The sequence below is a fragment of the Erigeron canadensis genome, chromosome 9 (assembly GCF_010389155.1).
Source record: "Erigeron canadensis isolate Cc75 chromosome 9, C_canadensis_v1, whole genome shotgun sequence".
Lineage (NCBI taxonomy): Eukaryota > Viridiplantae > Streptophyta > Magnoliopsida > Asterales > Asteraceae > Erigeron > Erigeron canadensis.
In genome coordinates, this window is record NC_057769.1 from 12,514,003 (window position 1) to 12,586,091 (window position 72,089).

The 72,089-nt window shown below is 33.7% G+C and overlaps 8 protein-coding genes across 9 annotated transcripts; 1 reads left to right on the forward strand and 7 right to left on the reverse strand.

The window, feature by feature from the left end:
* Window positions 1–796: 796 nt before the first annotated feature.
* LOC122583233 lies at window positions 797–2,164 on the reverse strand. The gene has a single exon (XM_043755658.1). The coding sequence runs from the start codon at window positions 2,162–2,164 to the stop codon at window positions 797–799; it is 1,368 nt and encodes a 455-aa protein (XP_043611593.1).
* Window positions 2,165–11,087: 8,923 nt separating this feature from the next.
* LOC122580877 (histone H4) lies at window positions 11,088–11,594 on the forward strand. Its single transcript, XM_043753026.1, has one exon. It carries the CDS (start codon window positions 11,126–11,128, stop codon window positions 11,435–11,437), a length of 312 nt encoding a protein of 103 aa, XP_043608961.1. The 5' UTR covers window positions 11,088–11,125; the 3' UTR covers window positions 11,438–11,594.
* Window positions 11,595–15,101: 3,507 nt separating this feature from the next.
* On the reverse strand, window positions 15,102–16,687 carry LOC122580876 (polyubiquitin-like). The gene is made up of 2 exons (XM_043753025.1): window positions 16,590–16,687; window positions 15,102–16,197 (listed from the first exon to the last, which is right to left on the reverse strand). The coding sequence occupies exon 2, from the start codon at window positions 16,191–16,193 to the stop codon at window positions 15,276–15,278; it is 918 nt and encodes a 305-aa protein (XP_043608960.1). The 5' UTR covers window positions 16,194–16,197; window positions 16,590–16,687; the 3' UTR covers window positions 15,102–15,275.
* Window positions 16,688–20,758: 4,071 nt separating this feature from the next.
* On the reverse strand, window positions 20,759–28,565 carry LOC122581608 (transport inhibitor response 1-like protein Os04g0395600). Its single transcript, XM_043753851.1, has 4 exons — window positions 28,462–28,565; window positions 27,825–28,331; window positions 26,005–26,497; window positions 20,759–21,990 (listed from the first exon to the last, which is right to left on the reverse strand). The coding sequence occupies exons 2-4, from the start codon at window positions 28,319–28,321 to the stop codon at window positions 21,238–21,240; spliced, it is 1,743 nt and encodes a 580-aa protein (XP_043609786.1). The 5' UTR covers window positions 28,322–28,331; window positions 28,462–28,565; the 3' UTR covers window positions 20,759–21,237.
* A 6,023-nt stretch (window positions 28,566–34,588) lies between these two features.
* Window positions 34,589–39,794, reverse strand: LOC122581473 (external alternative NAD(P)H-ubiquinone oxidoreductase B2, mitochondrial-like). Its single transcript, XM_043753704.1, has 11 exons — window positions 39,727–39,794; window positions 39,116–39,274; window positions 37,722–37,983; window positions 37,195–37,389; window positions 36,672–36,922; window positions 36,369–36,588; window positions 36,177–36,281; window positions 35,814–36,086; window positions 35,613–35,734; window positions 35,340–35,459; window positions 34,589–34,948 (listed from the first exon to the last, which is right to left on the reverse strand). Exons 2-11 carry the CDS (start codon window positions 39,202–39,204, stop codon window positions 34,861–34,863), a joined length of 1,725 nt encoding a protein of 574 aa, XP_043609639.1. The 5' UTR covers window positions 39,205–39,274; window positions 39,727–39,794; the 3' UTR covers window positions 34,589–34,860.
* A 2,786-nt stretch (window positions 39,795–42,580) lies between these two features.
* LOC122582369 (heterogeneous nuclear ribonucleoprotein U-like protein 1) lies at window positions 42,581–48,995 on the reverse strand. 2 transcript variants are annotated; one of them, XM_043754753.1, is made up of 8 exons: window positions 48,817–48,995; window positions 47,463–48,085; window positions 46,830–47,018; window positions 46,623–46,731; window positions 46,019–46,077; window positions 45,331–45,628; window positions 44,441–44,839; window positions 42,581–42,979 (listed from the first exon to the last, which is right to left on the reverse strand). In XM_043754753.1, the coding sequence occupies exons 1-8, from the start codon at window positions 48,941–48,943 to the stop codon at window positions 42,879–42,881; spliced, it is 1,905 nt and encodes a 634-aa protein (XP_043610688.1). In that variant the 5' UTR covers window positions 48,944–48,995; the 3' UTR covers window positions 42,581–42,878. The 2 variants fall into 2 exon arrangements, with proteins under 2 accessions (XP_043610688.1, XP_043610687.1); XM_043754752.1 differs by having other exon boundaries at window positions 47,463–48,175.
* Window positions 48,996–64,676: 15,681 nt separating this feature from the next.
* On the reverse strand, window positions 64,677–66,097 carry LOC122582972. Its single transcript, XM_043755405.1, has one exon. The coding sequence runs from the start codon at window positions 66,046–66,048 to the stop codon at window positions 64,843–64,845; it is 1,206 nt and encodes a 401-aa protein (XP_043611340.1). The 5' UTR covers window positions 66,049–66,097; the 3' UTR covers window positions 64,677–64,842.
* A 61-nt stretch (window positions 66,098–66,158) lies between these two features.
* LOC122583234 lies at window positions 66,159–67,116 on the reverse strand. Its single transcript, XM_043755659.1, has 2 exons — window positions 66,250–67,116; window positions 66,159–66,185 (listed from the first exon to the last, which is right to left on the reverse strand). The coding sequence occupies exons 1-2, from the start codon at window positions 67,114–67,116 to the stop codon at window positions 66,159–66,161; spliced, it is 894 nt and encodes a 297-aa protein (XP_043611594.1).
* Between the last annotated feature and the right edge of the window lie 4,973 nt (window positions 67,117–72,089).

Consider the following 72,089-nt stretch of genomic DNA (forward strand, 5'->3'; position numbering starts at 1 on the left):
AAATTGGTTATTAGAATCTTACACCGATTCACCTGCATCCTGACACCATAAATTTATCATGTTCATTCTGCAACATTTGTTGGTTCAAGTACCAAAATATCCAAAATCAGAAACAATTTAAAACCCAAGATGTTTACATGCACACTATACAGAAAAGAGCTGTACCCTTCCCTTTAGTACATGTACATTATCAAGTTAGATACACAAAAACTGCAATACATTCTCTGCACCATGTGCACCCCCACCTCACCCTTCAGAAAACATGATCTTGGGCAACTTACAGATTTAGAAAGAAACTAATAGATGCTTTAGTTTCCCACAATTCTCTATAACAAAATTTTGATTTGCTTTTTTTTCTCTTCCTCTTTTTTTTTTCAAGTATAAAAACGTAAGTCAGATGAACTGCTCATTATATGTTCTGGTTCGTATAACTTGTCAAGACTACTGTTTACAGTAAATGTTGGAGTCTAAAAGGTTGAGGCTTTGATTTACTAGACACTATAACACTGGACCTGTATCTTATATAACTGTTCCAAGAATGACTAGAATTGTGGGTCGAGATCATTTCCTACCACACATATATCACACAGATAAACATATAAGCAAAGCTAACAAAAAATATAATGTACTGGTCAGATTTTGTTATTAAACGAGTGTTTTTAGACAAGATATAACTAAAGGATTCTAACATTTAAGTTCTTTTTACAACCTTATTTCATCATCTGTACCTAAAATAAACGCCTACTTTACATGAGACCAAAGCCTAAGATATACATAAAAGAAAACAAGAAATGGGTTAGTGCCAAATCCCTTTTATCATACGAGCAATTCTATTCGAAGATAGGTTCCTAACAATCTTTCTAGCATCTGAAACTTGCTCATCTGCTAGTTTCTCAATGTTTTTCAAGTACCCAGAATTCAAAATTTTCTTTCGGCCACTAGTACATCCCGACAATGACATGATTACTGGGAGTAAAAGTTTTTTGTGACTTGAAGTTCCTTCTTCTTGGTCAATGGATTGCATAAGCAAGCTCACATTTTGATCATTTTCCACAAATCTTTTTCGGTTTTTGGGTATTGAAATCAACTTTGACAATGTCTGAATTGCCATTTCACGTACCTCAAAGGACTTTGCAGCCACAAATTTGGCGAGTTCTTGCATGAACCCTGCTTCTCCCATAGCTTTCTTGAGATCATCCGAAATCCCACTTAACCAAAAAGCAGCTTTTAGCGATGCCTCTTGTACAGAAACCTCACCATTGCGTAGATAGTAGAGTATGTAATCGATAAAACCACAACTCACCAAACTATTCAATCTCGTTAAATCCAAACATAAACTCGTTATCGCCCTTATAGACGTCTCTCTAGTCTTGGACGAAAACGACGAGTTAGGATCCAAAACATGAACCAAAACACGAATCCCACCTTCATCAACAACTAGATTCGTCACTACTTGATCCTCAAACGCCGTAGCTTGAAGAAACTCCATAGCACTAATCTGACAAACCTCATTTCTAGACTTAACAAGGTTAACAAAAATCGTAAGTGCGCCTTCTTCAACAATGAACCTCTTAATTTCTTTAACACCAACCACATTCTTCAACACTCCACAAGCTAAACCGACCAACTCACCTCCATTCCCACCTTCACTAGCACAGATTCTCAACAATGAAGTCACACCACCATGAGCCGAAACCGCCCAAGCATTTTCACCTCCCGCCGTACACTTCATCAAACACATACAACACAAACTTTTCCCCAAACAACTCCCACTCTCCAAAACCCGAACCAAAGGCGCAACAAGCCCATTTCCAACCAACCCTTTTCTATACTCAACAAACCCACAAATAATATCTAAACTTTTCAAAACCTCGTCTTGAATACCGACATCTTTTAAGCCTAAAAACTCAATCAATGCATAACCAAATCCTTCAACTTCTTCCATTGCAACTCTCAAAAACTTGTCATTTTCTTGAATCAATTCATAAAAACAAACCAACCCTTTTTTCTTCATCTCATTATTTCCGATTTTAAACCTCGAAAACAAATCATTTGCATAAAATAATACATCTTCTTTTGAAGCATTTAATCCAGGCTTTGAAACCACAATTGCATATTCCCCACATATAGATACATTTTCATTACAACTATTATTATATATCATTAATTCATTTAATGATTTAATAATTGTATTTAACTTCACACATATAATATCAAGATCACTTTGCATCAAGAGCTTACCATTGTATGAGCAATCTATGCATTTTTCAGCCAAATTTGTAGTGAAATTTGCTATTTCATCAATTTCTTGAACCACGCCGGAATACGATGAAGTTTCGCCGGAATCTTGATTTTCCGGCGGAAGTCCGGCTATAATGGGGAGAATCTCATTTAACTTGTTTCTTATTAATACCCATCTTGAATTAAACACATTTACTGAGTAGGAAAGTGTGATTAAAGATTCTATTTGGTCGGTTGTTTGCCGGAATCTTGATTTGCCGGCGAGTTGGGGTTTTTCCTTATTCATTTTTTTTTATACTAGCCCATTTTCCGGTGGGATTTTCCGGCGACTATTATTGTTGGGATTTGAAGGTGAAGTGATGTTTGCATTTAAGGTTGTGTTATAGTTTTGTTGAGCTGGGTTTTGAATTATGAAAATACCCTTTTGGATGAGTGATATACTTATGTTATTTTGAGAAAAAGAGAACGTGAAGATTATTAGTTATGGGTTTGTTACAAAGTTGGAAAAAGTACCAAAATAGAATCTATAATCTTAAAAAGATAATGGTATTTTATAAACCGGAAATATTAGGTAAAACATGTTATATCTATCTTAAGTTAAGAGGAGATTATGTAAAATTTAGGAAGAGGTTATATAAAATTTAAGGGGGCTATGTATGTTTCTTAAATTCAAAGGTTTAATTTGTCATTTTTTTAAGTGACAATATCTGAACTTAGGTAAAGTCTGCAGTACGGATCATTTTCCCTTGTATAAAGTACCATAAGTGAGTTAACAGTATTAGCACTTTATCCGTGTATTGCGGCGGTGGTCGTGCCGTCATGGCAGTAACAATGTGGTGGTGAGGGCAAATGTTGGTGGTTGATGAGACGTCAAGTGACGTAGATAATTTATGTAAAAGTAATTGATGTAAGAGGTTAATGGAGAATTTTAAAAGATAAATGATTGTTAGTGTAACTTAATCATTAATGTTAAGGGGTCGTGTAAGCAAAAATATTTTAAGGGGTGCTAAATGAAAATATTACATATTTTTCAACACTTCCTAAATAAATTTCTATTCTTTTTCTATACTTCATTATAAAACAAACTACCTCTCATCTGTTTTCAACTATCTATCTTTGAAATACCCAAAATACCTTTAATTTTCAACACATTTTTTACTCACACACTAAATCTACCCAAAATATCTCTAAAATATTTTCCAACCATATGTATCCAAACTTCTCTACCTTATTCATTAATTTAAATATTTATACTTAATATCTTTAAAAAACTCTTAATAAAATTATTTACAAAAGATAAATATGTTAACCATATAATAATTACACTAACATTTACATCAATTATTTTTAGATTAATAACCACATCATTAGTACCACCACTCGTTATCACCTTCACCGCTACGTTGCACGAGTACAAATCTCGTTTAATATAGTATAGATTGTGGTACTAGTTAGACGATTGGTTTAAGTTTTTAAAAAGTTAGGGCCTCAATATTTTATAAGCTAAATTTAATGTATAGATTTTGAGCTAAATACCATTATATAATTTGTATTATAGTAATACCGTTATTGATTTTTGCTGCATCTATTTATTGTGGACTACTAACAGTTCAATAACATCGGTCAAACTATTTTGTTTTTCTGATTATTTTAATTTATATTTTTATTGATTTCGTTTAATACCTTTAAAATTTTAAGTAGTAAAATATTATGTCACGTGTCAATAAAAATAATTCAAATCTTTGTATTTCTATTAGAGTTGTCATTGAGAGAAGTTAGGGTGAGATACTGAGATTAAAGGTGTGAACATGACAACCTTATTTTTTACGTTCGAATAGTTGTCTCATTTTGTGACTTGTATTTAAATAAAAAAAAAATCAAGACATTAGCTTTAATGTTTTAAGCTTTAAGGGTGTCAAATGAGCATTGTGCAAGCAATTACTTCATACTGTCTTCATGTGATATATGATAATATGAATGCAGGTTCTTTTACCTTATCGAATAGTAACTAAACGAGAGAAAGTACATTGTAACTAAACGAGAGAAAGTATCCACGCGTTGTGGCGGTGGGATGGTGAGGGTGATAGCTAGGTCATAGAGTGTGATAGCTAGGTCATAGAGTGTGATATGTCATAAGATCATAAAGTGTGATAGGTCATTGGAGTTAATATGTCATAGCAGGGGCGGATGTATAGCTTGATTAGTGGGGGCAAATGCCCCCTATAGCCCAATAATTATTAGCAAAATTTACATTAACAAATGAAGATATGCATGCTTAATTTACATGAATGCCCCAGTCTGTAATTGATTGTGCCCTCAGACAACTAAAAAACTTGTATCATTGGTTGAATTATTGATTATCTATATCTATACTATATTATAAAGTAAATAGGGTTTCAACTTTCAATTTCAACAATATACACATAATAATGCATGAAGTACCATACACCAATGCCTACAACTTTTTCTCTTCTCCATAAATCATTTTATTCCTCTAATTCTTTTAAAATCATTTATCTCAAAAACCGTACATCGATAAATTATAAAAATTATATGGATGTTCTTAAAACTTCATGCTCTTTCATTAAAGATGTCATTCGATATACTTTCGAATAATTTTTATATCCGAGGGCGGAGCCCGTACGGTTAAGGCATTTGGCTATGACACTCTATAACATATCACCTCCTATGACCTATATCCTTCACTATATCACCGCCACAACACGTTGTACTTGCTCACATGAATACATAAAGAAAACAAAATTTGTTTTGTGTAATGGACGATGTGGGAACATATTTTACATCTGTTTCAAATCAATTCTTTATTTTTTTTCTTTAGGCTCTACATATCAACAAACTAAAACTTGCTTTATATGTTATTATTGATTATACTATATTAGTAAAAATGCATTGTATACATGTACAATTTTATAATTCAAAGCATCTATTTTCTAGTTTCTATCAGACATATTATTATTTAGTATAATTACATATTAATTATGGTTTGATTTAGGCTAACTTTCATTAAGAATGTAGTCTCAAAATGATGTCAACCTGAAATTATTTTGTGGCTTGGTTTGCTCAACAAGCTTTTTTCGAGCTAGCAAAGGATGAGGTTTTTTTCGTTCAAATTATCCCGAAAAGACGAACTTTTCATATATATATGCAGCTAATCGAGAAATTCACGTTCTCATTTTGTAAAAACTTCCCCGAGGCTAGATTCAAGTTTTAATCAGAAAACTAAATCAAAAAGCTTACAAAACTGACAAATTGCTTAATATACAACTTGATCCGACCCGTTTTAACATACTGAAAAGGTTACGAGGTCCAACCGGGTATCGAATTACATATGAACGTGCCCCCTATGCCAGATATTTCTAGATCCGCCTTTGTGTCATAGAGTATGATAGTCAAATGCCTTAGCCGTACGGGCTCCGTCTTTGGATTTTAAAATATCGTCGGAAGTATATCGAATGACATCTCTAATAAAAGAGCATGAAATTTTAAGAACACCCATATAATTTTTATAAATTATCGATGTACAGTTTTTGAGATAAAAGATTTTGAATGAATTGGAGAAATAAATGATTTATGGAGGAAAGAAAAAAAAATGATTGGTTGAGATTTGAGGAGAGAGAAAGGTACTATAGTTATTTTAGATAAATATATAATAGATAGGAGAGACATTTTAGGAAAGTGATTAAAATCAATATTAAAAATTTAAGTTTAATATTGAAAATATAAAGAAAATCTGCTTTATAATATAGTATCGTAACTGAATAAACACCTAATGGTATATCAATCTCATTGGATATTTATGAAATCTACTAAACTTACAGGAATATATAATTGACAATGAATGTTTAAGTGATATAGACATTATATATACAATTTTTAAACAGGGGAATTCTACGTAATGAAGCATAAGCTTGCTTTTTAGATACAATAGTTTTATCAAATGATAGGGCACAAATTTTTGGTGGTTTTTTGAAGCAAATTGCATCTTTAAGTGGAGGTGGTTAGCTAAGTTGAGTTCAGTTTGTTAACTATCTCGTTGGCATGTCGCAGCATTTTTTAAGAGAAAATCTTACCTCGAAGGAAACGTATATGATAGAAAATGTGACGTGTTTAGTTTTGAGCTACGTACTCTTTGCTATAGTAATAAGATCACATGTGATAGTTCTCCAATCAATCACGACCCCAATGAAACCAGCCATATTATTTACACCAACCAAACATTCATACAATAACTACGTATACACTCAAAGAATAGGTGAGAGTGACAAAGTTAAGCTTTAGTTTCAATAATAAGGCTGTCAATCAAGTGGAATCGGGTCTAGTCGACAAGTTGAAAATCTATAAGCCTAATCTAACACGTTAAAAAGTTTAAGGATAGAAATTTCAACCAAGGCCTAACCCGACTAATACATGGGTTGACAGGTCAAATATGTAGGTTTTGCCTCAATCGGGTTTAATGTCAATGTTTGGAAGTGGGTTGGTTTGATTAAAGTGCCAACTAGGTCCATTTGAGGTCAAGTGGGCTTGTGTGTGTGCGAGTCAAATGGGTTGCTTTCGGGTTAATTGGGTTAGTATTGATAGAAAAATTGTCTGCTCCTTGCGACGAGGACGATATTTCCTACTTCAATTCTTACTTTTACCCATGTCCTTGACTTCGAAGTTTGATATATGTGATCGGCGAGTGTTACAATTCTGGTGAACTCTTGAAATCCGACAAGATAGAGAGAAATATGAAAGGACCACAAATGGAAGAGACCATTTGTCATGTTCTTGACTATACAATTTTTTTGTTACATTCAAAAGTGTATCAAATGACCATATTTTCCTTAATAGAAGATGAGAATAGATGGTCTTAATCTATCATGCTAAAGATGATCGACTAATATTATGCCTTAATTTAAAAGTTGAAGTCTTAAAAATCCTAAAGAGCACTAAACAATATAATTTATATATGAATATAGATTAGGTTATTCGGGTTGACCAGTCGACTTAACAACCCAATAAGGCTGCCGAATTGTACTTGAAAAAAATATACATAGGTGAGTTGCCAGGTTAACAAATACCTACTTTGAAATTTGTTTTATTTGTCATGAAGGTTTTAGATCGTGATTCGGATGATGAATTTATTGACTCTAATATACGTTAACATATTTTGGTATATAATTAACTGGTTTACATAGCATGAGATTTTGTAGAAAATGATTTTGTTAGTTTCAGACTGACTGGGTATTAAACTAGCTAGTAGATGTTTTTAATTTTACAATTCAATGACAATTTTTTTAAGTAATAAATGCAATTTATATGGAAACATAACTGCATAGAATATCTTGCATTAAGTTTTTTTTTATATATAAGGGGCAAGAGTGTAATCGGGAAAAAAACAATCGGCTCTAATCGACAAGTCGGCTCCCTACCTCCTACTTTTTGGCAAATATCGGCAAGAGCATCGGCAAAACCAATCGGCCAAATATAACCGATCAAAAGGGACGTTGGATGCTTGAAGTGTGAGAATCGAGATACACAAATCAACTCATATATTTATTTTAATTAATAAAATTACATATCATATATACATACACAAAACCCACCATATTCACCATTTTTTCCGGCGAGTTTTCGGACAAGTGATGTCGAAACTTACTTGTGTGGGGGAAATGAAACCCGTTGAATCTTCTATCCTGGGATGGATGCCGCGATGTGATATACATACCACCACCGGCGACCCTATTTTCTGGCCACACTTTTTTCCGGCCGATTTTGACGGAGATGGTGATGATAGATAGATGTTGACTTTGTTGCTGCAGGTGAAGGAAATGCTAGCACCTTTATCAAATTGATTTATTGAACTGTTTGGGAGTGAAATTTGTTGAGATAGATAGATAGATATAGACTATTGATAGTGAAAGAGATATAGATATAGAAAATGTATATATATAGTACATAAGCCGATCGGGAAAAAAAAATCACACTTACACCCTTCGTTTTGGCAAATATTTTGAAGGCCAAATGTCACATTTTTATTGGTTTAGAATATGCCAATTTTTACCGAAATGTCAAGGATCGGCTCTACATCCTTGCCCCTAAGCACCATTTTCACTTGGAAATGAATCATAATTAAATCGATACATAGAACTCTCGTCTAAATTATTACAATGAATAGAATTCTCTCACAGTTATCGTTCCTCATTATTATTTTGATATTTGTTACAGGTAATTATTCATCCATTTAGCACAAATAACACACACATATACTCATGCATTTATTTGTTCACCTTTATATATAAGCACACAAAAGTTCATGATAAATTATATAAATGATTTCTTTGTTTTTGCCATGCAGGATGGACTCCAACTCTTTGAGTTCGGTATTCATAGCATGTACATGGGATGGGATGATGATTGTAAATCCATGATATGTCCTCCACACATGTTTCCTATATGTGTTAGACGTGTTTGTACTTGTGTTGGTGGAAAACATCAAGTCGAATCATCACCAACTATTTATACACATCAAGATTTTATAAATAATGTTGTTTAAACCTCCTGAGGTTTCAAGTGTGATAAATAAAATAACTTTTATATTAACTGGAAAAAAAATGGTATAATGGTATAATTTTAATATTAAGATGATACAATGGCTAGTAAAAATGAACTTCACTAATCTTTGTTTTTAATCAACCTTTTATGGCTAACAAAGGCTGGCAAATCGTGTCTTAATAGGTCTTAACAGGTTCGGTGTGTACAAAATTCTCAGCTTTCAAACATGAAAATGACTTATTTAACACTTACCTTTGATGATTTGAGTTTGACAGTTATTCGTTTTATGTATCAAAAAAGTTAAATGTTGAACTTTAAAATATTAAAAACAATTATTTTTAAAAATAAAAAAAGTTGCATAGTACATTTTTTGCTTAACAAGTACTTTAACAGGTCTTAACAGGTACCCAATTGTCAGCCTTAGGTAGTGGTAGTAACAATGCATCATCCACATTCTACATAAAGATGACTTTATATATGATACACGGACGCCAAAAATAAAATCAAAATTAAGAAAACATCTTATATTTAAAACTTAGATACTATTCAGACATTTATAGTTAATGATATGTCAATTTTAATTAGTATCATGACTCGTACTTATATATAAATAATTTTGAATAAATGAATATATTATGATTCCGATGAATGCTTGCGATGGTTGAATATATTAATTAGACTTTCTGATATATTGTCTAATGAATATATTGTTGTGATTGAAAAAATGCGTTATTTAATTATCCGTGGAACCAGGAATTTACGATACGAGTGGCCAGAGTGACGGTATATAGGAATATAAATTTACTTATACTCATTTGTTATCCCGGCTATTTGTTAACTAGAAGTCAATCCATTGTATGTGTGACCTTAAAAAATTGCCATTGCACTATCTTGAATTCTTGATACACTTTTGAGACGACTATGGTTCCTTTTATTTTGTATAGTCTTTATAGTTCTTTTTATTAAATTAATTAGTGGCTAAAGTTTTATAAGGAGTATTTAAATTTATTTGTTGACCATTGAGCATTCGAGTTAATTGTTGGTGTATTTTCGGCTGACAATATCATTATAAAAGTTTGTATTGAATCTATTAAATATGTACTTTTAATGAAAGTTAAGTTTTCGCATACAATAAAGTCAAACTCGAATTGGTCAAACTTGTGTTGACTTGGTCGAGCTCGAATGGTCAGATGTGTTGGGTTCGGCCCATGATACCCGAGGCTCGACTAGTCTATTAGTTTAGTATAAATAGAGATTAAACCTTATGTTGAAGGTGGAATCTTTCAGTCGTATTGTTTTGGTATTTCAGTTTTTGAACTCGGTATTTTACTTGTAATTGCATTTACTGAATTAATATACGGCTCTAGTTTATATTTATATTCGTATTGTTGATTACTTTTGTATAAGAATTTTTGTACTTATACATTAGTTACTTAAACTCGTTGATCCGGTGGCGTAAAGACTTTGACTAATCTAAATGGCACTTTGTAGGTGAACGTACGTTGTAGCAGAGGTCATATATTAAAAATCCTTAAGTCAAGGTAGTATAGGGAATACTGTACTACGAAAATTACAAGTCAATTGTGTTTATGAACTTTGTCAAAATGCGGGACGGTCGACGATCAATAGACTTTGTAGAATAGAATTATCTGAGGTCGCGTTTGGTTCGCAGATTCTGATAGAATTTTAATGGAATTGAAATTGAATTACATTATTAATGCGTTTGGTTGTTCAACAATGAAAGAATATCATTCTGTTGAAATGTAAAAATTTCTTCATTTGATGGAATCTCCTTTTCATGGGGACACTTATATCTTCAAAAAATGAAAAACATTCCGTCAAATTTCTATCCACCAGATTCCAATTCCTTTGACATATTTCATTATTTTCAAAAACATTCTGTAAACCAAATTTATAACACTAAAAAAGACCAACAAATAATTTTTATTTTTATTTTTAAGTTGAATACATTTTCACATTAGTCATAGAATAGAAAGTCATTTACAGTAGCAGATAGTCATTACAAATAATTACTCGTATAAGATTTTTAATTACAATAAAAATACTATACTGTATACTACAAATAATGTATGACTCTCTTTTGTCACAACTCACCCCCAACCAATCAAAACCCTCCATCACTCCTCACACGGATTATAATCGTACGTCAAATACATCAACCCCAAATTCCAATCCAACGGTTCACATCACTCTTAACAAACACAAATCCAAACCCCTTTTCACTATATATATACAGCCAAAAATCCCTCTTTCCCCAAATCAATAAAACTTTCAGATTCAAAATCTCAAATTCATTTTAAAAAAAAAAATGTCAGGAAGAGGAAAGGGAGGAAAAGGGTTGGGAAAGGGAGGAGCAAAACGACATCGTAAAGTCCTCCGTGACAACATCCAGGGCATCACCAAACCCGCCATCCGTCGTTTGGCTCGCAGAGGTGGCGTGAAGCGTATCAGCGGTCTCATTTACGAGGAGACACGTGGCGTGTTGAAGATCTTTTTGGAGAACGTCATCCGTGACGCCGTCACTTACACGGAGCACGCTCGCCGGAAAACCGTCACGGCGATGGATGTGGTTTACGCCTTGAAACGCCAGGGCCGTACCCTCTATGGTTTTGGTGGTTAATTCAATTGGTATATTTTAGGGTTTATTACTTTATTTTCATCGGAAAGTTAGGGTTTGTATTTTGGGTTTATTATTAATATAATAAAAATATTGTTGATAGATATCAATGTGAGATGTAATTTGGATTTCCTAATGAAATGCTAGTTTTCTTTTGAAATTTATGTCTTTGTTAATTTCGATTTGCTTTGTGCCTTTGTGTTTGGTTGTATTTTCTGCCATGGGTTTTTAGATTATTGGATTTATTGGTTAATTAATTGCAATAAACAGAAGTTTTCAATGAAATTGTTGCTGTAAAATTGTCAATTAGTTGTTTAAGCTTTATTACTCAATTTTGAGAAAAGTTGCGGAACAAGATCAAATTTTCAACTTCTAATAAACTGCAACTTCTAATTGATAACACAAAAAATTAAGACTACATTTAAAAAACATCCACTGATTCCTATTCCATTCAGTGATCGGCTTATAGCTCAAAACTGAAAAGCGAGCATCTGAAAATCGGAGCAATGGTACTCACTACGACTACTATCTCCCTTGGAAGGCTGTTACTCGATTACGGTATGTACCAGATGAAGTTTTCAGCACCACAACTAAGTTCAAGAGTGAAACAATTAAACAAATGACTCCAGAAGCCATGGATAACGGACTACTAGCCATTACAAACTCTGGGCTACCAGTTTCCGACATTACCACCTTCTAACACGTTGTCTAAGTTTTTCAATCAGACATTTGGCTATGTTATAGCCATATAACTGTGTCAAACATGATACCAAAGTTGTCGAAATAAGTTTTATTTCGACTAACCTATGATATTGGCAATAAGCGATGGTCATCATAGCGCACATAAAGACCAGACTTCTTAGCTTGGCTGCCTCATCCATGTAACTTGGCATCTCAATACTTCGATCTACAATGTGGGTATCCTAATTAAGATGTATTGGACTACATTGACTTAGACATTTATACTCGGTACCCAAGTTCCCCAATTCACATTCTGATTTTGATCACACATTCCATTAAATACATACATCCTGCTTGTGTTTAGTTTGAAATTACAGAAGAAACAATGTTACTTTATACAGTTTACTTATGCTAACGAGAGGTTGACTTATATCATTAAACAAATATCAATCAAATTATCACATGAGTAATCTCAAATACATTGAAAAAACTGTTTATTATAAGAAAGAAAAGCATAAAACGAAATCATGCATTAAGTCTTTTTTTAACCAGGAACATTCAAACATTCACATCATATAACTGAAGATATGATACCCAAAACCCACCACGAAGACGAGGCACAAGGTGAAGGGTGGACTCCTTCTAAACATTGTAATCGGCAAGTATCTGTCCATCCTTCAACCTCTGCTGGTCTGGTGGGATCCCCCTCGTTGTATCTTAGCTTTGACATTATCAATCGTATCTGTATTCGGCTAAGGTTCAACCATCCTCAAGCTGCTTGCCAGCAAAGATCAACCTCTTCCATTGTGTCAGAGTTCTCGAATTCAAGAGTGATGGTCTTAGTGGTGAGAGTCTTAAAAAAAAGCTGTGTACTAACAAAATCATTAATTTTAATTAACTCATGCCAAATTCAGATTCAAAATGTAACAATTCTACTACTAATACAAAATCGATATAATCAACGATCTAAATTTACAAACTAAAATATATGAAATTATTAATTAATCCAAAAAGGTGATATACACTAAGATAACCCTAATTCGATCAATTGAAACATAGATATATTAAAAAGAGAATTTTAGATTTGTAACAACTGTTGAACATAAGTTTCAAACAAAGAGTCATGTGTTGAATAGTTCGGCTAAAAAGATTGAACAACGTCAAAGTCTTTCGTCATCATTACCTGATGTTTCCTGTGATTCTCAAATGGAATGAGTTAACTAAAGATGTTTTTCATGAAGATTTTTGTTTTTGTTTTATAAAAAATGACCTTTGGAAAAGAAAACACTGCACGCTTTCCTCCAATTTCATTTTATGCAAAGAAAAGTCTAAGTTCCAGATTGAATTCTAAACATGTTGGTATTCATGTTGAGACTTCAAAGACTAGATCTAAAATCAGGAGTAACAAGACCAAACCAATTAAAGTGGATTGAAGGCTTGAAGTGGATTGCAGTTGCTAATGCGTTTGCAAGTATTTTCTTTAACTTGCCATTTGTGCTTAACTTGTAACAAATAATGCCCACTTAGTGGTAAAAAGGTCTAATGGGTCGTTTTGAGTCAATGTGTCAAACGGACTAATGCTGTAAATGGAAGTTATGGTTTTAGCAAGTTAGTCATAGAACTGAGATCGTGGGTTCTGCAAAAATCGATGTAAGTGCAGTTCCTATGATATTGTCCAACCTAGCTTGTCATTTGGCTCGTTTGATTGTCTGGTATAAAATTTGGAAAAGAAGTATTTAAAAATAAGTTAAGTTATTTGGGTCTGAAAGTTTTGGTCCAATTTTGCATTAGCTTGGTTGTCATACACTCATACGGTTAGAAAATGTTTTGGTAGTCCATTTTGGTTATTTACCCGTTTGACCGATTTTGTGAAAAATTCAAAAAAAAAGGGATCATATTAATTTGAAGTGTTTGATATGTTATTAGCAGAAATATACCGTTTTAGAGTTTTTTGTTGAGTTTTGGGTTACAAGAACCTTTTTGCTTGTTTTTGGCAAAAAGGGTAAAAACGGTTTCTGACCGGGTACAGCACATATGAATGCACAGTCGACGGTTTGTGCAGTCTTGCGAGACTGATTAGACAGGTCATATAGATTAAAATGGTTATAACTTTCGAACTGTAACTCAATTTTTGACGAATGAGTGGTCCTCTGAAAGGTGCAAGGGTCTGCTTTGTAATGGTTATGTTAGGAAGTCTATAAATTGGATTTCAAGTGTGACGCTTAGGATGTTAAAATACTGGTATTATATCAATGAAGAAGATAAAATACTGGTGTTATATCAATGAAGAAGATGATATATTAACTTGATAGCCCTATAAACATGTGATGCATGATCATTTATTAATCAGTGCTAACATTAACATACAAGGCCAATGCCTATAGACGGAAGCAAAAGTGGGATCAGGATCGAGGTAGCAATGAACAAAAAGAATAAAATATTTGACGATGAGGTGAAGAAGAAGGTAAAGTGTATTTATGAATGATATGACGCTAATGTGACAAGTTCGATAAAGAAAAAAAGAGAGTGGTCATTATAAGTGGAAGCCTAACATAATCAATGGTTAAAAGTTTGAGAGAAAAATAACTTCATAAAATTTCCCTGAAACCATGTCATGCGTTAACCTTTTTAACATAAGATTTTAAAGGTAATCAATAAAGGTGCACAAAAGCGAAAATGTCAACCAGAGGTAATAATGAAGCGACCAGAAGCTGGTAACCAAAACTTGATGACCCGAACCCATTTTAATTTGCTACCCAAGTTGTCCACTACGTTAAAATCAAACATTTATAATCGAACTTAATAACTATACTTTCTCAGGCTGTAGACATCCTTTCAGGTGCTCCAATAAAATTCGTTCTAATTCTGACTAAATATACCATGCTAAGTTGCTAACACATACCCTTATCAAGTGGCTATTGGTCCAGTTTGAGTTTATTAAAGAAAAAAAAATGTTTCATTGCATGATTCAACAATAACACATAAATATTTATAATGTGTAATCAAATTATACCAAACACAAATCGATTACATAATCACAAGAACAGTAAATCAAATACATAAAGATCTGTTTATAATCCGAGATTTGAGCAAGAAACTAAATCATTGTCTTAAAAACCAGCAACATTCAAACGTTGATAACACCAGCAAAGTACGATATTCAATAACCACCACGAAGACGGAGCACAAGGTGAAGGGTGGACTCCTTCTGAATATTGTAATCTGCAAGTGTACGTCCATCTTCCAATTGTTTCCCAGCGAAGATCAACCTCTGCTGATCTGGTGGGATCCCCTCCTTATCCTGAATCTTGGCCTTGACATTGTCAATCGTATCAGAAGACTCCACCTCCAAAGTGATGGTTTTCCCTGTCAAGGTCTTAACAAAAATCTGCATACCACCACGAAGACGAAGAACCAGATGGAGGGTAGACTCCTTCTGAATGTTATAATCAGCCAAAGTACGTCCGTCCTCAAGCTGTTTTCCAGCAAAAATCAACCTCTGTTGGTCTGGTGGGATCCCCTCTTTATCTTGGATCTTAGCCTTGACGTTGTCAATGGTGTCCGAGCTCTCAACCTCCAAAGTAATTGTTTTCCCTGTCAAGGTTTTGACAAAAATCTGCATACCACCACGGAGACGAAGAACCAGATGGAGGGTAGACTCTTTCTGGATGTTGTAATCAGCAAGGGTACGTCCGTCCTCAAGCTGCTTGCCAGCAAAAATCAACCTCTGCTGGTCTGGGGGGATGCCTTCCTTGTCCTGGATCTTGGCCTTAACATTATCGATTGTGTCAGAGCTCTCGACCTCCAAAGTGATGGTTTTCCCTGTCAAAGTCTTGACAAAGATCTGCATACCTCCTCTCAACCTCAGCACCAGATGGAGGGTCGATTCCTTTTGGATATTGTAATCGGCCAAGGTTCGACCGTCCTCGAGTTGCTTTCCAGCAAAGATAAGCCTCTGCTGGTCTGGGGGGATCCCTTCTTTGTCTTGGATCTTGGCCTTGACATTATCGATGGTGTCAGAACTCTCGACTTCGAGAGTGATGGTTTTTCCTGTGAGAGTCTTAACAAAGATCTGCATATTTCTGTTTCAACAAAATCACAAATTATATCCTCCTCGTGCAAAAGCCAGCTCAATGTGTACCAAATATAATCACTAATTACAATAATAATTACAAATTACAATTAACTCATGCAAAGGCCAGAGTCAAAGTGTAACAGTTATAATCACTAATTACATTTATAATCACTAATTACAATTATCGCATACAAAGGCCAGTGCATATTTCCATATCAATAGAATCACTAATTATATTTTACTAATGCAAAAGCCAGATTCAAAGTGTAATAATCACTAACTACAATTAAGTCATACAAAGGTCAGATTCAAAGAGTAACGATTCTAACTATAGAGATTAACATCAATTATGATGATCGAGAATGATTAATAATGACGATCGGGAATATTAAAACGTACCTTGAAAGTAAGAAGATGAAATTAGGGTTTCTTTTTTTTTTTGTTTGGAGAGAGATTGTATGTATGAATCGTAAGATATGAAATTGGGGGTGGAGTTGGGGATTTATTTATAGGGAAAAGAGTCAGTTTACATATCCAATTATAATTTGACACGTCTATGGACACCTACTTGTTTATCCACGTCACTTTTCTAGAATATCATGATATAATGTCCATGTGAAGTTTCATTATTGAAGTTTCCGTTTTCGGATCAAGAAGATTCGAGAATAACTATTTGGCATATTGACATATGTGGCATATTGAAAAACTATGACTGAAATTATTTTACAAAGTGGTTAAAATTTGATTTGCTAGATGAATTATGCTAAAAATGTTGAGATACAAAACAAGCAATATTGGAAATTAAAAAATTAATCAACAAGGCATAAAATTATAAATCATCATTTTCACTATTAGTGCTTTAAATTAAATTTAAAAAGATTATAAATCATTTTAATTTTAAGATGAGGATGTTTAAGATTGCATTATAAAGTGATTCCTTATTATTACGTTTGGAAAATGCAAATAATCTAAAAAAGTCTTTGTATGAAAAAGTGATTATCGACTATGAAAACGCATAATCCATTTTGAAAACGCAAATTTTGTTTTGTAATTGCAATACCAAACACCCCTAATTGCATAAATCTTTCTTATGGTTTGCATATATTCACGGTTTATATCATTCTAGAAATTTATTTTTTTTAGCAGTTTATGTCCAAAATTCAAATATTTTTAATATGTTACATCCCTTTCAATAATACTAATACGGTTTGTTTTCCTACGTTAAATGAGGGCCTTTTCGTTTTTCTCATTCTCATTCAAAAAACACATGGACATTTTATGAAAAAAACAAAATAAGAAAAAAAAAACAAAAGAAAACTCTGTCTCATCATTTATATCATCTGCAACCAAAAAAATTCAAACCAAAAACCATTTTCTTCTTTTCCCATTACCACCAGAATGAAAAAAAAGTTCAAGCAAATCATTCGATGATATAGTTTATCCAATCAAAGATACACAATGGCAACTACCACGTATATATAAAGAGAAAATGATCCGTACTGCAGACTTTACCTAAGTTTAGGTATTGTTACTTTAAAAAAAATTACAAATTAAACCTTTAAATTTGATAAAGATACATAGTCTCCCCTGAATTTTACATACCCTTCCCCAGAATTTTACATAATCCACCCCTGTTTTACTTAAGATAGGTAGTACATGATTTACCTAACATTTCCCATATACAAAAAGGGAAAATATATTATGTTGTTAACAACACACTTACTACACTCACAATTAAATTTGCCACATGATAAGTTAATAAACATCCCCCTAATTGTGAAAGTAACAGAAGCTAAGTAAATGTTGTTAACAACATATTAGCTAAGGGGAAGGGAGCTGGAGTGCTCAACCTTCTCAACCCTCAATTTTATCCAATCAAATTACTCCACCTCATTTCAACCCTCTAACCTTTTTTCAACCTTTTTTTATTGGCATCCGAAACTCTCAATCTTTTCTTCACATTTTAATAATTTATCCTTAACTTTATAAACTTTACATAACTAACCCTTTTAATATAAACTAATCATATATATAAGGAAAACACATACATTTCATTTAGATATTAAAAATTTAAAGATACAAAACATAAAATAAAATAAAACCACATACATTTTATTACGAAATATAAAAAACTTTGGGTTTTCAACAAAGTAGTCACGCATAAACGTTTCGTGAGCTCGTTCCCGAAACCGCTCGATGTAGGCGCGGGTTTCGGTTGAGCTTGCTGTGTCGTCTTCAACCGCGTCAAGAACACTTTGCAAAAAAGGTAGGCTACTACCCGTGGATAAATTTGGAAACGGCAAAGGAATTGAAAATTCTGAAGCCGAAGAAATTGCTTCGAACGACGATGATGATGAAGATGATGGATCCATATGATGAAAATATGTTAATATTTGTGTTTGAAATGAGAAATATAGAGTAAAAATGGCGTTTGGTTGTGATTTTGGTGTAATAGGTTCGACCCTTTATATAGAAATTTTAAAAAAAAAAAGTTTGCCAGACTTGTCACAAATGGTCCCTGGAGCGTCTTAATTTGCACCGACAATCCCTTTAACGGTCAAATGACCGTTTGAAAAGTTTCACATATGGTCCCTGTCTTCTCCAACTCTCCGCAAGATACATACTCGTCGGCTCCATCTCACGCCCAGCTCCCCTCACCGGCAACCGAAGCTCGCTCCATCTTGCGAGCTCGCCGCCAACTCCCTCCTCCATCTCGCTCCGGCTCCTTCCCCCTAACCTCATACAAAAAGGCAATTATGATGACTTCAAACTGATTAAAGCATATAGTAACTTAGGTTTTGTTTTCAACTTTTTTTTTTTCGTTTCTTTTATTATTATTATAATTGAGAATGAAAAATGTTGTTTTTTGTGTTTTTTTTTTTGTGTTTTTTTATTATTATTATAGTTTAGAATGAAAATTGTTGTTGTTTTTGTGTGTTTTTTTTTTGTTGCGGATGATATGATGAAGATGATGAGTGTTTTTTTTATCTTTATTTTTGAACAAAACGTTATGTGGTTTATAGATGAGAAAGGAAAAAACGAAAAGACCCTCACATGTATGTAAAGGCAGAACTTCATAGAGACAGGGATGGTCATAGCCCTCCCAAAATGTCCAATACTTAACGATATATATGACAGTTTTGAAGAATATGAAACAACATTCTAACCGGCCTAAGTACATTCTAACCGGCCTAAGTGGTTAAGGCTGGTTGTTCAAGGCTCTCGAGACTTTCTGTCTTCTTTTTATTATTCCTTTTATTTATTTCATTCATTAATATATTTCCTTATACTAAACCATTCGCTTTTTCATTAATAGTTTTTCCCATACTAAACCACTAAATACATGATGATAGATTATACTTAACATTACTTATAAGTTATAATTAACTATGTAAGAAATATACAATTAACTAGTTTAGTGTATGGTATATGTTTATTTATACACATCTAAAACGTGAAGAGATCAAGTAGGAACAACATATATGGTGAGAACCATTAAAAAATCATCTCTAAAGCCTTTGCCCTTAGAGTTAAATGTTACACTCATACCGTATACAACCGTCACCATCTCTTGGATTCATGCCCATCAAATCCATATCATTCCCATATGCGTCCGGTGACAACCCATTTAGAACAGACGAGGGCAACACCCGTACTGTATCCATACGTTTTCTTAACACGTAACCCATATGATATTTTACAAAAAAAAAAAATTATTTTTATTTTTTTAGAATGGGTTTTTGTTAAAAGAAATTAAAAACAAAAAAATATTTCAAAAAATGAAAAATAAAAATTAGAAAAATAAAAAACCACACAAAAAAAAAAAAAAAAAAGAGAGAGAAACTAGTGGTTCTCACAGTTCTCTCCATATTTGTTGTTCTCACGTTAACTCTATCCATCTAAAACTATATATATGACATGCATAACACATTAACATTCTTTCATATTCAAAAAAATATTACAGATTAACATCAAAATCTATGTTGACCCTTTCATAAAAAATTTCAAGTTCCGCCACTTATGTACGGCACGTGAGGCCATTTTACGGTGGAAAAAATAGTCACATTATTGAAGGGGATATAACATGCTAAAAAAAACTTGAATTTAGGACATAAACTATTAATTTTAAAGGGTGTAAATCACGAATTTATGCAAACCACATGGACAGTTTATGCAATTCACTTCAAGATAAATGAAACTTTTCAACAATTAGATTTTACACGAATGTTCTTAATTTGGAATTAATTGATATCGCCAAAATCTCTTAAAAAAGATGATTTCCCTCTACGAAAAGGAACAAGGGTAGAGAACAGACCTTTCACTCCAGGATTAAAACTCCGTCTATTCTGCTTGAAACAAAGATAAATTCAATTATTATGTATTAAGTTTTGACATATGAATACGAATAGATGATAACAAATGTCTACATTTTCACCTTTTCTGTCATTTTATATGCTCTTCATTTTGCAATTTATGACGAACATGGTGGAAGGACATAAAGTTTGAAACAAAACAATCGATTATCGGCTCAAAACAACAAAATACTGACAACATTAACCAGCAAATAATAAATTGCAAACATGTAATCCATTTTATTAAGGTTTGATTATCCAACTCTATTTCATATCACATAATCATTATCCAAGACCGAAATGCCAAACACCTAATTTTGGCATTCAAGATTCAAACTTACATCAATTCAAAGATTTAACTACACATAAAGATGCTAAAGTTGTCCAAATGAAGAAAAAAAACAAGAAAAATAACTAGACCTCATCTATCCCCACATCCTCCATCTAAGTTTCAATAATAACAGTCATGGCAGCATGCAGCATTCTCGAGCTTCTGGCGGTCAACTTTTGACCATATCCCGAATGGTAGATCTATGTATAGCTCGATGGTGGGGATGATTTTGATTAAAAGTTACAATATACTAACAGGTTTTTCGTCTTAATCCTCTACTGCAATAGAACCTTATTTTCAACAAAGTACAAGTTGTTCAAGCAGTCAACTTTTTGGAGAACGGGCGAGGGCTGACCATGTCGGCTTAGAGGGTCAGAACGAATGGTGGTGCATCCCTTCGTGGTCCAGCCACAGTTCTATAGACATAAACCTTATGAGCCTGGCTATCCTCACTATCTTCATCTTTCATCACTTCAACATTCAACCTAGGCATCTCTTTAGCCAACACTCTACACCCATTCATAGTCAAATTACAAGCGGACATCCAAAGAGACCTCATTGATTCGTATTTGGTCAAACCCGAAAGCAATGCAGCATTTCCAAACGGGCAGTCACGTATCTCGAGTTTCCTTAGTTTTGGGCAGCCTCCGAGTACATACTTCAATCCCAAATCACTACTGCCTGCAAAAGCAACAGAAAGTGTTTCCAGGTTCTTTGCATATTTACCGATGTACTCAAAGGTCAGATCCGTCAAAAGGCCTGAGACCGCAAGCCTTTGAAGTTTCGGGCAGGTCCTCACGACAGCACCGAAAGCCTCATCCATGGGTTCGTTGGTCAGGTAATCCGGTTGACCAGGGTTCATGATACAGAGGCGAAAGTGGGTGAAATCCGGGCAGTTTTGTGCAATTGTAGCTACAGCAACGTTTGTCATTTGGTGACAAAAGTAGAGTACATAATGCAGTTTCGGGCAGCCACGCGAGACAGAAATGAAACCTGATTCAGTCACGCCAGCGACTTCTTGGTCAAAGGGGTCAGCGGGGAAGACTCGAAGTTCTTCAAGAAGTGGGCACGAGGACCCAACGGCTTCTAAACCCGTGTCACCTACAGTATCAAGAACCTGTAGATAACACAAAACTGTCATTAGCTTACTAAAAAAAACAAGTTTATCTGGACAGTGTACAGCTCAAAATATCTTGAGTATTCTACTTTTACTTTTTCTTATCAAATAGTCATCATTAGTTCTTCGCTCAAAATCTTAAAGACTTGAATCACAACTTACAAATAAGCTCTCAGATAAAGGTGTCATTACAGCTCGTTTATAAGATAACACATCAAACAGGTAAATAGAAACCATTAGTAATAAGAAAAATATGTTGAATTGGTCAAAAGTCACCTAGAATGTTCAATCATTTATTTACATAAACAAAGACGGACAACATGTGTTGACGGTCAATCAATTACGCACTTCAAATTTACCAGATACGTCCATTTGCTAACTCTGCTCTTTCTAACGGACCATAGACTTGAAGAACCTATGGAAATGGGAGCCAAAATGACCCTATGAACTCGTTAAATATCTTCTGGAACTTCAGATATAAATCTAATACAATGTTGATTGGCATGATGTAAAAGTCTTCTCTATATGGTACCATAGATAGTTTTTAAATGCATCTAATTAGAGGTGATAATGTTGACCTATTTACATAGAAAGGTGTCGATTTGGGCAGTGCTTTAAGTTTTTAACTCTAACAGAGTAACGGGTCAAAGAGTCAGATAAAAAAAATCTTGGCTAAAACGGAAACGGGATTAAAATCGCCCAACATCTATTTTTAACGCATACAATCTGCTTCTTCTCATTATTCAATCATCAAGTGTTTTGAATATGATTGTATTATCTTTGTCTTCTCTACTATATTTAAAGCATATGGCTTTGTGTCTTAAATTTTTAATTTTTAAAAGCAAGGATTTAACTATATCACCCTCATTAATTAATAAATGAAAAGAAACTTGGTCAATCATATTCATTTCAAATATTGCATCAACAAATAACAAGAACTATTATATACTGATGTGTTGGACCATCAAACGGTCAGCGACCCGTAACCGTATGTACTAACTAGAGTTTATGAATTTACACCAACATGGCAACATTTAAAGGTCTTTGAGAAATCATCAACTACCGTGAATCGGGTATGAATCTAGTTATAATAATTATTAAGGGTGTGAACTACAAAGATAGGTCAATCAATCCGAGTGGGCCACATTTTGACCCAGTGCTGAAAATTGACATTTTTAAACCTCGCCTGTTTTGACCCTTTAGGCAACCCACCCAATTTGTAATTCTTACTCCAAACCTGGTTGTTCCGGTCAGTATATGCACTGTACGGTTTATAGCAAGCATCCATAGAGTAGTTCCTCGAAATTATACGGATTATTCTTTGCCTGACTTACATTAGTAGTGTTGATTACACTTGATTACTCGAGTAGTGATACATGTTAATAATACGTTGATTAACGGAATTAAAATAAATAAGAGTTGCATGTGTTATGTACTATTCGGTTAATGAAATGTTACAATTGCAGTTGTTCAGTTTGTTTTAACCAATAAAAAAATCTTTCATGGGATAAAATCCCAATTTTACAGCCCTGAAAACAATTTTTGCATATATAGGTCAAGTCTCATCAACTAATCAATGAACTTTAGCAAGATTGCCAGTTTAATATTCATCATAAAACAGAAAAAAAAAAGATTTGCTTCATTAAGAGTTGTAACAATTGCGAGCCTAGTGCAACAAAAATGTGTCACACGAATACATGATGTTGGTTTCTGGCTAGAAAACACATAGAGGGAAATAGGTTATAAAGACATGCAGTTATGAAATACAAAGCCAAGATAGAAATTTGACTTGATAATAACATGGCCGAAAATGGTTTAAATATTGTCACAGGCCAGGTTAAGGCACATACATCAGAGGTGGACGCACCCTCCCAGGGCAACCTGAACATGGATTAAAGTTTTCTGTTTATCTATTTACTGGATACAGCAAAAACATAATACCAAATGGTTAGGCTATGAGTTATTGTTCATTGTGAAACTGGCAGAAGCAGTCTAGAGTCCTTTTTGTCACAACGGATTGAGGTTCCCTTGTGCTAAAGCGCTTATCATTTTGCGTTTCTCGGCTAGCAACTACATTATTATTGTTATCATATAGCAGCCCATGTGATACTAATCCATAGATCTGATCAGCTAGGGTCAATTTTGAATTAATCATTTACTAGTAATAAAGTTAATTGTTCCCCCCATTACCCTTTTAGTAATAAAGTTAATTAAATTAGTCAACTACCGGATATAGAGGAGCTAATGCTAAACATAGGACGGTTTTACTTTTCCATAATATAGTAACATAGAGATTATGGGGAGGACATGGATGTTATATTTATCGGTTTGGTTTCTTTACCTTTGTGATTGGATATTAGCCTATCTCTAATCAGGCTGACTATTTTATGTTTACTCAAAAAAGACCAGAAATTTCAGATTCTATCATTGAGTTCCATTGCCGGGAAAGCAAATAGTGGAGACCTGGAGCAACCAGTTTCGAGGCAACGTAATTCATCATGATTCAATTGCTGCTCAGTTGGAGATCATTTAAGAGAAACTAGATTCATTGTTATCGCTGAAGAGTGATATTGCAGCGATCAAGGAAGCTTGGCTAGCAAGACAAACAGAACTAACCAAGAAACCCAAGGATGAACCTCAAGAACCACTCCCAGATCCGGTCAAGAAGAAAGATCCTAATAGTATTGACGAATATCGATTTCAGCACGTCTTGTGTGGTAAATTGAAGATCAGCAACCATGTCGTGGGTGGTTACGTAAAGATCAGGGATGGTGTTTATGAAATGGAATCAGAGGCAGTATTCGCTTTTAGATAATCAATGGTTTCCTATTCCAGATTGGAGATTAGAAAAAAAAATCAAAATCCCGTTGAGTTGCTGCATACAATATTATCTCTTGCTTACGTGACTTCATGGGATACTTAAACTAATAGATGGGCTAAACATCGTGGATGGAATGATCCAGATAAGTTGAAAATTAAAAACATAGGCTACACTTATCATCATCGAGTGGAGATTGACCCACTTGCACATAACAAATTTACTGCTTATGGGTTCGATACTTCGATATAAGCCTGAACTCAGCCATAACAAATTAACAATTAAAGCTCTAGAATTCTAGAAGCATACAACTAGAAGGTTAGTGGAGGGAAAGATCTCAACAACCAGAGTACCAGACAATGGCTTATTGCTTGGAGCACCAATTCCCTTCTTTCCGACTTGAGGACAAGTCGTTTCTACGGGCAGGAAGAATTGATATGTATCCATAGATCTGGTCAACCAGAGTTAATTTAAATTAATTAATCATTTACTAGACATAAATTTAATTAAATTAGTCATTTACCTGATATAAAGAAGCTAATGCTAATCATGTGACGGTCTTTACTTTTCTATTTATATAGTACCATAGAGATTATGGGGAGAACATGGATGTTTTATTTATCAACTTAGGTTTCTTTACCTTTGTAACCAGCCTATTTCGATTTTCGAATCGGGCTATCTTGAGTGTATCTCAATAAAGATCAGAACTTTCAGATTCTATCACCATGATGCATTGAAAATAAGTGATTCTGTCAGATTTTTCCATCTGGAAACTATTTAATAGAGATGCAATTTCAAGGCCGTAACTTGTGAATAGGTCAACTCGGATTACATTTTATAGAGTCAAAAAGGAGTTGAATCTAATTAATAGCTTAATATATACCAGGTTAATTTTGCATACAGCCTCCTAAAATCATTTCATTTAAGAAGCTAGATTATTATTAAAATAAGATTATATTTGTGATATTAATTGCTATATATCAACAAATTAGAACTTAAGTAAACACGTATTTAGAGGTCAACCAAACGGTTACTACCCCTTTAGACTGGTTAGACAAGTCTGCTCGAGACACCTATTTGAGCACCGCTAGTATTTAATAGTGCAATAAATATAAAGCCACTTCAAGACAGATATAATTAGATATACGCCACCAATGAATATTACGAAAATGAGTTCTGAACGATAATTTACTTACCCAGAGGCGTTTTAGACTTTTGCAGTGAGTGAGAAGCGTTGCGAGCTCAGCACTGCGTAAAGTTGCATAACTCAGATTTAAGAATGTGAGACTTGCACAGGCAGGATAGATAACAGGTAGATAAATTGAATTAGCATCCCATAAACCCGAGAGAGTAAGTAGATTTCTACAATTACTGAAAGTGTTTTCTAGGTCAGTAACTGAACGGGTAACATGATCTTGCATGAAAGTTCCAGTACCAAGTTCAGTCAGCTGCGGGGCCCGTAAAAGAAGCTTTTGCAGTTGATCTAAATTAATGTTTCGGTTGACTTTTAAAATCCTTAAAGATTTGCACCTAGAAACTAGCTTCTCAAGGGCATCAAAGCTGACTTCACTGTTTAAGCTCGCAAAATTGAGCACTTCTAGCGAGGTCAAGCTTTCAGGAAAGCAGCTTAACCACTCCCCGCCAAGATCATCGATCCCATTCTCTTGTATATCTAGCTCCGTTAAGTTCCTACAGAAACCAAAGTCGAGTATATGTCAGCGAAGTTCAACAAAACTTCAAAGGAAAAATGAACTCACTTTTTCTGTGAATTTGCTTGTAATTCATAATGAAATGTGATGCATCCAATAAGTTGCCTTCAACAATGACTGGACGTCTACAAACTAACTTAATCTCAATTTTCAACTATATTTATACGGGATATAAGAAAAATAAACTAACTGGAAATGAACAACAAAATAAAAGTAGATGCATTTGAACTGAACTTAAAATAAACAGTAGTAGACATATAGTCAGCATTTTATTAGTTGCTCAAAAGATATCATTAACGATACAAAAGAATCAAAAATGATGTAGTGGCTAAAACTTCAGTAAAAAGAATTGCTAAACTTGGAGAAATTACACCTTAAAAAGATCATAGTAGTCAAATTTGTGCACTAAAGTACTTCGACAGTTAATCTTTACAAAGTACATTGTCTTTCTCATTTTTTTCAGATTAGTAGAAAATAAAAAACAAAATAGAAACTTCTTATATCCAGAGATCAATCAAGAGAGATACATGACCATGTTGTGTTCTAGTACGTTTAGGTACAAGAGTGATAAAATGTCCAAAAAACTGAATACAAAACTTCCTTTTCATTTCATTTAAGAAGGGGAATGTACTTTACCTTAGTAACCATATTAGTACTTTGTCAAATGAAAGTTTTATGGCCCAATTATTAAACAAAAAAGATATTTCTGTAGAGAATGGCATCAAGAATATGGTATCCATTAATGTTCAAATCTAGGTCAAGCGTCACATCAAGAAAGCAACCAAAAAAAGGTGACAATAAAGTCCATAATAAAGCTTGGTTCAAATGCTCTTAAAGCATTACAAAGCTAAGAGCAATTTAATTACATCAAATGGATGAACGAAGAAAGCCCCCATTGTGTTTCAAGCACAAAGCATATTGAAAGCTAAACCAAACGCAAAAAATATGTAGTCTTTCTCCATCCCGGACAATGACAAAAACTTCTTTTTTCTCTCTTTGGATCCTTATCCGTCAAACAACATCTTCTAGCGTTTATACCAAAAAAAGATAAGGTTTTAGCACTAAAACATTTTCAAGAATGGCTTATTTCTAAAATTGACTTTAAAAATACCTTCTTCACTAAATATATCTAGACCTAGCATATATAAATTCATTATCAACTAGCATCAATACAAAACACAAATTCAAACGATCCTACAAACGTTCAAATACTATAAATACCCCTACCCTAATTTCACAATATGCATAACATTAACAACGCCTTAAGCGACAAAAAACGATATCCAAAAATCTAACAACATTTTTACCTGCAATGAGTAGCAATAGCTTTCAACCCATCAGTACTAAACCCATCACAACTTAAAAGCGACAACGCTTTAAACTCCTTAAAATTCCTCCCTAAAAACTCCAAACTTTCGTCACTAACCGACATCCGTTTCAATCTCAATTCCTCTAAAAACGGATACGCTTTCGCTAAAACAACCAACCATGGATGAACATCTGCTCCCCAATCCTCAGGAACCAAATTAAAATCCGAAAACCTCGGTTTCCCTTTTAAGGTAACACTCCTAATCCCAGGAAACCTGCCTGCTACAATCTCGGGTGAAACCGAATAACAGTTTCCTATAAAAACATGTCGCCGACTCCATCTTTCGGCGTTGTACCAGTCCTTACAAACTAATGAAACAGAGCTACGGTCTTTATGTGAATTTATTAATGAAAGTACTGGTTCCAACACTTCATCTGGAAATGGGCTTGTTTCGCCCGGATCCATTTTGGTTTGTTTTTCAGAACCCAGATCCATAGTTGTTGTACTGCAAAAAAAACACACCCAGTTGTTAGATATATTGAAAGTATATGTATATATATATATGTAGATGTATAGAAATGGAAGTAAAGATTTAAGTGAAATAATTAAAAGGGAAAGTGAGGATAAGATCGTACATATGGAAAGATTGGATTTTTACATGATTGGAGATGAGATTGATGATGATGAAGTAAACTCAATCATGTGTTTTTTTTTTTTTTTTTTGTTAAAAGAAAGAGGATAGAAGGAAAACAAGCAGCTTTAGATGAGAGAGAAGAGATGTGAAATCAGCTTTGATGATGTTAGGTCCTTTGACTATGTGTGAATTACATTTTCGGATAGTCATAGTTTTCATTACGTTCAAATTAAAATGCATTTTGTTTATTAAATAAAACTAGTATTGTACCCGCGCGATGCGGCGGCGGTTTGGTGGTGACGACGATTGGCGGTGGTGACGGTGGTTGTAGTGGTGTTGTTCATGGTGGGTGCAACTGTGTAAGTAATTTGTGTAACACTGTATTCTCGAGTTTTTATTAAAAGAAAAGAAAGGAGAAGATTGGATAGGGGAAGAAAGGATAGAAAATTACATAAAAAAAATGCATTCTCGAGTTGAAAGAAAAGAAAAGAAAGTTGATAGTTGAATGTATTCTTGAGTTAGAAGGGAAGGAAAAGAAAAGATAAAAAGATACAATTTTACATTTATAGCCTTGTAGTAATTAAAACCTTTATATAAGTTTGAGGGGTATAATAATAATTTAACCACTTTTCCTTCCAAATCTTGCCAAAAATGGCAAGAAGATTTTGGGATCAAAACACTCTATTTTTCCCTTTCTTTCCCATCCCTTTCTTTTAAAACAAAAACTCAAGAATACAAAAACTAAAAATTTCTTAACCCTTTTTTTTCTAATCTCCTCAAAATAAAACTCAAGAATGGAGCCTAAATGTAATTGATGTAAAGTGATAATAGATATAATTTAGAAGATAAAAGATTAATGATGTAAATTAATTTATAAAGGGTAAAATGGTAATTTTTCATCTAACACTTTTATAAAAGAGAAAGTGATAATTATTAAAAGATAGTATATATTTAAATTCAAAAGTGTCCTCGAGGTCGTTGTTAACTAGTTATCATTTAGGCGATATGAACACCACAAAAACTTTTGTTTTGGTGTTTTCAATGGTTTTTTTTTCTTTTCGGTGTCATTTCACAGTGTAAATGAGATAAGGTAACGATTAATGTGATGAACATGTAATGAGTTGACCATATTTACAAACTAAAGTTAACTTATACACCACCAATGTTACGCTTTTGTGATGGTGGTGTGGTGTCCACAACTAAGTTGTGTTGTATTTTGGTGCATGTTTAGTTTTTGCATTTTTATTTATTTAATAGTATTATGTGAGTATAATGAAAAATCATAATCATTAATGATATTTATATAAAGAGAAAATCATCCCTACAATAATAGCAACTCTAGTTATGTTGTTAATGTAGGGGGCAGTTATGTAAATTTTAAAACTTGAAGGTTTAATATTAAAATTATATTTTTAAAACTCTTTGTACTGCAATAACCATTTTATATATATGTTATCCCGTTATACAAATGCTTAGAGTAATTTATAAGGCAATTATGAATGAATTATTTGAGGATTTTCTTACACAATTATTTGGTTGTTTTGAATAAAAATATACTTTTTGGGGGTAAGAGATTATAAATGTACTTAGTAATATGAAATTTTATTACAGGTTCACAGAGGATGAAAGCGGCGGTAAACATCTTAAAACAACTCAACATGAAACCACAAGACTAAACAAGACACACGACGAAAACTTGGATGCAAGAACGTGATAAACATAGCAAAATAGCTTATCAAAAATATACGTTTAACTTCATAATGTACAACTAAATATCTTGAGTATTTTATTTTATCTAAGCTTATCGGTTTTTCATTTCACTTAAAATCTTAAAGATTTGAAGCATGACTTACAAATAAGCTCTATGGTAAAAGTGTCATTGCAAATAAGATATTGCATCATGTATTGAGTTGTAAAGAAAATAAGTTTGAATGGTCAAAAGTCGCTTAGAATGTTCATTTTCAAAAGGAATATCTAACATTTATTACATTTGTTTGCGGATTAATCGATTACGAATTAAAAATGAACCAAACCTGCCCTTTCACAAGAACTGTAGGCATGAAAAATCTATGAAGGCTACCATGTTGATTGGCATGATGTAAAAAGTGTTCCACCTAGCATTGCATTAGTGCATTAGATCTAATGTAACATGTTTTATTATATAATGCAAGAACTTTGTTAGACAATACAATAACGTTTTAGATAATGCAACATTTTGTTCAAATAATTGGAAAAAAAATTGTCTCGGCATTAGACATACTTTGTAATAGTGTAGGTTTCAACATGCATCCAAACATTTTGATCAAACAAAAAACAGAATGTACAACTAACTATTTTAAATGAACTATATAAAGTGAGTGTCATACAAGGTTATATCTCTATTTATCTATCTATCTACCTATCTTATGCAATGAAACTCTTTTCCACTATAGATTGCTCAAAATTTTGCCACGTTGGACTAAATAGTTGGCACCTATTTGACCAATCACCCCATGCTTACTGTTCTACTTTTTCTCCTGTACAAATAACAGAGCCCATCTTTTTCTCTTTCTATCATTTCTCATTTTCTTTCCTATCTTCAACCTAAAAAATAGTAAAATACCCCTTTTGCATAGGATTCAATCCAGCCATAGGTTCTCCCTATGGCTACCTTGTTGCGAACGAAAGAACGGATCTCTATTCTTACAACAATCTTCTTTTGATGATAAAAAGGAAAGAAGAGAAAGAACTGGGAGTTGGCACCTACATAACTACTTGCTTGCTTACCAAGCCATCCTGGCAGCAAGCTCCTCCAGTTCGATTACGATTCTTGACTTGACTTATTATAAAAACAACTCACTATCCAAATGAAAGACAAACGATTATCTACCCAAGAAGATAGAGAGTCCCACATACAAAAAAAGGTCACAAATAGAGTTAAACCAAGTAACATTGCAAAGGTATAATGATAGTAGGGTCGGGATATCCACGCCCTCCGAACCGGACGTGAGGGTCTCCCCTCATCCGACACTCTGCAGGGGAATCTCCACTCACTGCTTCCCCTAATATCCTCCCTTTACCACATCATGGGGGTTTACAGGAGATCCCAGAGGCTCGCTCGGAAAGGATGCTATACCATACCTTTTGACTTAATTCTACTCTAGTAGTCACCAGACTCACTATAGTAGTCCGACCTTTTGGTATGTATTGCCCCCTAACTATAGATCAGATCCAGCAGACGAGAAAGAAAACTTCACACTGCTGCTGAGTCGTCGGACTTATCCACCAAAGGATTCGTGGAATTTCTGTGGATTGCGTTAGGGGAGATCTACCAAAGCTAGGAAGATAGATAGACTCCTTTCCCACTGCTAAGGGAGAGCAAGAAAGAGAAAAATTCTTGTTTTTTAACCACCGCCCCCTTTTGGGTATGCAGGTATTAAGAGTCCTCTCATTACCAACCAGCAAACATCATCTAGCTGGGTCTTGCCGGTATCAACAACGATAAAAAAAAACTACCAAATGGAAACAACACCTATGGCTCTTGGTGGGCCCAGACAACGTCCTAGGCGTAGGGGAGATCGGAGAAACAGGTAACGGTCGCTTCTTTTCCGCTTTCATCTGAGGCCAATAAAATCGAGCGCCAAACAACGCCATTGTTTGGACCAAGATGTCCTGCCCAATGGGTAAGTCCAGATTCCTCTTTTTCACTCACCATCAACAGGAAAGTGTGGTGAGAATCCTATGTACTAAAACGCTTGGCATTTTGCGTCTTTCGCCTACCAACCATGTTGCATTGAAAGTAAGTTATACTATCTTTATCGGTGATCCATTTCATGGATCGTGTATTAAAAAATTAATATAAGTAAGAAAATGCCAAATTTTAGGCCACGAACTAGTCTCATTTACAATTTTAGATTGAAGCAAATTAATAAACACATGTCTCATGTTTATTGGATACTTTTTCTAATTTTATTTTATACATAATTTAGTTTTACACCTTATTAGTTTTTCTTTAAAATCTTAGCTTTCACAATCTTTTATATAAATAGGAAATTATGGTTTTTAAAATTTTTCTTTTACGAACATATTGACATAAATTTTATTAAAAACGGAGTTAGTAAAATATTAAAAATCCTTTTTTTTGAAATAACTCCGTTTTTACAAAAAATTATGTCAATATGTTTGTAAAAAAAAAAAAACCATAATTTCATATTTATATAAAAGATTGTGAAGTGTAAGATTTTAAAGAAAAAACAATAAGGTGTAAAACTAAATTATCTATAAAATAAATTTAATAAAAGTATCCAATCAACATGGGACATGTGTCTATCAATCTGCTTCAATCTAAGATTGAAAGTGAGACTAGTTCGTGAGAAAGGATTAGCCTACGGTTTGTCATTTTGTTACTTATATTAGTTTTTTAAAACACGATCCATAAAATGGATCACCAATAAGGATAGTCTTAATGATTTTGTTAGATTTTTTCATTTGGAAACTATTTATTAATAAAGATGGCAATTTCATGGCATTGACTCAGGAATGGGTCAATTCAGATTAAGTTTTATTGAGTCAGACTATCAGAGGAGCCTGATCCAATATATATATATAGGGTGAGGATCCTGGAAGAAGGTATGTTAAGAAGAGAAGGGAGAGAATGTCCTATTAACCAATCAGAACGTGACATGTGTCAAAATTTAAAAAAAAAAAACGTCGTGGCAATTTTGTAAATAAATTAAAGTTTTGTGAAGCTTGGGCTCTTAGTGGGTTAGGTCAGCTTGGGTTGGGCCAGCTTGGGTTGGGTCAGCTTGAGTTGGATCAGCTTGGTTTGGGTCAGCTTGATCAGTCAGCTTCGGGTCTGGGTCAGTTTGGGTCTGCTTGGGGTCTGGTCAGGTTTAGGTCAACTTGGGGTCTGGTCAGGTTTAGGTCAGCTTGGGTCAGCTTGGGGTTGTGTCAGTTTGGGGTCTGGGTCATCTTTGGTCAGGGTTGGGTAAGCTTGGGGTCTGGTCAGGTTGGGTCAGCTTGACACAATTTACACATAATTTAAACAAATGTAGATTATGGGTTTTGGGTCAGCTTGGGTTCTGGGTTGGGTCAGCTTGGTCAGGTTTGGGTCAGCTTGGGGTCTGATCAGGTTGGGTCAGCTTGGGGTTGGGTTAGCTTGACACAATTTACACATAATCTGTAGATTATGGGTTTTGGGTCAACTTGGGTTCTGGGTTGGGTTAGCTTGGGTCAGCTTTGGGTCAGCTTGGGGTTGGGTTAGCTTGACACAATTTACACATAATCTACACAAATGTAGATTACGGGTTTGGGTCAGCTTGGGGTGGGTCAGCTTCGGTTGGGTCAGTTTGGGGTGGGTCAGCTTGGGCTGAGTCATCTTGGGTTGGGTCAGCTTGAGGTGGATTGGGTCAGCTTAGGTTTGAAGTCAAACTATATACAAAAATGTCACCGCACAATTTTTTTTAGAAGCGACGTGTCACAATTGGCCAACATGACCTTCTATCCCTTCTCTCCTTAACACACCTTCTCATTTGATCTCTCTTTTATATATATATATATATATATATATATATATATATATTTGTGATATTACTTGACAAATTAGAAATTGACACGCGGTAAACCAAACAGTTACTAACTGGTTACAAAAGTCTGCTCGAGCGTCTTATTTGAGCACCTCTGGACTCTGGTATTTAATAGTGCAATATATGGAAAGCCACTTCAAGACAGAAAGAACAAGATATACGATATTATGCCAATGAATATTACGAAAATGAGTTTTAAACAATAAATTACTTAGCCAGAGGCGTTTTATACTTTGGGAGTGAGTGAGAAGCTTTGCAAGCTCACCACTGGGTAAATTTGCATACCTCAGATTTAAGAATGTGAGACTTGCACAGGCAATGGGTAGATATATTGAATTATCATCCCATAAAAATAAGTAGATTTCGACAATTATTCAAAGTGGTTCCTAGGTCAGTAACTCAACGGGTAACACCATTTTCCATGAAAGTTATCCATTAATGGAAAAAAAAGTGTTCAGTTCTTTTGTTATATGTGAAGATGTTCCATGCAAAGTGTTCCTTACCAAGAAAAAAAAGTGTTCAGTTGGCCTAAGATATAATCAACCAATTAAAACACTTGAGTAGTATGCAAATAGATAATGCAAAATCAAGGGAATGAAGCATAACACAAGTAGTTACTGGTACAATACATCAAAATACTTTTAAAATAGAACTCCTCGAGTAAACTAGTAAGCCGGGAACGCTGACTTTCCTGTTTATCATAGTTATAACAAGATAACTCTGCGTTTGTGAGTGAATATTGAATCTCAATTGGTAAACAAAATTGCCATAGGCTAAACGGCTAATATCAAGAAAAACTGCCACCTCTTTTTCATTTGCATTTGCGGTAACATAAATCATATTTGGCTAGAGTCCCTGCCAAAGATGAAACGCCTAATCCAATCCGACACCACCAGTGACCTTGTGCGCCAACTTACTTGCTTGCTGTATAGATTAAAAATGAAGTGTCAATCTTTATATTGGCTCAAAAGCTAATTCCTTCAAAATGAGTTAATAATTTGACCCATTTACTTGTTAATAGGTCACTTTGAGCAAGTTTTAGGTCAAAAGTCAACCAAAATGTATATTTTTCGACATCTTTAAAAGCAGACTAATCTTTTCTACAATTAGTTAAGTGTCTTGATCAAGGAAGCTATCCTATGCTTCAAATAACCTCATTCGTAATTAATAGTCTCGGTATCAAAACACTAGCGAAATGTTAGAAAAAGATGGTATTTCGAGACAGCCTAATGCACAAAAGAATAGAATCAAGACTTGGTATCCAGCCAACCTAACTTACCACTTTCACTTTTTTAATTGTTATTTAAAACGTTACCTTGCATAGACGGAATACCATAGCCACTGGCTGCTGTGGCCAATAGAAACCCAGTCCCCAGGGAGTTGTGCTGCTGTTTGCTCCCCTCCTAAAGGAGCAAATTGACCAAGATGCTTGTATCTACAGAAAACCAATATAAGTATAATAAATGTCACAACATTAGATCATTTGCCTCCAACGCTACTCAGTCACATATCTAGTTGATTAACAAAGTGTACACTGACTTGGCAAAGAAAATATTTTTTTGTGTTTCTGCTTAAAATTTTGTTGTACCTGAAAGGTCGGAACCTGTGTCGTCCAGATTCCCTGAAACGTATAGGACCTTCTGGTTTTTTCTCACATTCATCCATTCGGTTAAAGCAATCAGCTAGGTAAGAACCCTGCTGAGCTGCAACCTGCAGAGTGAATTACAAAAGAAACATTAGAATCAAAAATGGATTCCTAAATATGGGATAAGCTAATGTAAAAGAATACCTGAGCAGTTGCTGGAAGATTCTTCATTTGGGAATCTACTTGAGATAGAGCTTTTTTAAATTCCTCAATACTGAGTGCAGCTGATTCTTTTGCAGCATCACCCTTGGATTCCTTGAGTAAATCAACAATACCGCTCATGTTCTTGTTCTTCAGATAAAGACTCACTTGAGGATACCTATCACATATGTCATTCAATGCTCCTTGAAATTCTTTGACTGTTAGTGTTCCAGAGTTGTCCTGGTCAGCCTTTTTGAATATAGCTGAAATATCCTCCTGTCAGAATTTTGAATATAGCAGAAGTGTTAATATGTAGCCTATATGACTGACTTAAAACTTTCTTTAAAATCTAAAGACTAAATATACCATGACTTTGCGCTGATTTATTGTAGCACAATCACCTAGTGCATATATGTTGTTGGTCCCTTCAACGCGAAGCCATTCATCAGTGGCTAACACTCGACGGTTTACCTACATAGTAAAAATTAATCCCTTCTATTAGTAATGGAAATCAATAAAGTCAAATGTAAAACTTAATGCTTAAAGAACAAAAAATACCTGTCCAATTTGTTTCATGAAATCCATCACCACTGGACGAGTTGCAATACCTGTTGACCACACTGCCATCCCATAGGGTATAGTTGAGACTTCCCCCGATTTTCTCTCTTTAGTTGAAATTTCTTTATCTGTTACCTTAACCACCATTGATCCTGTTTTCAAATCTATACCATCTCTGTGGAACTTCTCTTCAGCAAAAGTGGTGATTCTCTTGTCAAACCTACAAGCAATTAGCATTCAGTTCCAGTAAGCACAAATTATATAATGGAAAATCAAAGTGATGTTTTGACCAAATAGGCTTACATGTTCAGAATATGGTCGGTTGCCTCAAGAAGTGATATTTTGACAAGACCTTTAACAGCTGGGTACAACTTTACCAAATCCTCGGACACAAAATCATGAAGCTCGGCAGCAAACTCCACACCAGTTGGACCACCACCGACAACAACAAATTGAAGCATCCTTTTTCTCTCTTCATCACTAATATTAGGTAGGTTTGCCTTCTCAAAACAATCAATTACTTTCCTGCGGATCTTTTGAGCATCTTCAACTTCCTGAAATGAAAATTCCCTATTACAATAAGAATACACACATACGAGCATATATAAAGGACAGTTCACATACAGATGAAGTTGTTTCTAGTATCTATCATCTAAGTGAAGTACTCTAGATCTGATGAGTGAACCTAAATTCTAAGAGTCACACTATCAAGGCCTTCATCTCAAATCACTTCATGTGTTATGTTGATCATGATGGATACTCACTACGTTTATTATGGGCGGGACTGACTATTCTATAAGCCACCTAAACCTGACAATTGATTTACCTTCAAGTATAGGCAGTTTTCTTCCACACCAGGAGTGTTAAATGTATTGACGCGGGCTCCCATTGCAACAACCAGGTAATCATAATCTACAACAAACTCTTCTTCTTGATTCTTAGTTGAACGGCAGTAAACTTTCTTATTTTGTGCATCGATCTTAAAACATTCAGCTTCAAAGTAATCAACATTTACATTCTTCTGCAACAGATTGAACAGGCATTGTCACTAACAAATTATTTCCATCTGATGTCCACACAAGTAGGAAATTAGTAATAAAAAAGAAGCAAGGGTGGTGTCAAAATAGAAAAATGAAAAAATCTTAAAAACTCTAATGAGCGATATGTACATATGTGCTAGGCATAACAATAGATAATCAAAGGAAAATGTAGCTTTGAATGAAAACAATTTGAAACAAAAGAGATGTTTTTTTCAAAAATTTAAAACTGGAAACTTCAATGACATTAGGTGAACCCATACCATTTTTAGATGTAAATTAGTAAATATGGCTCATTCAGATAAACCAGGGTTACCTTTCTGACGATATTACGAATTGGTTCCACAACACTGCGAGCTTCAACAGTGCCAACTGTTACACTAGGCAGTAAGGGGGTGAACGCAAAGTAATTCCTAGGTGATATCACTTGGACATCATAAGAGGGATTCTTAAGATTTCTCAAAAAACTTGTCCCTGCCCAACCAGTTCCAAGAACAACGACCCTCTTTTTCTTAATATCTGCTGCAAGTAGTTCATCTGGCTTGTTTGCCTCCGAGTAAGCCACAAGACCACCTCCACTACAATGTTACATATATGAAAAGCTGTAAGTTTATGTGCTATTCCAAGAGTTACACGCTAAATGTGTTAACTGGATGACATAAACACTTTCATGACATAACAATCAAATTAATAGCTATTTTAGTTACAAATTTTGACAAAACTTTCAAACAATAAATCACCACCACGGTGCCATATTGGCAAATATAACGACACAAAGAACACTTATTGTAGATCAAAACAAGTATTGGATGTAACATAATCATGTCAAATCTTAGTAATGGACAGGCATTACATAAGGCAAGACCAACATTACGCTTCACTATCCTTCTAAACAGGTCCAAGAGGCTATGAACTTCGATTCGCAATATAACCATATCAAAACAATTTGTTCAAATTTCAAACAATATAGGCTAACATTTCATAACTAGAACAGGCCTAAATTTTCATTCTCTGTTACAAGCGTTTCTGAAATGTTTGGTATAATCATTAATACACCTCAAGATAATGTTGCATACATTATAAAAAGTTAATTACCTGACTATATGGTCACGTAACATGGCCATTTTTAAAGGTGTGCCGCCACACGAGACCTCAAAATCGATAAGACCTCCATTTTTCCCTCCCTATGTGTATATATTATGAGGTACAGCATAAAAAAGTACGTGACTATCAAAGTAAACGGATGTTAAAATATGGAGGCGGGCACTGTGCTGCACATATTCTCCGGTTTTCAAAATCTAAGACAACGACTACCAACTTCAATTCTCTATTTAATCATATCAAACACAAACGTACCAAGTGGACTTGTTAAACAGAGTTAATGCGTCCCATCGAGCTAACATCAACCTAAACCGCTAACTAAACACATTCAAAAGCTAACCAAACTTAACATGTATGCATATTTCCTAATATAAATATAAAAAATGATCATGTCACGATAAAATGAACGGAACATAACTAATCAATTCATCAAACATGATTCTAATCAAGGTTTGTTACAATTATCATCAAAACATCTCAAATTCAACGATAATGCAGCGATTTATCAAAACTTAATTCATTAATCTAGCTATCACAAAATCTGAACCTAATTACATTTTAATAGTAATTAATTAAGGCTAGTGAAATGAATATATTTAAACATTATACCTGACGGAAGTCACAAAAAGAGCTACGGAAAGATATGGACGTTCACGAAACCTCCGCGAAAACCTCTCGTATAGATTTATAGTCCTCATTTTGATTTTCCTTGAAATCCAGCAACAGAATAGCTTACAAATTGGATCTAACAGACTATTTGTTTGTCACCTGTAATAACCAAAAAAAAAAAGAAGGAAAATTGAATTAAACAGTGTTAGTTGGTATATATACAATTATAAATACATAAGACATTTGTATATCTATACTAATCCTTTTGCATGTTCTAAATAAATAAAATAAAAAAGAAGCAAAAAGCTAACATGAATGAATATTCCTACATAAAGTAACAATAATAATATCAGGTGAAATGTATACAGTTATACTTTTACTCCACGGCAAAAATGGAGAAAAAAGCTTTATAAATTCGTACATATAAAATGTTTGTGAAAAAAAAAACCTCAAAATTTCAGATCTAGTGAGAAAAAAATTATAAAAGCCTATAATGAGAAGTAATAGCATATATAGTTCAATTTTCATGCAAAAATTAACATACATTCATAAATATATACATATACAGTATGTATATACATATACATATACAAGGAAGGAAGAGTCCGTACGGTTTTTCTTTCTTGAATGTAAAAAAAGAAAAAGAAATGAAGAGAGAAAAAGAAAAGTTAGGGGAGGCTGTACCGAAGAAATGGGAGGAAATGAAGAGAGAGTAGTGTTGATGAGGTGGCGGGGGGGTTGGCGTGAGTAGAACGCGGAATGTTCTAGATGGATTTTTTACTTGGAGAGAAAGGTTTTCCAAGGAGTTGTTGACAACTGTATAATCGAAGGTTTGAACCGTAATTGTCACGTGACCAACGTGTTTTCCACACTTTATTTGGGTTTATTTTGAAATTTATATATTCTTTATTAATTACGTACATTCACATGCTTTAAATTTCAATATTTTTAGTAGTGTGTACGTAATTATTATGCCTTAAATTAAGCTCGAATATTATACGGTATTAGATTATTTTGTGTTAATGCCATTAAAAATTAATGAATACTTATTATTTGAATCATTTTATATCCATTACTTGCATTCTATTTGAGCAAATTTGTGATTAGCTATCTATAATCACTTATAAAATATATTGAAACTTTATTTTAAGTAATTTAAACACTTTTTTAAATATTTATATATTGCCCATAATACACACATTATTCCTAATTTTATATTTTTGAACACAATCAGACAAACACCATATCAAGATCTAATACACAGTCACTTCTTTCTCTCCTTCTATTTACACACACGCATATCAATTTCTCCTGCATTGTTTTGTATTATAATCACCGCTCAACCGCCACAACGCGCGAACACCAACATTTGATACTAATAAAGATCTTTCATATTCTTAATTAATATATTTGCTTGAGGTATACGAGTTTTTTTTTTTAGTTCTCGAAGTATCTCATGATTGTTATCTTTCGAACTTTTTCACAAACCATCTCTAAAATTGTGTCTAGCATTTTTAACATACATCAATCCCATTTTTAACATTCCACATTTTTAACATACATCAATTTCATTAATTTCATTCCACATTTTTAACATACATCAATCCACATTTTTAACATACATCAATCCCATGATTCTAGAAACAAATTAATAGCCCATTTACGGTAAAGTTGACATCATAATTAACGATATTGAGTTATTTATATCAATCCCATATTGTATAAATACCAAGACATATTTTTCATCTTCCAAAAACAATAGATGATCATCATCTAACTAAATCAAAAATTGTCCTAGTACTCCCATTCTGAAACAATTGCCCCATTTGACATCATAACGTGTAGGTACCGTACAGTGCCGGCTTAAGCTTTTTGTGACCTTAAAGGGAATCAATTTTGAAGACCTTTTTCTAAAGTATTTAATAAACCCCCTTCTTGATCTGGACTTGATACCGTATAATATGTTATTTACCTGTTGTTAAAAGGCATTACTTGGGCCTCAAACTTTCGTTTCTTATAAGTCAAAGTTTAAAAAACGTAAACATAAGCCCAAAACTACAGATACACGCCCGAAAAATGAAATCTCGAGACCTATAATACGTTGAGGCCTAAAGCAACCGCCTGACCCGTTTATATGGTAGAGCCGGCCATGGTACCGTATTAGTCTATATTCAAAATTCAAACCACTACATTTTAAAGGTGGTTAAAAGTTCCAAAAAATGCCTTGTGTGATGTAGTATATATTAAATCAATTATATTAACTAAATACCATATTAAAGATGAAAAGTATATGGAATATTTCCCCTAATCGCCCGATCTTTGATTTTTATTCAAGTCAAACTTTTCATTTTGCTGACCAACATTTCATTTCATACGGTAGAAAGACTTTTTTTTTCCCTTTGACCCGCAGGTAGACGGATATATTTAAGTTGAAACCACCAAATATTTCAATATTTCATCTTAGATATGATTTTAAAATTTTAACTGTCATTTTTATATTTTCGGTTATATTGAAGTTCAGTTAAGCCGTTAAGCTATCTCTAATGTATTTCTTAAAATCTTAATAAAAAAGCTACTCTTACATAAATTGTAAATCTTGGCTGAATTGCGCATTACAGAAGCAATATATAAATCTAATTAAGGCTGGTCATCTTTTCACCAGTAATTCTGTGGACTCCTCTAACTAGTTAATTTTAAAAAATCTCTTCAATGCCAAAACTGTTGAAGAAAGCTTATCCACTGTTGGATTCTATTGAACTACTCGGTTTGGACAAACGATAACCGGATTACAAATTTGAACACTCTAAAACGGGGTTCTAAACTTCTAATAGACTAATACTAATTCGGAACTAAAGAACAAAGATTTACCTAAAACGAATTGAAACTCAAAGCCGAATTTTACAAAAACTTGAACCTTGGTCATGCAATTCTTTTTTGCCGCAGCCTAATTTGCCTCTAAGCATATCAGCTTACAATGTATGGATATTTTAAGAGCTTGATTTTCGTACATTTCAATCCATATGATGTTACATTTAACTTCTCTTACTTTCGTTCTTAATTTGTCTATATCAACCCTCCAAATTAATCTAAAGTATATGTGTTCTTTACTTCATTTTAGTTTTGGTAATATGTATGTTAAACAATCAAGTAAAACTTGTTTAGTCATACTAAATTGATTCAAGAAAACTGGACTTTCAATATTCAAATATGTCGATTCCCTTATGTATTACACTGTAATATTAATCCTTAAGTAGTCATGAGAAATTTCTACATGGCAGAAAAAAATAAAAGGTAACTGATTAACTGAAACTATGAATATGATACTATCCTGATGTTTGTGAAATACAGTGTTGTCTAATCCTCCAAGCATATTGCTTTAACAAAAGAAGCAAAATAGGTGAAACAAAAGAAGATAGATTAAATGATGACATGAAATAACCCAAACATCTGTAAAATATATCATCATAATCAATTAATCATGTTGATCCTTTAAATTGTTTCATATTACAACATCCTTGATATGGCATTGGGTAAAGGTTGTGTTCATACAGACCTTAACTTTCTTGCACATTTAAAATGGCCTGTTCCCAAGTCTACAGTGTAACTTATCCTACTAGCATTCGAGATTAAACTATTCTGTTTCCGTTTCATTGAAATCAGAGAGATATATAATCTCCACCTCTCTTTCATACAGAAATATCATCAGTAACAAAATAGCTACATCTAGTTTAGTATCATATTAGCCGATGTTGAAGAAAATTCCTCAGTAGTACCTCGAAGTAGAATGATATCCGTCAAGATTTGGTGTATGCATGTTGTGGTTTACACACACATTCATTGGACATGGAGTTCCATAAGTTGAACCTTCAAATTGCAGAAAGAAGTGATGTTAACACACAGAAAACAAACTACTCTTCAATGGCCTTTTAAATAGCAACAATTGTATACCCGGGTTCGAAACTTGCCAAAGGCAAGTGGAGAACTATATTTGTGATCCATGTGTGAGGATGGTGATTCACCGGGCAGAGAGCTATGTGCTGTGCATTTTGGGTACCAATGCAGTACATGGGATTAAGGTGTTCCCACCCACTTACACTTTTGACAATAATTGCAACAATTGAATCTACATGCGTGTTATACACATGTTTAATATGTTGGTCAAATGACAAATATATATAGGGGGATGGGAATATAGGCTGTTAGGTACCTAAGCTTAGATGTCGGACACTCACATATTATTTTTTTAAACCATAAAAATCATGGGGGCCCGGACATTTATTCATTAAACAATAAATAATAAAATATTAGTATGTGAGGGGTTCCACACCTAAGCTTAGGTGTCGGACAGCCTTATATTCCCTTTTCCCATATATATATATATATATATATGGATGACCTATTTGGATTTAAAACTTCTTACATGAAGGTAAATCTTGTGGTTAAATTTCATAATCACATAGCTTTTGGATTGATGACTTAAAAAACATAGGGTATAAATAAGCTAGAGACGATCCCAAAGAAATAATCTTACAAATTCAGGTAATTATAGCTATCTTAAAGAACGAGTTTAATGTTCTATTAATGATGTAGCTCTTTATATTACGTTCCAACTTTAGCAAGTGAGTATTATTTGAAGTGGCCAAATAGGCAGGTTGAGTAACAAGTAAAACTGGTACGGCTCCAAAAATTGTTTTCTAGTATTGGACGAAATGGTTGGGTAAGCTTGGTTTGACCTGAAACTACTTTTATTCAACACATTCATGATGCCACGTGTGACACTAAAATTATATTGTTTCAATAATAATGTAAGTGTTTAGATTAAAAAACTGAGAAGGTTTTATGCAATCTAAACTGATGCGTTTTAAAAACATCAAGGCAAAGAAGATGAAAACTGATGTAATGATTATTCAAATGCTACAATGTAGTACACAATATATATACACACAGGTATCTATTTCTACTAAGCAAATTATTTAATAACCACGTTCTACCTGTTAGATATATAGCATAATAAAATGACTTAAAAAGCTTTTAGGCATCGAAAACAAACTATAAATAACTTTCGGCCCTTTTGACATGTTTCCTATTAGGCTATTTATTTAGTATTACTTGTCGGAGGCATTAAACATAGACCATAACCCCATCGACCTGTTCATGAGTAACAGTTAAAAATGCCACCTCTGCCTATTCTGCGATGAAAATTTTGAAAAGGATCCTAATGGTTCTAGTTCAGCTAAAAAATAAGTAAAGTTTACTTATGCATGGAATAGCTGCTACTCTGATGAAACCATGCATACAAATAATAACTTGATTAGATTCACTTACCTTGTGCAAATGATGTAGGAGGCAGATATCTGGATTGAGTTGGAGGGTGCATATCAACCTGGGTGGCTCCAGGGGCAGAACTTGTTGGATACCGTTCTATAAGGGTGCTATGGGAATTTAGGTTTGCTGTGTACCGTGGAGATAAATCCATGGTTTCATTACTGGAAGTATGGTAGTCAAGACGAGATCCATTAGACGTAGATGTATGGTAGTCAACACCAGAACCATTGGATAAATTATTTCTTTGATGGGAGCCAAAAATACCCATGGGTGCAGTTGCTCTATGTTCATATCCACTATAACTGCGACGGTGATTAAAATCATCTCGGGGAAGAAATTTTCCACTGGTTGGATTGTTTTGACACGTATGGGGCAATATAGGCTGAGATAGATAAGAACCTTGCATATGGTCGCATGAAAATGGATCAGGCTAGAAATTTAATATAAACAGAGTAGTGGCAGATTTAGAATTTCTAATCAGGGTATGCAATATGTGGTAAAAATATGTTCGCATAATACGCTACCATTACAACTTTTTACTTTTTGCAATGCATTCCATGTCAGCACATGCATACGCAGCAGATTAGGTTTGCCCCCGATCAAGGGGCTTAAAAATAGAAAGCATTCATTTGGAAAGGAGTGTTGCCTTATTATAACTTGTACAAGGCAGTTCCGATAAATACCACTAAAGGAAGTGGTTTGCCCTTTTGCAGTACTGATGGTAAGCTAATACATCAAAATAGCTAAGTTTTAGAACTGGTCACGTTGACCTACCCAGTTTTTGCCCAGAATAATTCAATTCTTGTTATAAACGATTAGTGTGTAAAAACCATATATCATTTTTTAAAATAAAGTGATTTAGGATGGTATGCTTTATGAAAGGACGATACCTGATGGAGTTTGACATTTTAATGGAGAGGTGTCATAAGTTGTCGAAGAATTTCGTTGAGCGTTATGCCTAGATGTTGTGTGACTGATACCGGTAGAACTTTCACAAAAAATTTGATGTGCCGAGCTCTGGTGAGACTGCAACAAATTCTCTTGAGAATATCTCACAGGATTGCTACTATAGGAAAGTAGTGAATTTTCACGGGAATAAGTGGAGAGACTAATTTCTGGTTGCAGTTTTCCTTTCATTTCCTCCAAACATCTCTTTGATTCTGTCTCATTGAGTTCAAGGTATACAACCTACGATATTAAAGGGTATGATCTAAACATAAGACAATATAGGATGTCTATCAGGGTAACAGACAAGGTGGATGTTGGACAAATTGGGTAACAGGTCAATACAATTAACTATTTGTACGAGCTCGATAGACCCAAAACACTTCCTGTTCATTCTGTAAAATCTTTTTGGTAGTAATCCATGTCAAATATAATTACAAAAATCAGATATGATTTTAAGAGGCGAGGATTTATGCATTTACAAACACTTCTCATTAGATTTGTTGCTTTTATTGATACCTTTTTCATATGTACCTTTTTTAACCCATTAGAGATATAACATAATCCAAATTAATTCATTTACAAGTATATAGATTATAACAGCCAAATTCACTCAGACGAAAAGCACAGTACCTGATCAAAATATTCATCAGTCCTAGGCATATCCTTGCTCTTTGGCAACACAAAATTGGCTGCAAGTAGCAAATAACAGGATCCAATATAAACCCACCAGACAAATCTTCACATTTAAATGTGGAAAAATTATGACAAAACCTTTTAACTAAAGGGGGTATATCAAGACACAAGTTAAGTGTCTGGGTAAAACTGATTATAAATGTAAGTTCTAAATATATAGGGTCCAAAAACCAGCATTCTGTTAGCAGGACAGAAGTTGTAAATCTCAAAATTTAGGGTGTTTGAATGTGCACTCTGAACCTCAATTTGTGACATTGAATAAGCAAGATATAATAACGTTATATTTAATTCTTAAGTGTCTGGCATATAAGTAATCTTAACAATCCCTGAATGATAATTAATGGGTTTAGGAAGGGGAGACGTGAGAATTCCCCACAAAGTAAGATCACCAGAAACTCAGAATCACTTTGGCTAAACACTATATTATCATGATATAAAGTTGCGATTACCAGATAATCAATATTTAACCTAAACCCAAACACCCCTTATTTAAACGGCCATCTGTTCAAAACACATATCCAAACACTCCCTAATCAGGTACCTAGCATTTCATTGACAGCTTCAGCAGGAACCTCCTTTCGCATTTCTCTAAATCTTTTCTCACTGCGAGCTTTGAGGTCCTCTGGCTTTGGAAAAGCCACAACTGCAATCTGATATTCTTAAGCTTTTTAGGTACAGTCAGGTTATGGAGAAAAAGGTTTCAGCAATGATTTACGAGGTATATAGATAACAAAATAAAGGTGTGTACCTTCTGATAATTAGCAAAAGGCTTTAACTTGCGCTTACGGGCACTCTTGTAGACATTTGTTTGGTCTATAATGAAATTACGTGGTGTTTTGGAAGCCCTGGTTAATAGGGTATTAAATATTGAAGTAGCACGCTTCATTAAGTGGTCAAACCGCTCACCATAGTTCTGCTTACGAATCAGACCAGGAACCTAAAGTTGACAAAGAGCCAAATGTCAGACAGAATTATCCATGCCATTTTCAACCATGCACTTATGAATGGATCAACTTGAGTTATGCTGAATCTCTAGCGAGTCATATAATATTTTCGCAAGGAATGGGTTGAAAGTTGCTTGACTTGTATTTTTCACTGCATGTAACCTTCTGAACCACTTTTTCCATGGAAGATAATATCTTCTAGATCTTTTTATACCGATACGATTTAGTATCACCCGATCAATATTTTCGTAGTTATATTTGATTCGCTATTAATTTATAAAAGATCTGAAATTTTAACAAAAATGATTTTGGGTCGACCCAAACCGGCCTGTTAACAAAAAGGCCCTTTCCCACCTAAAGACAATAAAACAATTCTTTGGTATTTGCACATGACAAAAAGTTAACAAATAGGGAGAGGGGTTACAAATAGTAAGCACCTTCATTTGATCCAGGGCCAAATCTGTTCCAAGCAAAATATATCGCTTTTCAGGGTGGTCACTAACCCATCTTTCAGCCCAGGTTGTCTTCCCAGAAGCAGGTAACCCAACCATCATGATCAATTCACAGTTACATACATCCGTAAATGAAGGTCCCATCAAACCGTTTCCATCTGCCAAAGCAGATCCCCATGGTCTGTACCCATCTTGTGGAACCAAGCCATCCTCACAGCTGAATTGCAACTGAACAACAACGTTTTTCAATAAAACATGTGGGAAAAAAATTGAGCCAGCATCTATATAGCTCACTGAGCCCAACCATTTCCCATTCTTGGCAAAACCAATTGAAGCCGCAGGCTTAGTTTCCAGATCAACTGCACAAAGAATCGTGTCACCAATGCCGAAGCTTTCTCCATAAGTGGAGAGCCTTCCAGAATTAGATAACTTTCCGTCTCCTCCGAAACCAAAGCTGTGCTGAGTTTCCCCAAGGTTTCCGACCTTGTCATCTCCCCTCGAAATGCCAACCTGACAGAGGTGCCTTTGGTCAAGAGGAGTGTCATCCATATCCACAGGCTGTCCGGATACTATTCTGCAGCTAAAGCAATACTTGCCTCTGGTTATACCTACATTGGCACGAGCACCAGACCAGCAATAAGCAAATCCATGCTCATAAAGTGCAGAACCTTTTAGACCATTTCCTTCGATATTGAAATCTAGTAGAAAGACAACACCCATATCAGCAAAGATCATACAATGGACGTCGTATTACACTAAGGCCAGTACAACAAGTGCTATATAATTCCCCAAAAAATTGTGCATAAGTGTGTGCATTATTCAAAACATCAGAAATATAACAAACAAGTTTACTTACAGTTGCTATTCCATAGCATAATATCTAGAATGAAAAATCTTTCCACGATATCAATACTAACAGGGAAACCCAAAAGACCGACTAAATTCGGATGTAATATTGACAGTGTCTGAGTGTCATAGTAAGTTTTAAGGCCTCGGTCAAAGAACTCGCTTTCAACACTTAGAGCAGGCGGCTTTGGGGTTAGTTTTCACAACATAAATTATCAATACTATAATATGCATATACAGATAATACAAAACAAGACTAAAAATGTTATCCAAACAAAGTACAAGAATATCAAAGACCAATGCCAATGAACAATAAACTTTTTCTTGGTACAAAGTCTTTAGTGAAAGAGTCTATGACGGTCTACATCTCAAGTCCCCTCGACCGACCGGATTGGGTATTATTGTTGTTGTATGTTTCAACATATTAAAACCTAATATGAACTTAAAAGTGTACAAATAATTATAGATATAAAAAATGTAAGTAAGTAAATACCTAGATCAGAATCAGCAGGATTAAGAACGACGCGAAGAGAATGGTGAAGTCGAGGTTTCTTCCCAAGTGACCATGGTTGCTGGTTTTCATTGCGTTCCCGCTTCCCCACCGACGACGACCATGACATTTTTTCTTCTTGCTCTTTCAATTCAAATGGAACCCACACTGTTTTTCCAGCATAAAATATACTCCGATATACAGTACTCTAATGTTTATATCTATTTTATTTGACATTGGTTATGTTGTCAACGCCTCAACGGTATAATAAGATATAGAATTTTTTAATACTCATACTTAAATTTTGAATTTTAAAACTTTTATACGGAAATACGGAATGCAATTATTATATTATCAATTTATCTTATCTTATATCTAGTTTTTTATCCGGGCATAGCCCGAAAAACTTAACGAAGCATCAAATTTAAAACGTGTATTAAGTGGTTGATACATATAAATAATAAACGTATATTAAAAAAGTATAAATAAACTTTTAAAATAATTACACTATGATCTTGTATATCAATTAACTTTACATTAATAACCAACACCACTCGTTGTTGCCATCACCACACCACCCCTGCTTCATCGCTGCATCATGCAAACATTTATCTAACATTACCCAAAAGTTTGGTAGTAAAATTAAAAACACCTAAAATTTACTATAAGGGTAAAATATATAAAAAAAAAATTAAAAATAAAAATGGTTAACCAAGGTTGGAAAACCCAATAGCTTCATGATAAAAGTTAGATCTAAAAGTTTACTCAAGGATAAGCGTAAATAAGTTTAATAAAATGTATTCAAATAGTTGTGGTGCAATTATAAGGTGCAAAGAAACCTGGGAGTTTAAAGCGAAAATAAAAAAGGGGAAAATTTAGGGAGTAAATGTAATATCCCGAACTTTTTAATCAACGGTTGACTTGAGTCGTTAAGTCAACACAACGTGTCCGTTAAGTCTCTAGGAGATTTAATGCTAATATGTAATTAATGTGCCATATATAGAAGGCTTCAATGCCTTAATGACGTATATGTTAATGTGTTTAAGATGTCAAAGATGATTAAGATGTGTTAAAGGTGTCGGTAAGTATTCCCGCTAAGTCGTTTAAGCCTTAAATGTGATGCTTAATAGTGGAGGGACCTAAGTGTGAGATTAGGAAAGATGCTCCAGCTAATTAAGGGTTCATTAAGCCCTAATCGCATTCTCATCTCAGTTCCTAGCCTCTCTTTTGCAAGCCCTAGCCGCCCCTCCAATTCCTTGATCAATCCTCACGCGTTTTGCTCGTTTCTTGATGATTTGAAGAGGTTTTGATCCATAGTTTGCATCCTTCTTGTAATCTACAGGTATGTGAGGTATTATTACATTGATTTCATGTCCTTTCAATCCCTTGATTCGTTCCATAACTGATCTAGGTCTTTAGAGGGTTGATTGGAGTCATAAACGTGTGTTTTGATCGATTCGGTAACCTAAAACGTTTGTTATTGTGATGCAAATCGATTAGGAGTTAATCAATGATTTCATTGCATCATTATGGTCTTAAAATGATGAATTTTGAGGTATAAAAGTCATTCATAAGGTTTAGGGTCGTTTAGGTGTGTTTAGTTAAGTTTTGGAGGTTAAACAATGAGTTTTGTGTAGAACCGGGACTAGCTGCGGCGCAACTAGAAAACAGTGACCTTTAGTTGCGATGCAACTTGGTTGTTGCGACGCAATAGCGACAAAATTTTCAAATGGCAATAACTTTTGAACCGTAACTCCGTTTTTAACAAATAAGCTATCCACGGAATCGTGAGAGAGTCTACTTTCTAATGGTAATACTTTTAAAAGATGATGATGATGTCAAGTTTCCAGAAAGGTTAATTTAGTAAGTGAATGTCGAGTTCCGTCGAGTTATGTAAGCCCTTATATATTAAACGAACCTCCGATGCATCAAGCATTGTCATGAGTCATGTTTATAGGTATTTAGACTTGAGTAATGACCATAAGTAAGTGGGTACTTGTTAGCTCATTATGTTGTCTAATGGGCCGGGAATACTTGCAAAGCTCGGTAACTTGTGTTATCATTTGTTGTGCTCTTCAACAAGGTAAGATACTCTACTTTGACACGCTGAGGGTTCAACAAAAACATAGTTTTCATATAATAATTTCCCCAAATGGTATCTTGTTTGCTTATGTGTATTCGGGATTATACGGGAGGTGATATGGACTATGTAGATGCATATTGAAGACTGAAATGCTACCCCAATGATATGTACTGATATGAGATGCTATGTATGCTTAACAGATGAAATGAAATATGATATGAGATAATAGGTGTTTTGCAACGATATATGATATGAGATGATAGATGATATGAAATGATGTACGATCTATGATGATAAATGATATGCAATGTTGATATGCAATGATATATGATGATGTACGTTATGTAACAATGCATGTGATGTAATGATATGCTATGAAATGCTATGTAATGTCTTGAGATGAAGTGAAATGTGTTATATGTTGATGATATGTACAGTGTGCATGACTACATGGATTGTTCATCTAGTTCACTAGACTTGTTAAGTTGCCATGATACGTGCACGTTTAAGGGCCCAAACGTAAAAAGATGATATGTGATGATGTTTAGGTAACGTGGACACCTAAACTATATGTGATGTAAACCGAGCTCGTATATGATATGAAAGTGTTAAGCTTAACCCGTACTTGCCCTTGCCCGGCGGGTGCGTATATGGTTGCGTGGGTGGCTCCTTGCAACATAAATATGTGGTTTGAGTATCTCCGGGTGGCATGATTAACCACCAATGTCTTTGAACATACGGACTACTCCTGGATTGGCTTGCCATTCCTTAACTACATTGATGGACTGCCGTAAGGCTTATCCATCTGGTCGGGTGTGAGGTTCTCTGTTAGGTCCTATGACCGTCTACACACAAACTTACACCTTATATGTGATGAGTGACTTATGTCACGCCTAATGTAAGTGACTTATGTCACACTATGCGATGATGTTTATATGTTATATGTAAAGTAAAAGATGATTAGGCACAGTTAGGTGATTCAACCTATGATGATGATGTTTGATGCGATGATATGTTATGGATGATGTGATGCATCGATGTGATATATGCCTTGACGATGTAATTATGACTTTTATATAATGTTTTAAATGGACAAATGTTTTATAAACTATGTGTTATCTTACTTAGCTAATTCGTTAGCTAACACTTGCTCTTTTAAAATGTGTTGTACCCTCAGATCCAACAATAGTGAGAAGGTAGATGTGAGAAGATGTGAGGCATGGGTAGATGATCTTGAAGTTGGCTGTAGTTTACCCATAGTGGCTGCTCGCATTAGACATTCATTTATGTTTAGATATTTATGATTTGTATTTACTATAATGTCGGTTGTTTAATGTTGAGCAACCAATGGATTTCCATTTAGACTTATTTTGATGATATGGCTAGTAACACCATTTTATGAATAAACCAAACAAATTTTGCTGGTTTGGACTTTTAAGGTTTAAATCCGCTTTCTTTTAACGCCGTTAGGCGAAAGTTTTTGGAAATCCATATTTTTAAACGACGGGTGTTACACGTTGGTATCAGAGAAATGGTTTAAGTGAACCAATGAATATAGGTTTGCCATAGGAATTGGACTTAAACCGATAGAAATCAAGTTAGGCTTAAGTAGGTATGCTTAGCCTTTGAGATAAAATGCCTTAGGACGGGTTGGGATGAGCGAGAGTGTAGGAATAAGGCTTTATGATGATTGGTTCATGATATGTGAATATGTTTTTAGCCTTTATTCTTCCGTTTCTCGCTTTTGCGTCACTAAATTTCTCTATTTCTACGATAGACGGTCCTTGAGGTGATGTGCTATTTACCTAACTGAATTTGATAAATGTGCGCTGTAACTAATTTTGAACATAATTAAACATAACCCATCTCATAATTTCGTTCCATTTCATCCCAACAAGTTTCAATTTCAATCTTGACTCAATTACACAACCAAAACCCTAGTTTTTGACCCATTTGAGCTTTGACCCGAAATTTGACCCAAGAACTCTTATATATGATCAAAAACATAATTACAAATATAAAATGATGAATTTGGGAGAGATTTAACTTACCAAAACAACCCAAGACTTGCAAATTCGAATTTAGGGCACAAAAATGGAAGAACACTTTCTAAGCTTGGAAATACTTGGATGTTGAAGATTATTATTAGTTAAGTTACAAGAATTAGTTAGTTGGACCTTAAAAACACAAAATTAAGGAGAACTTATGAAGGATTTATTGAGATTCTAGATATAGATGGAGAAGAAGAAGAAGAAAATTATATGAGAGGATGTGTGTGAGAGGGAGAAGATAAGATTTTTGGGTGAGGGAGAAATAAGAGAGTGAGTGGGAGTGTGTGTGTGGTGAGGGACGGCCAAGGGGTCTCATATTTGAGGCCCCGCTCCGCTAATTTTGACACATAGCTAAACGTTAACCATTTAAACGCTAAAACGAACCCGTAACCAAATTTAAACTTAACGTCACATTAAAACTCGACAAAATGCTCAAAATTCATATTAATTCATGAAAATCATCAACGTTTTAATACAAGTCAAATAAGGTCAAAAGTTACGACTGTTACAGTGGATGTGCTCAAGCCTCATAGTGATATGTAAAATTTGAAGTTGTGTCACGTATGGGGTACATACAAACACGGATCCGTCATTTATAAGGTTGCCAACACAATTGTTACCTTCAAGAGCTTTTGATAGGTAATTGTCATAATTTGGTAAAAGTATCACTTGAAGCACTACCTTGGGTGGCTTTTCATATCCGTTTGTAAATATAAGATGCATATAGGAATTGCACAAGAAATTCGCATTTTCCTTTCGTCATTTGTTTTGAAGAACAAAAGTCCAAGTCTATCTCCTAAAAAAGGTTTGTAATATCATGTTCCACACCTTACATGTTGGTCGAGTATTACATTCTTGATTTATTACCTTTGCCATGTCGTAAACCATGCTTTTAATAAATATTCAATTACCCTAACGTAGTACAAAAATATTTCCAAGTAAAAAAGTAAATGCAGTATAGTCTCTGTGTTTTTTATATGGTTTTATAAACAATGTGACATTCAAGATTAGAATTGGATTCATGGCTGGAGACTTTAAAAGTGACTTGACTATAAACTCATTATTGCATTGCAAATTCTAGCATTAATAGTCAGGTTTAAATCACATATGATACAGTCGTTTATGTAGATAAATTAGAACAAAAAATGCAGGTCTGCTAAATACAGTTTTTGTGTTTCTCAATCCATTTAGCTAGGTATACACTCCAACATCACCAAGATCATACTCGTACATTTTATGTACAATAGAGATGTATATAGACCAAAATAACTTTCATTCTTTCACATCCCATCATCAAAAGACACTCACATAACAAAAATACAAAATATATTAACCTTTCTATGAGTATAGTATGGCGCACGCCATTTAGAACATATCCATATGAATCGATCAAGTCTAGAAGATTCAGAACAACCTCTTTTGTTGTTTCATTCATTTGATTTTACCTGCCAATATTCCTTTGCTCAATTAACAATATGAACTCAATCATTTAAAGCAAATCTAAGTTCCTATAAGTGATCGAACCTGGATACCCTTTATAAAAGAAGCAACCAAAACAACGGGAGGTTCGACAGGTGATTGTAGATAATAAACTTTGTGTCTGCGCTCTTTTAGAATCCCATGTAGTATCTTTACGATTAGATGGTATGTGCTCAAAGGTGTTCCCTAACTGGCTTTGGTTGTCGAATGGTGCGTTGTGTGCTAAAGGCTCTAGAATAATTGTAGGATGGAACCCTGATGTGATGCAACTAATGTTTTTGGCTCAAACAGATCAGCTGATCCATGCTCAGTTGTTTAAAGGTGAATCTAAGACGCTTATGTGCTCATTTGTTTATGCTCAGAATAAATACATTGATAGAAGGTCTTTGTGGAATAATTTATGTGCTCATAAAGTGTTTGTCAAGGACAAACTATGGTGTCTCCTCGTTTAAGACAAAACATTATAATAATTCTAACCTGCTTACAAAATGGTCGCAAGATTAGGTTCTGAAATGCATCAAACAGTTTCCAGAAATTCAGCTACGATCCTCCGTCCATGTACTCCAAGATAATAGAGAGAACACTATTATTGTAAAAATATTGGTAGCAGACAACAAAGTCTGTACACTGGGATGACCGGTTGATTTTAAGTTCTTGTGCAATCTGTTGCAAGCCGACTCTTCCAGACTCATTTAAATCACCTGAATAAAAACTAATAAAAAAACCTTAAATGGATAAAAAAAAAAAAAAAACCTTAAATGTGGTAGTGTAACTGCTCGTTAAATGGAAATCGGGAGGATACCTAATAAAAAAAACCCTTAAATGGAAATCAAAGATGAAAATCGGGAGGAAACCTAATAAAAACACAAAATTGAACTATGCGTTCACATATATATAAAAAAAAATAAAATTAGTAGTGGAAATCATATTTTCAACCCTAAACTGCAATAAACACTAAGGAAATAAATGTCATTGCATCTAGAAAGTTTGTGCAGGGAAGGGTGAAGGCTTGCCACGTTGGAATTTTTAAAAAATATCCTTCTAGAAGCAAGTCTTCTTTATAAATAAAGGAGATTATCATTATGAGGTACAAGGATAATCTGAATTTGTGAGGTGGTGGGTGGCTTTCTATCCGTTAGACCCGTTCACGTAGTAGCTATTATTATTTTGTTTTGACGAGCATGGCACCCGTGCAATGTGGCGGCGATGACATTAGTTGCGATGTGGTGGCGTCGACGGATGGTGATGGCGTTGACGTTAAGTGGTGTAGGTAATTGATACAAAGATATTTGATTTTTAATTAGGGATAGTGAATATATTTTTTTTAGATTATGGAATGATTGTGAAAGTTAATTAATTAAGGGTAAAATAGTAATTTCGCATGTCCCAAAATTGTAAACTTTTCAACATAGGGGTATGATTTTTATATAGTAGTATAGAAGTATAGATATAGATGTATTTGATACAGGAACAACCAAAATCAACCCATTCTTTTCGAAGCTGGCAAACTGCCACCCCTAGTTGTATGAAAACCTGGACTAGAAATGAGATCTAGCAGCTACTTGTGACAAAAGATATGAGTAGAAAATATACCGCAAGTTACCAACTCACTTGATATAGGAATCTGCACTTGACCAGCAATCACCTGAGTCACGGGATGTTCAATCTGTAAACGAATGGAGAAAACACCTGATTAGTTACCATGCATCCTTCCCTTGTGAATTAAAAGTACGTGATGGCCAGAATGTACCTGAAGACGTGTGTTCATCTCCATAAAATAAATTTTTCCCGGAGAGAGTATCATCAATGAACGCAGCCATGCCAGCATTGTAATAGCCAACCAACCAAACACAAGCTGCCAAGTCAGCCAAATCACAGATCACATGTTACTGTCGTTTTAAGATATAAAGAAAAGCATTACTTGTGATCCAGACTTGATAGAGTCGGCATGAAATGAAAAACTTTTATGTTCCGGTCTGTATCGGGTAACAAAAGTCCCACACCGCCCGCCCATGAGTATTCCACAAATTAAGCTTTTAATTGCGAGCTACAATAACTTGGAGAAAAGTAATGCAGATATCCATTGTAGTAGGCGGGGAGATAACTAACTAGACCCAAGCAAAGTAACGACTTGCTCGATTATATAGAATATACTCGTACTAGGTAGCAAAAGATTATTGGCTCTCTGAGCCAGCATTATATATATATATATATATATAACAAGAACATTTTACCTTATTTGACAGCAAATACAACAAGGGAAGTCGCTAATTAACGATAAATGGATGAAGAATGAAGTGGTGGAAGTTTGTAGATAGAAGAACTAACCTTGATATGAGTATGAAGTAGCACCTAATGTGGATATTTTAAAATATATACTTATTAAGGATTTTTTACTCGTTTCTTCCCATGTAACTTTCAACATTGGGGTATTTTCTTTATTATAGATTATAGATTATAAAAGTATAGATAAGGTCCGCAACCCAAAGAAGAAGAGCCCTCTATCTAAGTCCACTAAATCACAAAGTCACAATCTAACTATGTATTTCACACAATCTCATTAAGACATTTTCGCTTTTAGAGAATCTCATATATCCCCTTACTAAACATTAAATTCACATATTTACCCATTTAAAATACATATTACCACAAATATCCAATTTAAACTTTCAAATTCATGTACATACCCAAATACATTATTTTAATAATAATTCCATTTTTAATACCATTTGATAATTAGAAAATATATTAGCTACTAACCATTCTATCCCTTTTTCTTCGATCAAATAATATTTTTGAATAAACAACTCCACTTAGGTGGGTTGGTCAGAAGTATTTTCTAAATCCACTATGTGGTCCCCGGAGTCGAGTTTTCCCCAAGGTCTCGGGTACGAGTCTTGGGTTCTCATCTCAAGGTATTTTCCATGAGTAAGGGGTTGGAGGTCCAGCAATTTGTTGGTTAAATTTGCCTCCAGCACGTCTGAATCGAAACTAACTTTACAAAATAATAATAATAATAATAATAATAATAATAATAATAATAATAATAATAATAATAATAATTTTTAATTGATCGAGGTTTTTTCATTTTCTTTTTCTAAAATTTCATATTCAGTTTTGTATAGATTTTGTTCTTTCCCAATTAATTTCATAAAGGATATATGAGCATTTCTATTTATTATTTTATTTTCTGATGTTATATAAAAGCTATCAAAAACTTCATCCAAATACAATTTCATATTTTAAACGTATCCTTCACAGGTTACAGTATATGTAATGAATAGTATATTTTTCTAAATTTTATTGGGATATTCATATACCATTAATGAAAAGTTTCACACTCATTGAGGTTTGAAAAAAAAAAGAAGGAAAGTAAAACCTCGATGCCATATGATTGTTGATAATCTACAGTTTGTTGATAACATACTAGTCTTAATGCCCGTACGATGTACAAATTATATAATACACGATGATACAATTACATTTATATAGAGAATAGAGATATGTGACTGTTAAATATCTAAATTTGGATACAGATCCCTTCACATATTATATGAAACCCCATGGATTGTATAATATATATATATATTTGTTTAATTAAATGTTTATTAACATATATATTAGTTGTATTCCGTATTGATATATTAGTTGTTAACATTATTAAATTTTTTTATGAATCATATATATGGAAATTATATAGTTATATTATATCTAAAGATTAGTATTTAATTACAATTATGTAATTATGAATTAGGATTTTTTTCTAGTTACAACAAAGTGACACATGTCGTGCAAGGAATGCGCCAAATTTCGATTAAAAATCTTTTTTATATTAAATATAAGGATTAGTATTTGATTACATTTAGGTAATTATGAATTAAATTTTTTTTTTAATTACACCAAAAGTGACACATGTCGTGCTAGAAATGCGCCAAGTATAGATAAACAAAATACACAACCCTGTTTTAGTATATTGGTAGATATGATTACACTTGAATATCATTTTAAAGACACTAACAGAGTGGTATATGAATGTTGGTAATCAAATAAAAAAAAGAAGAGAATAGAAAAATAATAGAATGGTCCATAACTATTCTTTTTTATAATTATCAAAGAATTTTAAAGTTTGTTATTATCAAAATAACTTATTTGGGTATGTATGAGAGTTTAAAAGGTTAGATTAGGGAAATGTGATAATATATTTTATAAATGGGTAAATATGTGAATTTAATGTTTAGCAAGGAGATATATGATGTTCTCCTTCCTAATTAATGTCTATGATGTTTTTTTCTCTATATTGTCCACCATGAAATATCCAAATTTAATGTTTCTTTATCTATTTGAATTATTGGATACTCTTTTTACACTACAGAGGTAAATTTTATTAACCTTAATTCTTTTTTTTTTTTGTTAGAGCAATTTAAAAGTATGAAGCATTTAGCTATCGTTATTATTATTATTTATTAGGGCATAATTATTTTAATTGCAAGATGATAAAAATTTGATTGAGAATTTGTAATAAAGTTTGTTACTAGGAGTTAGAGCATAACTAACAATATAATATATCATTTGTGAATTGTTGTTGAGTTATGTATCAGTTATATTGATTATTTGTTTTTGTTGGAAATTTTGGAAAAATACCTCAAAAGAAGAAAACCATTACCGTGAAGTGACTATATCGTGTAAAATCTTTATCTGAAAATATGGGTAATAATAAACAAACATGACCAATTTGTAGATGATTGCGTGACATTAGTGGAAGTAAATGAAAAGAGATGAAAAGCCCAAGTAATTTTTAGGGGTTGTTTAATTCAAAACTTTTAACAAAATTCGATGGAAAAGATTTTAAGATTTTGATAAAATAAAATGGACTACATGTAAAAATTTGAAAAACTAATATACTCGCATGGGCAAAGAAGATAAAAAAAAATGTTAGTATTGGCTTGAGTCATCATTTCATCGTTCTTCTCCATATGTTTTATACAACAACAATCTCCTTCAAATTTAAATTACAATTTTTCATAACAACCGCAGCAAAACACAATCCAGATACATGAAGATAATAAAAAGGTGCACTAATAAGGTTGGGAGTTTTTATGGCATAACACCCGCAGGAAAACACTTTATCCAAAATCCAAAAACCAATATGAACAAGCATATATATAGTAGGTAGGTGCTAATCAAGCTAGTATTTTCAAAATTAATTAGCATTTGTGTAATTATTATTCTTGTTCATGATGCTTTCAAGCTAGATTGTTACAAAAAGGAGGAGTTGAAAAATCAGCAGGGCGCTCATAATTACAATATGCTTGGATCGTATCTACGTAATCTGTTATGATGGTATTTAGATCCGTTCCAAGAGGATACGATGAATCCTCGATTCTTGATCCACCATCCTTATTAGTCATCGTCATCAACGAACAAAAATGACAATAATGGGTGGTTTTCTCTTCTAAAGTTCTAAGGATGAACAATAAGGTGGTAATGGTTGTTGTGGTGTGTGTTTTGGCACTTGAAGAAGTAGAGAAAAAACAGGCAACATCATAAAAAGTGCAATCAAAAAACTTATAAGCATCACGATGATATGATCCCTGCTAAACCATATAGGCAATTCCCTGTATATTTTTTCTTAAAATTTGCAAAATAGTCCTTTAACAATTAGACCATCTAAAAAGAAAATCCATCATATACTACTGTCACAAATTCTTGATACACCATCTTCTGTATCTCATATAACAAATTCTAAATCATTCCAACTTTTTCTTAACAATAAATTCTTATGTTCATATTGTCTGTGCATCACATTTCAGCAAAGAATATTTATAACAACAAAGGAAAACTATATTTAATTTCTAACATTAACATAATATCCAAAAGCAACCAAGATATAATAAACTAAAATTTTAACAACATTGCACATCCAAATATTTTAATAATAATCAACTGCATACAATCTGGTGTTGAACAATAAATTTTTATTGGCAAATAACTTTGAGAGAAAACTAATAATGGTGGATAGCTTAGGATTAGTTAAATCCCATTTGCTTCAATGTTATCCATATGAAATGCCAGATAAAACATATTGTAAGATATAAAGTCTTTTAGACAACAACCAATTTATTAGAAATAATCATGACGAAAAGTATACACAAATATGATCACATACGTACTATGAGCCAATATAAGAACTAAGTCATGAACCCTTTTTCTTTGAGATCCGGTAATGTTATGGCCGGTTCCTTGACAATAACCACACTTTCTCTTTTTCTTTGGATCCATAGCCATCTCTATGTTAGACTTTATTCTTGTCGATTTTTTTGGGCACCCTTTTGTCTTGGCTGGAACTAACGGATCAAGAACTGGAAATTGTTGCAATGTGTTCCCGCATGTTGCAAGTTGCATTGGAGAAGAAAGAACATTATCGATCTCTGCCTCCATCCTGCTTTTTTGTTTTTTCCTTCTAATCTGTTCTTCCAAAAGACTGGTAACGACATCATCAACTTTCTAAATTTCATTGAGAGAATCTCGTCCTTCTTCAAGTACCTTGTTGAATTTTGTTCTAATGGACCATAAGCTTAACAAATTGACTTCTTTAATACCATGATCAGTACTTCAGTAGAATCTTTCAATTTGCTTTCACCAACCTCAACCTTATTTGTTGCTTTCATGGTCCACCTTGGCAATATGTGGTGGTTAGGAATCAACATCGGTGATTTTCTCCTCATGATGTAGAGGATATGCTTGCATAAGATTCCACACGTTTCAAACTTGGCACATGAAGAAGTAGGAAAGATTTCACAGTATGAAGTTGTTTTGTATTCAACATTTTTCCAATTTTCTTTATTACCCTTCAAATACCCAACACGATATTGTACCTGGTTAGAATCTTTGTGTATCGTTTCATGCCCACAGTCAAAACTATTCTTCCATTCTTTCTTGAACATGTCATAGATATTTCTTGTATAACATGCTGCTGCCATTGCTTCTATTGGATGATCACTATGTAACGTGGGTTTTATATTCAAAGTTCGGAAATCTTCTTCTTTTTCTGCACTTCTTCGTGAGCTAACAGCTTTGTCGTATTGAACTACAAACTCATTTAGCATGGTTTTTGAGTTCACAAAACCATAAAAAAAACGAATTTATACTTTCACTTCGTTGGCTAGTTGTCATGGCAGCCCAAAGTGTATCTTTTAGATAGGCTTTGATCCATTTGCGTCGTAACTTAAACATGTTTCCCAACCAACTATCATCATTTATATTATATTTTTCTTTCAAACCTTCCCATCCAGATTCAAAATCTTCAATACTCTGACTTTTAACCCATTGATTGAATGTATGTTGAAAATCATTATATCGAGACCATAGCGGTTGAAGGTGCTCCGAAATATGCCTTTGAATATGCCAAATACAATATCGATGTCTTGTGTTTGGAAAAACCTTACAAATAGCTTTACCCATTGTTATATCTTGGTCTGTTATTTTAGAGACGGGTGGACATTCATTCATGAAATTTAAAAACTGCTTAAATTAAATAACCATGTAAAGGTTGTCTCTGTCTTATCTTCCAACAATGCACCTCCAAACAAAAATTGACTGTCCATGGTAAGCCAAATCTATTTGTCTTGTAAGTTGAATAAAAAACAACAATGTCACCGAATTGACAATAAGATGATCTCGATGTCCCATATGCCCAAGACACATTTTTTAGTGTACCATCTGTATTCAATTCTAATGCAAAATAAAAATCTTTTTCCAACTCTGATTTTGCTTGGAAATGTGTGATAACTCCATGGCACTCTTTACCAATATTACTTTTCCTTTGATCACTAACAATAGCAGAACATTGAACTCGGGTAAGCCTATCATTTGTGTAACGTCTAAAAGCGTTGACTACTTTGGTAATCTGTGATGGTGTCAAATTGCTTTTGACAATAACGTTACAACATCTTTGCATTCATTGGAACAATGAAAGATGTCGTTGTTTGAATACCATCGATGGGGTGTCAAGAGGGTGATTGTGTTCATTAGTGAACTTATCAACCACCCACCCAGATGCTTTGACAGAGACACTCGTATCATTGCCTTGCAACCAGTCCGCTTAATACTAGGACGCTTTACATCATCACGTAATTGTCTTTTTTCATACATGTCTATCTAATAACAAAATATAGCTGAAAGTTAATGATGTTACAACATAATCTATATTTTTGTTTATATTATTTTTATTGTAAGACTTATCGACAATAGCGTATTAAAAATATAAATAATATAATAAAATATAAAAAAAAACTAACGACAATATCAATTGAATATATTCAACATATGTATTATCATTATAAAGAAAAAGTTATTTGAGAACTCACAAATAAAAAAGAACGTGAAAACAATTCTGGACTACACATTTATCCTTACCCTTTTCTCTCTTAAATAATAAATTATAATTCATCCATATCATTCAAAATATTCTATCTTACAAATCGTAAATCGTTAGATGAAAAAAAGATATTGTTGAGTCTTGGATTCGCTGATTAGATTTACTCGCTGACATGTATCGTCAGCAAGTCTTCAGCGAGTCCAGTGACTCTCTTCAGCGGGTGTATGCTGACCAAATGTTTATCATGGCGGGAAGTATTCAAACCATATGAAGACAAGAGTCATATGGTGGTTCTTCCAACTGTAACATACCTTACTTGATAAAGGTACATGTTGGGACCAAAACTTGGGTCTTCTCTCTCATACCCATTTTGGTAAAGAAGACAAGGACTCTTGCTTGGAAGTACAAGGAGCCAATGGAACGTCGACAACCACCATCTATCACCATCAAGGAAAGGTTGTGTTATCCTAATTCTTTCTCTATATAAAGCAACACAGCCGCATTGTAGTAAGTGTGTTAGTCACCTTGAAAGTGTGTGTCACTTGTAATTGTTCAAGTTTATAGTGTGTCTAGACTTAGCAATTACCTTGTTCATTTGTATTCTTGTAAGTCAAGTTTGTAAGATCGACCATGTATTCATCGTTTAATCAATGATACATATGATTATACTTGCATTGATTTATTACAATTGAACTTGTCGTTGTTCTTGTTATTTATCTTCTTGTTTACTTTCTTGTTTAATTTAAATATAACATAAGTTGTGTAGTATTAAAATTTCGCATCTTTTCGTTAAAGATGCAATTCGATATACTTTTGATAACTTTTTAAGTTTTGTTTTTTTTTACGCTTTTGGTCCCTGTGTTAGGGGAATAACTAATATACTCATCATGTACAAGTTACGTGACCTCATATCTAATGTCCGTCAGTGATTTAGACCCAAAACGCAAATGGAGCAAACTTTTTTAGACGAAAATTATAATTTTTGAAACCTAGAGAATATACTAGTAATTTGGTGTGTATTATAGGAGCTAAAAATCTAATTTACTTTAACAAAAATGGGTGCATGTTTAAAATACATTTCATATAAACATATGTACGTTTAAGAAAAAAGAATCATTTTACATAGATATAAAGGTAATGTAATTTATTAATTCTTTTTCTCTTACACTTCATTCTTGAGTTATTATGGTTTGAATAAGAAATGATAAGATTAGAAAAGAGAAGAAAAGAAAGAAAAAATGAAAAGTATGTTCCATTCTTGAGTTACATGAATTAGAAAGAAAGGAAAGTGTTATTTACAAAAATACCCTTTGCAGAGAAAATGGATTCTTAGGTGTAAAAGGGTATGATGGTAATTACATTAAAGAAAATGTTTCTCTCCTTCACTTTCCGACCAGATCTGGGCAGAAAAAATTTGAGCCAAAAACCATTAAAATCCCCTTTCTTTTCCAATCTTTTCTTTATGTAAAAAAACTCAAGAATGCTTTAATTCCTCTTTCTTTTCCTATCCTTTCCATACCAAAATTAACTCAAGAATGGAGCATTAATCTTATCTTTTTGATCACACCATATGTCATGGTCATATTGTTATGAGGATTTTCAAGAGGATATATCAACAGGATTAATTAACAATTTTCCTTTTCTAAAATGTATTGAAAATTGGGTGTAACATTTTACCTAGCTACAAAGTACTAAATGTCATGACTACTATGAAAGAGGGAGACGATACAAAATAAGAAGTGCTATTCGTACCACCGGTTTTGATTAATGTACCACAATATAGAAATTGTGTAACTGATTGTACAAGTCAGTAATGCACAATTGTGGTACATCAATCAAAATAAATGGTACGAATATCACTTCCAGTACAAAATGAATTGAAGGTTATTATTGATTAAATGCTTGTTACATTGACATAAACATGTATAGAAATTAAACTGAAGCTTATAGACTATCCTAAATGTCCATTAATGATTGCATCTTAGTGAATTACACAGTTACAAATTAAGAGAATTGAAACACAGTACTACGTAGTGAAACTACTTGCCAACAATTAGTTTTGCTCTTGGTTGTCCCTCGTTGATTTGGAATTGCTCTCCCACACCAAAATGATTCATCAATAACCAAACTATAGAAATGAGCTCACCACCGTTGCTGACTTGTGCTGCATGAACATTTGCTCGTGAATGCCTTGCACCATAACACAACAACTCAACCCATACCTTGCTCATAATCAACCATTTATTCAAGTTTTTTTCCTGCTGTATCTGCATCAACTCTTTTGCCAAAATGCAACTATCAAATAGCAATGATTTGCTTAGGTGACCCTTTATCGTGGCCGGCATGACTCCTTTCGTTGGTACTTTAAGAATCTCATCACAGGCTTTTACCTGAATAAGATCAATATGCTTTTCCCAACCTTCTTTAGTAAATTCTTGAAGTGGAGTTAGTTCTTTAACATTTCTTTCATCGAAAAACCTTCTGGCCTCAGCACAAGTATCCTGGAACCGTATTTGTGCAATACCGCCAGCTACTTCTGACATCAAGCTCGGATGCATTATAAGCAGGTATAACATGTAATCTGACAAGAGTTTTGACATTTCTCGGTGATCTGGAAATGTGTTTCTTTTGCATCTCTTCAATTTGTACTCCTCGTAAAGCTCATTGTTGTAGCATAGCTCGGTTGCGATGTGCCATAGAATGAGACTTTGATCGTAGTCTACATCTACAACATACTTGAGTAAGCTACTCCAACCTGCTTCGACTCGAAGCACCCAATCTCCTCGTGCTGAACCAATCTCTTCCGACGTTTCCCGACTGTCTACGAATTCTGTCTTCAATTGTAGTTCCCCAAAGATCAAGTTTTTGAGGTGTGGGGTGAACGCCTTATGCTGCACATGGACGAGGCTATCAAGAAAGTCACTATCCAAGTGCAACTTTTCACAGATAACTTTCGTCCAATGTGGGTGCAAACAGTAATGGATAAGATTGTAAGTTGAAACAGATTCAGACCACCTTCGTTTTAACCACCCAGCTTTACGATTACGAGATTCTAATATTTGTTCCTCAATTATCGGGAGATCATACTTTGACGTGTCCTTACGCTGTATACCTTCTGTCCTTAGCTTGAGAAGTGCAGTGTAGAAGGTTGTCTTCCAAGAGTATTGGAGCTGATCAATATCAGGTGATTCACGGATAGAAATGATGGTCCAATCCGAAAACAAAAGCATGATTAGTGAAGTCATATCCAGAACCAACGCGCCAAGGAGCAAACCGTACGTGATACTAACATCAGTGGTGGTAAAGTTGGATTTGCTTTTGAATATGAAAAACACCATTGCTGAACAAACCGTCGCTAAAGAGAAAACTCGGCAAATAGCCCCTGTCTTGCAAAACACCACGGGAAGCTTAGTGAAGAGAACATCATAGATGAAACTCAGCTCAACCTCAACCACTTTAAAAGCATCTTCTGCATTCCGATTTAAGAAGAAATCTCGACACTCATTCTGTTCCCTTCGGCTGAAATACAATTCGACAACCAGCCCTTTGAATTTATTAAACAACTGGTAACCATACTGAACCACCTCCAACTCTGTTAACCTTCCTTTTTTATCAGGCGTATCGGTTGATTTGGTACCACCTATAGCTGCTGGCTCCTGAACAAAATGAAATCTAGTGGGTAGGTTTGCTTCCATCCTGGATTGGTATTCAAGCATTAGTTTTGCATAATTGGTGCCTGGGTCGGCTGGGTTCAGCAATGAATGTTTGAATCTATTGGCACTTGCAAGATAAAGCGACCTGGTTCTCTCAGCGTATTTGATGATTCCCGTGATAAACATCAACATTGTAGGAATCCATAGTCGGTTTTGTGGCAGAGACTGAACAAACACATAAACCGCGGCTATGCACTGGAAAACGAGACCAAAAAGATGGCGGAGCCACAACTCGTTATCCTCCAAGGCGAAAGCAGTAATGGTGTCCGGACCACCAAGGTGCACCAAAAGAAACGACCCCCAGAAGGCAAGAAGGTCCTCATTCTCGACGGCGATCCTAACCTTTCTGTGACAGTAGTAGTCGCCACTTGGGTTAGCTTGGCTGTTTGAAATAAGCCCAACGGCAAAGGTAGCCGCCCAATCGGCTAGCAAGTAGGCAGACCACAACGGCACCATTACCCACTTGCTTTTAATTCGATTCCTCAAAGGAGCAACGAATATAAGAAAGGTTTGCAAGGAAAGACTTAAGATGATGAAGCCTCGGAGATCCCATCTATTCCATAACTCTTTCCATTCTTGAGGGACTGGAATTTCCACCATCATTCGCCTCATCATTTTTTTTTTATTTTTCAACTTTTCTGCAAAATATATAGTAATCATGATTAGTTAGTTGTTATTTTTCAACTTCGTATAAGTGCTCGAAGGGGTATATCTCCAATCTTTCTACTTGTATTTCGATTTCTTGTTTTGTTTAGTTAGTTGTTACTTTCCTTTTAATCTTTTGTTAGTAATTCAAATTTGTTTATCAATAAAATGTTATTTTTGAAAATGTTATTTTCATAAATGGTGTTTCTACATAACTTAACCTCACATTAATTGCCTACTAGCATGGTATGTGATAAAACTTTAAGTTAGTATATTATGGTATGTGATAAAGCTTTAAGTTAGTATATTAGACTAGGGGTGTTGATGGTTCGGGTTATTTGTGATTTGGGTTATTTGGGTTATTCGGGTCTTTAAAAAGATATAAATTAATTCATAACCCAAACCGAATAAGATTTGGGTTATTCGGGTTTGGTTTTTCCAGGTTCAGGTTTTTTGGTTCGGGTTTTGGGTGACCCAAAATTTTACGTGATTGATAAATTTAAGTGCAACTTTAAAAGTTTAGCATGGAAAAATTTTATATCCAAAACTATTGAAACAATTTTAATTATGCATTAATTTTTTGAATTATTGAATGGAAAAAAATTATATTATTAGAAGAAAGTAATAGTCAAAATAAATAAATTACAAACTATATAGAAATAATGAAAACCTGATACTAAATAAGCATATTTTTAAAATATATAACTTTTTATATATTTATATTTTTATCATTTGATACATTTTATATTTTTAACATCCGTTATTATCTAACTTGGCACGCTTCTGATGTTGTTTATAAATGAAACTTAATATTCAAGAATATATACTTTAAACAAATTTGACATAGTGTTATATTGTTAGTATAAAACAAAAAAACATCTTATTTAGGTTATTCGGGTTGACCCACATTATAAAGTTTTCACCCGTAACCCAAACCATGTAAGCTTTGAGTTAACCCAAATAGCGACCTGTAAACCAAATAACCCAACGCGTTTCATCCAAATCCATTTAGGTTGGATCGGGTTATTTGGGTTTGGTTATTTTCTGTTGAATATGGACGTGATATACAAGTTTAGAACAGGAAATATAGAAAACTAACAAATATGATATCGCTTGGATTATTTTATAAATCGTGTAGTCACTATAAGATTAAACCTATTTGTGGATATTATACACAAATGATTTAATCGGATTAAATGTGAAATTTTAAGAACTGAATTTGTGATATTTCTTGAGAGTGCGGAGCGAGCGAGAGAGAAGCGATAGTACATCCTTGAAAGAAAATATATAGACAAAGAAGAGATAGAACAATCAAAACTCAAAAGAACCGTTTCTTTCTTTTATCTAATATCTCTTTGTAACTTCCTTGTCCCTCTTCTCTTTTGTGTTGACCAAAAGGACCACATAGTGTCTCATCTGATTTATTTATTTTCATATGTACGAGAACTTTGTTTTAAAACAAAAATAGAGTAATATATAAAGATATACAATGCATATATATAAATAAGGATAATGATAAATCAACCTAATTGGTGTGTCTAAAGATAGGCCTAATAATAAGATGATGACATGTGAAAAAATCAGAGGGCAAGATTAGGAAAGAGAATTAGTGGAATCCACATATTAAATTTTTAAGGTTTTAGGTTGATTTTTAGGCATATGAGTTAGATTGATTAATCATTTTCCTATAAATAAATCAACTAATATTTAATTTTATCATAACTAAACAAGCATACACTCCGCATCTCCTAACTCGTTAATTATAGATAAAATTAACTTGTTCAACTAGTTAATCCAATATAAAATCATGTTAATTATACTATATAACCAACATTTTCAACACCTCTATATTAGACCACAGAATGGCAGGTATTGTGGGAAAGTTTTTAGTTACCTGAAAATGAAGGTGGCTGCTGCGGTTACTATATTTGCATAAAGATAATGTACGTTGTGTGCTTTGATTATTATTCCTTCATTGGGTAGAAACAAAGTGATGCAAAGGAGTAGACACAGATTTGAAGTGAATATATAGAAGCATATGTTTTACTACACAAAGAAAAAGGGTAAAAGCAGAGGCGACTGACGTCTTCAAAGTAACGAAACGGACCAATAAAAAGTGATTAATAAGGCACTTGGTTTCAGACAGGGTGATAAGTTGTTGTTTGAGTTCAAGTTTCATTCTATAGATTTTTTCCTTGCAGTAATATTGTGGGTATTTTTTAAAAGTGGTTAACGAGAATGAACATGTGAAATGTGGGTTCGAGTTGCGCATACGGTTTATTGAGATGTCATTGTGTATTCTCAAGTAAATTTAACAACTATCTCACTGTTAAAGAATTGAAAATGAAAAAATGATTTAAAGTCTTGTATAATTTAACATATAATGTTATTAAACAAACAAACAAAAAGTGGCTAATAATGGAGAATAATACTCCGTACGTATAATAACATATATAATATTATTCCTCGTCAAAAAGTTTAGTGGAGAGCTAACTACTACAATACTCGTAATACATTATGAATCTGTTTTTTTAACGACGGAATACATAAATAACTATCAAAGCACTAGTTGTAAATAAGATACAATAACAACAAAATTCAATTCAATTCAATTTTTGCATGTAGTATATGAAAGAACCTGGGATGTAGATTGCTTCTTAGACAAACGATTTTCATAGTAAAGAGACTAATGATCATATATGTCGGTTGAGTATCACCTGATTATATTATTTTTTAGTTTTTCTTTTAATTTTCAAAGTATTTTTTTTTACTTATTAATCAAGTATTCTCTTATTTATCTAACTTTTACTCTTTCTTTTTCAAACTCTAAACCAATCAGACAATGATAAATTAATAAGTTTTGTTAAATGAATTCCTAATGGCTTTTATTAAAGTGAATTATATAGTTATATACTTATCATAAAATTCAGGGGTAAGTTTTTAATATGGAATGGTACAATTTGTTTATGTACGTAATTGTACCCTAACAACTTAATTTAGCATTTTCCTAAATCAATAATGCCAACGAGGTTGGTGGTACATTGTTAAGGTCTTTGACATTTAGAAGACCCGTTTGGATTTGAGTCTCACTTCCCACATTGTAAGGATAGATTAATGTCTTCGATAGTCTTAAGTTTCATCACAGAAATACGTGTAATTTAGAAGTAGTAGTATAGTAGAATTTAGTTCTGAAAAGGAAAAAAAAAATCCTTGTAATAATTATAAGAAAAAATGCCGACATGTTAATCCTTATACTTTGATTGTATATAACATATTAAAGATACAATTAAATATATGTAATTTAAGAATAGTTGTGAAAGAACAAACCAATGAATTTAAGAATGTAACTAAAATTATGAAAAAATAAACCGGTAAATTCAAATATAAATAATTTAATGAAAAATCAAAGTAACGGAATTTACTACTGATTTATGCGTTTAATTTCTTCGTCTATCAATATCGTGTCAAGTCTTAAAAAAAAGAAGTGTATTTGATTTTAGCTTAATAATTACATTAGTTATGAAGGGTTTTTAGAAGTTTCTTTAACTTTTGCTCTTTAATTATTTAAGTTAGTGTATAAAGGGTTTAATTTGCATCTGAAAATCATGAAACAGATAGATATAAATTTAGGCTAACATTTGCAATGAATATCACTTAGTCAATTTTTTTTAGTTATCGGACAGAAAACCATCAATAGACTTAACTGTTTCATGGCTCTTCCGAACTGCAACCTTTACATTAGGTGGGTTGATTATTTATTTCATTACAAGGAGAAAATTGAGAAAAAAAAAAAAAGGGGGGGGGGGGGGGGGGGGGGGGGGGGGGATGTATCGCAGCAGTATACATCATATATGTAGCGATTTATAGTTGTACATGCAAAAGCCAGATAGGATAAAAGTCTCTCTAAAACAACTAGAGAAGAAAGAAAACAAAAATATGGAAATAAATAAAAGCAAAAGCAAAGTAATCTCGTGTTACATGCACATAAAAAGAAACTGATGTATAAGCTAGGGCAAACCGGCAAAGTATCTTTACCCACTAGAAAAGCAAAAACGAAAAAGAAATTGTGTTTTATTCCTTGATTCTTATAAGAGACGATGAGTCACAAAGATTCAGGCTAAATATACATGAACGTAAGGTTTTTGTGCCTGTTATAAACTTAAGCTTGGTGTAGAACCTTTCACATTTTGTTTTTTTAATCCATAAAACTCACAGGGGCCAAACATTTACATATATATTAAAAAATTAGTATGTGGAGGGTTCTACACCTAAGCTTGGGTGTATAACAGCCACATACTCCATTTTCCCAATATATATATATATATAGTGAAAAGTTATTTTGAAACCTTTTTTTGCGAGAACCTTTGAGAACTTTTCAAATCAAGCCCAACCTATGATTATTCTTTACATGAAAATTATTTTTTGATTGTTTTCTGAATAACTTGTGTGTAATTTTGAATTTTATAATTGTGTCGAGGCATGGATTATCATTCGTTATACAATTATGTAGAGATTTAGATTCTTGATCACATGTGCACGAATATTTCTATGATTACATGTGATGGACTTGCATACATGTAATCATAGCAACATTCGTGCACATGTGATCAAGAATCCAAATCTCCTCATAATTGTATAACGGATGATAATCCATGCTCACACGATAATAAACTTCAAAATTACACATAAGTTATTTAGAAAACAATAAAAAAAATTTTTCATGTACAGAACAATCATCAATTGGGTTTGATTTAAAAAGTTTTCAAAGGTTCTCGCAAAAAAAAAGTTATCAAAATAACTTTATCCTATATATATATATTGAAAAGTTATTTTTAAAACTTCTAAAAAATCAAAAACTTTTAAAACCATTTAAAAAGATCATCACCCTTAAATCTTTAGATAAAAAAATATGCATTTTGATAATTAAC

What these genes read in the sequence shown, in the direction of transcription:
- LOC122582972 (XM_043755405.1), bottom strand. Translation starts at nt 66,048, where the DNA reads ATGACTTCACTAATCATGCTTTTGTTTTCGGATTGGACCATCATTTCT.
- LOC122583233 (XM_043755658.1), bottom strand. Translation starts at nt 2,164, where the DNA reads ATGATATATAATAATAGTTGTAATGAAAATGTATCTATATGTGGGGAA.
- LOC122581608 (XM_043753851.1), bottom strand. Translation starts at nt 28,321, where the DNA reads ATGGATCTGGGTTCTGAAAAACAAACCAAAATGGATCCGGGCGAAACA. An exon ending in GCTATTGCTACTCATTGCAG is followed by an intron (nt 26,498 to 27,824) that starts GTAAAAATGTTG and finishes TGGTTTCTGTAG; the next exon opens with GAACTTAACGGAGCTAGATA. An exon ending in AAAGTCTAAAACGCCTCTGG is followed by an intron (nt 21,991 to 26,004) that starts GTAAGTAAATTA and finishes TGTTATCTACAG; the next exon opens with GTTCTTGATACTGTAGGTGA.
- LOC122582369 (XM_043754752.1), bottom strand. Translation starts at nt 48,943, where the DNA reads ATGTCATGGTCGTCGTCGGTGGGGAAGCGGGAACGCAATGAAAACCAG. An exon ending in CTTTTGCTAATTATCAGAAG is followed by an intron (nt 46,732 to 46,829) that starts GTACACACCTTT and finishes TAAGAATATCAG; the next exon opens with ATTGCAGTTGTGGCTTTTCC. An exon ending in AAAATGTCAAACTCCATCAG is followed by an intron (nt 44,840 to 45,330) that starts GTATCGTCCTTT and finishes ACCATATGCAAG; the next exon opens with GTTCTTATCTATCTCAGCCT.
- LOC122581473 (XM_043753704.1), bottom strand. Translation starts at nt 39,204, where the DNA reads ATGAGGACTATAAATCTATACGAGAGGTTTTCGCGGAGGTTTCGTGAA. An exon ending in CTTTTTGTGACTTCCGTCAG is followed by an intron (nt 37,984 to 39,115) that starts GTATAATGTTTA and finishes GTAACATTGTAG; the next exon opens with TGGAGGTGGTCTTGTGGCTT. An exon ending in ATCTTCCAGCAACTGCTCAG is followed by an intron (nt 35,735 to 35,813) that starts GTATTCTTTTAC and finishes TTCACTCTGCAG; the next exon opens with GTTGCAGCTCAGCAGGGTTC.
- LOC122580877 (XM_043753026.1), top strand. Translation starts at nt 11,126, where the DNA reads ATGTCAGGAAGAGGAAAGGGAGGAAAAGGGTTGGGAAAGGGAGGAGCA.
- LOC122583234 (XM_043755659.1), bottom strand. Translation starts at nt 67,116, where the DNA reads ATGGTGGAAATTCCAGTCCCTCAAGAATGGAAAGAGTTATGGAATAGA. An exon ending in ATGCTTTTAAAGTGGTTGAG is followed by an intron (nt 66,186 to 66,249) that starts GTTGAGCTGAGT and finishes TTTGCAAGACAG; the next exon opens with GGGCTATTTGCCGAGTTTTC.
- LOC122580876 (XM_043753025.1), bottom strand. Translation starts at nt 16,193, where the DNA reads ATGCAGATCTTTGTTAAGACTCTCACAGGAAAAACCATCACTCTCGAA.